This window comes from Lampris incognitus, chromosome 8 (genome assembly GCF_029633865.1).
Source record: "Lampris incognitus isolate fLamInc1 chromosome 8, fLamInc1.hap2, whole genome shotgun sequence".
NCBI classification, from domain to species: Eukaryota; Metazoa; Chordata; class Actinopteri; order Lampriformes; family Lampridae; genus Lampris; species Lampris incognitus.
The window spans coordinates 28,376,705-28,437,130 of NC_079218.1; the positions used below are offsets into that span (position 1 = coordinate 28,376,705).

General features: G+C 44.4%; 3 protein-coding genes across 3 annotated transcripts; 2 read left to right on the top strand and 1 right to left on the bottom strand.

Moving 5' to 3' along the window:
- Nucleotides 1-22,497: 22,497 nt before the first annotated feature.
- On the top strand, nucleotides 22,498-24,183 carry kcnk12l (potassium channel, subfamily K, member 12 like). Its single transcript, XM_056284256.1, has 2 exons — nucleotides 22,498-22,870; nucleotides 23,180-24,183. Exons 1-2 carry the CDS (start codon nucleotides 22,498-22,500, stop codon nucleotides 24,181-24,183), a joined length of 1,377 nt encoding a protein of 458 aa, XP_056140231.1.
- A 5,791-nt stretch (nucleotides 24,184-29,974) lies between these two features.
- Nucleotides 29,975-33,958, bottom strand: ppm1nb (protein phosphatase, Mg2+/Mn2+ dependent, 1Nb (putative)). The gene is made up of 4 exons (XM_056285414.1): nucleotides 33,553-33,958; nucleotides 31,374-31,945; nucleotides 30,545-30,662; nucleotides 29,975-30,093 (listed from the first exon to the last, which is right to left on the bottom strand). Exons 1-4 carry the CDS (start codon nucleotides 33,956-33,958, stop codon nucleotides 29,975-29,977), a joined length of 1,215 nt encoding a protein of 404 aa, XP_056141389.1.
- Nucleotides 33,959-40,852: 6,894 nt separating this feature from the next.
- rtn2b (reticulon 2b) lies at nucleotides 40,853-46,041 on the top strand. The gene is made up of 7 exons (XM_056285442.1): nucleotides 40,853-40,903; nucleotides 43,362-43,569; nucleotides 43,781-43,919; nucleotides 44,327-44,396; nucleotides 44,585-44,631; nucleotides 44,724-44,782; nucleotides 44,987-46,041. The coding sequence occupies exons 1-7, from the start codon at nucleotides 40,891-40,893 to the stop codon at nucleotides 45,081-45,083; spliced, it is 633 nt and encodes a 210-aa protein (XP_056141417.1). The 5' UTR covers nucleotides 40,853-40,890; the 3' UTR covers nucleotides 45,084-46,041.
- The last annotated feature ends 14,385 nt before the right edge of the window (nucleotides 46,042-60,426 follow it).

Genomic DNA, 60,426 nt, shown 5'->3' on the forward strand with positions numbered 1-60,426 from the left:
TGCTATAGTGACCAGGGTACTACATGTTTTTGTGAGGGGTTCCTGTTAGTAGGAAACCCCTGGGGACACGGGGAGAACATGCAAACTCCACACAGAAAGGCCCAAAAACCATCCTATTCCGTGTCCACATATTTGGGAGTTTTGCACATAAGAGATTGGCTGAAACTGGCTTCACCTTACGGCCCGGACAATGGACACCGTAGAGTCACTAGCCATCCCCATTTCTGAACCCCCTCCCCCCCCCCACACACTGGAGACACATCGTCCTCTGCAGGACTCGAACCCAGGGCCTTCTAGCTGTGGGGCGACAGCACTACGACTGTACCAGAATTTTTAGAAAATAATTTGTATCAAGACTGGCAGTCTTCCACTTTTCCCACTTCTTTTTGACTGGTTTCCACTTGTTTTAATCTATCTAGCACCACAGCTGCAGCAGTGATGTCATCACCAACATCTGCACGTGCTGCAATGTCATCTCCAACATCTCCAGCTGCATAACCAGTGAGGTGTCCATCTGCTGAAGAGTCATCTAATGAGTCTAACAACATGGCAAGTATTGCACTTTTAAAGCACATTCACCTGGATTACCTTTGTGTCCGTCAGTCCGATTGTTTGTCCGTTTGTCTGTCATCACGATGTGAGGGCCTAAACGTGCACGGATTTGATTGATTAAATTTTGCACGTGCGTCTGGCCTGGAGATACACCCAGACCTAGAGCTGCGCGATGTTTCGGTTTAACCGAACAGAACGATTTCCTGGTGAAAACGGTTATTTAAATGTTCACATCGTACATTCGATTTCCACAAACGCGTTATTTTTGGTATATATAAGCCACCGTAGTTTCCGCTGCCTTTCATCTTCCACACACGAGCGCGAGTCTTGAAAACAATAACAATGCCGGCTCGCGACGCTACTGGACTACCGTTACAAACTTCCGTTCTCGGCAGAAAGAACTGGTACAGTACTTCACTTTACCGGGCAAATGCGACAATGACGAGTCCCGATCCGCGTTTACCAATACCAGGATTCACGTTGTTGCACATAGGCTAAATGCGCGCATCCCATGAACTACAACTCAACTGTATTACCTGTCTTGCTTGCATGATGTCTGTACCGTTGGCCCGAGGCAGGGGAACACTGTGCAGGTAGGCCATTTGTCTGTATGTGACTTGTGTCTGTATCTGTGTGTACTCCAAGTTGTGAATATCTACGGTAGATAAACAGTAGATATGGACTACCGGTAGATAGTATTTTGCGTTCTAGTAGTGCGTTACGCGCATGCGGTATGCTTTGGGGTTGAATGCGATGAGAATGCATCCATAGTGTATGTGCGTGCTGGAGCGCAGAGGTCTGGGCCCGGGGTGTGTGTGGGCCAAACATACTTCACGACACGAGCTGCAATGCAGCTCTTGCAATGGGATTATCAGTTATTTCTGTGAGCCCATGCAGTCGGTGTCCAAAAAATCAACGCTTGCTGTCTGACTTAGTAATGAAGAGATTTCTGGTGTGTGTGTGTGTGTGTGTGTGTGTGTGTGTGTGTGTGTGTGTGTGTGTGTGTGTGTGTGTGTGTGTGTGTGTGTGTGTGTGTGCTTGATCCCTCTATTCTACTTTTCTACTGTAGGCTATATGTGTGAGTGACCCATCATTTACAGTTAGGCTAATATTTCAAGACACATTTAGTTAACTATGGAAATAGTACGATTAATCACAATTAAATATTTTAATCATTTGCATCACTAAATATAATGTGATTATCACTTTGAATTAAAAAAAAAAAGTTAAGTTAAAAAAAAAGACATTCAAAATATATATATTTTGTCTTTTTTTTTTAAATTATTATTTACAAAACAATCGTAATCGTAATCGAAAAATCGGCTTTGAGAGAAAAAAATCGGGATTTTCTTTTTAGGCAAAATCGAACAGCCCTACCCAGACCATTTTAAAATTTTGTCCGTAGCCCAAACAGGCGTGGCTGAGCGGCACGTTGAATGCCGCGCTATGGCTTGGGCAGATGCAAAGGTTTTTTTGTAGGCAAATGAAATTTGGGATGCAGGTTAAGGGCATGAAGACACACCAAAACTGACTAGCAGAATTAGCCCTAGTCCAACAGGAAGTCCGCCATTTTGCTCGTAATGTGGCGTTTGTGTCTGTACCACGATATGAGGGCCTAAATGAGCACGGATTTGGACAAAATTTAGCATGGACATCCGGCATAGAGATACGCCCAGACCATTTTTGATTTTCGGTCGTAGCCCCTCGTTGCTATACATGGTTTTTGTTCTGGCTCAGTGGCCAAGTGATTAGAATGTCTGCCCTGAGATCGGGAGGACGCTGGTTCGAATCCCACCATCAGTTGTGGCTGCGTCATAGTACTAAAGACTGTAAAAATGGTACCCAGTGCCGCCCTGCTTGGCATTCAGCATGAAGGGTTGGATTGGGGAAATTTCCCTGTGATGTACTGTCGTTATGTCCAGGGGGTGTACTTGTACATCAAGCTTCCAGTTTGATCGAGCCTTTGAGCCGAAAGGCTCGAACGCCCCGCTCCTGTTCTCAAAGCTTCTTCTAAGTAGATTTGTTGTGCTAATTGTTTCTATTATGTTTTACAGGTCTGTCTTGTGCCAGGTTCCGATGTTTATGTCTCAAAAGTCAAGCTGAGCGCACTACGCTCAACGACACATGCGTCTTACATTGGGGACCTGGCCGTTGTAGTCTTTGGCAGGGATGCCCTGTCAAGCTCCAGCTTGACAGGCAGACAGTCTGCGGCGCACAAGGAGCTAGAATGCAAGCCGTCATTGGATAGGGGAAAACTCGAAGCCTTAATTGGTGAGTTTTTTAATATTGTGGTCACTTCTCGCATACCAAGAGTCATTCACCCATTTCGGCATGTGCAACACACTACCACCAGTTGGTTGAAACTCACTTATGGGGGGTTATTGGCTCCACGCAAATGATTGGTCTGCTATAGTTTGTCTGTGATTGGCTGTTCATGTATAGAAGCAATCTTTAAAGGGTATAACATGCATTCCTATTTATTATTATAATATCTTTCATAAGGCTACCTTTACAACTTGTGGTAATTGTGTCCATTGCAGGGCATGCCTGGATCAAATTTCCGTCTGTTTCCGTGTCTGAGGTGAGGCGTATCATCCGTCAGAAGTGTAACAACTTGGCCTATACGTCCAAAAAGTATAAGGTGATTCATTGATCATCCTTTTTTTTTAAGATTTATTTTTGGGCACCAGAGCGTGCTGCGCTAACCACTGCGCTACGTAGCCGCACATTTATCCATTTTGATTAAGAAAAAAAAAAATTAGTGTGCAGCTGTCTATTTGTGAACATTCTGTTACCTTGCTGCAAGAAATGTTTACTTGTTTATTCAACTTGTTTACCCAATAAAACAGTTAAAAACAAAGAGAATAATTAGCCAATTTTATAAGATTTGGTTGAATAATCCATAATGGTTGGTATATGAAAAACTGTGTGTGTGTGTGTGTGTGTGTGTGTGTGTGTGTGTGTGTGTGTGTGTGTGAGGGAAGGGATAGAATGGTGCCATCTAGTGGATCATTAATTCAATTCTATTGTCTTGTGTTCAGCTGATGAAAGGTTACAGCACTTCCCTTACCAAAAATCAGAGGTGGAAAGTAATGAAATACATTTACTCACGTTACTGTATTGAATACTTTTTTTGTGTATTTTGTATTTTTTAAGTACAATTTAAAATCGGTATTTTGTATTTTACTTGAGTACGTTTTGACTCAAGTATTGTACTTAGTTACTTTATAAATCCTATCCGTTACTGAGTAAAAATAACAATTCAACCTACAGGGGAAAAATACGCGCCAGAACCATAGACAGTAAACCAATGGCCAGAACCAACAGTGACAAATGATGATGTGAGTAGCACTGGCACGTGAATATAGAGGGCGCGCGCGGACAAGCTAGGTTAGTTGGCGCGAAGTTTTTAGTTTCTAGTGCTAGAATGGAGGTCGACAAAGCAGGTACGGCCAGCGGTTGCGGTCCAGAAGATCCGGACCTAGAAATAATAGATGAAGCTCAAGCTGAAACATCGAAGTCTGTAGAACTAGATGCAGAAAAAAATCCTTGGCCACATTTGGAAGATTTCTTTTTGTTCAAGCGTAGGAAAGGTAACAGCATCATCATGCAGTGCAAGATGTGCCTCCCAGCAGTGAAGTACCTGTCTGCCTTCAACAACTCCTCTTCAAATCTGCAGAAGCATGTTTTGGTAAGTATTTCTGCTGTCTCATTAGTAGTTTTATTTAATATAGCCAACCCAGGCTCACCCCATTTCGTGGGCATTTTTATGCTAGCACCTGCAACCATTGACAGTAGAAGAAACCCACAGCTAGCCAGCACATTCTAATTAGCTGCTATGCTAACATAATCAAACGTGACACATCATTAAGTACCAAATGAACTTGCTCCAGCCGACAATCCGCATGTTTATCGTACTTCAAACAGATACAAAACGCGTAATGTATATTTGCAGTCTGTTTAAGTCTTTAGGACATTGGCTAAATTTGCATAACAGCTAGCCCCTGGTACTTGAGTGTGTAAAGGCTAGCTGTTAGTTGCTAGTAGTCTTGAGTGGACTCGGGGAAATTAGCCTTGGTTAAGAGGGTCCCACACCTTTGATGTCCTTGCAGGGGCACTTGACGACATACACTGTCAGTATAGAATTAGGGGCAAAGTGGTGAGAACCACAACAGATAGTGGCTCAAACTTCGTTAAAGCTTTTAGTGTCTTCGGAGAACAGAGCCAGTCTGAGGATGCAGAATCAGATGCTGAGTCGGACAGAGATTCAATTGATGATGAGCCCACAGCTAACTACTTGGACACATTCAGCATCCTGGAGCAAGATAATGGCCTGGAGTACCAACTTCCTACACACCAAAGGTGTGCATGCCATCTTCTCAACTTAGTTGCCATAACAGATGCTGAGATAGCAGAAAAGAAGATGGACACATACAAGAGACTATCACGTGCAGCCTTTGGGAAATGTCAAGCCATGTGGAACAATACGGGTCGTTCATACATGGCAGCAGAAGTTGTGGAAGATCATTGCCGACTCCAGCTCATCCGACCAAATCAAACGCGGTGGAATTCAACATTCATGGCTGTGGAGAGAATCATACGGATCATACAAGAGAAAGGGGAGGAGGCAATCAGGAATATTTGTGAAGAATTCAAATTGAAAACGTAAGTTTTAATTTGCACTTCAACAGTATGAAAGTGTGAATGTGTGTTTACATACTTGAAACTTAACTTTTCCTGCTTGATTTCCTAACAATTGTTTGTATTCTATTTATGCCAGGCTGACTCAAGCAGAAATTGCTTTCCTGACTGATTACTGCTCGGTGATGAAACCTCTGGTAAAGGCCTTGAACATACTTCAGTCAGAGACCAACACACACTTAGGGTGGCTTCTTCCAGTGATATGTCAGCTACAAGCAAAACTCAAAAGGCAGGAGACCTCATCCAAGATGTGTCTACCACTCATCAAAGCCATTCAGGATGGTGTCCAAAAGCGTTTTGGTGAGATGATGATGGACCCAGAACTGATTGCGGCAGCAATACTTCTACCGAAGTTCAAGACCACCTGGACAGAGAGGCCTGATGTCATAGAAACAGGTATGATTGCATCTTATAATAAACTGCTTTTCAACAGTTTATTGGAGATCTACTTTGTTTTATACTCAATACAATGCGGTCAGTGCTATAAGGCATTATGCATTATGGTGCACTCTTGGTAAATTAATCAAGTCTTAATTGTCAGAAATGTGTTGTTTGTCACTCGACAGGTCTGGCTTATGTCAGACAACACCTTGACCAGATGGCAGAGGTAGAAGTGGAGCAAGTTGGACAACATTCCTCAGATGAAGATGATTTCTTCTCCTCAATAAAGTCCAGAAGGTACAGGGGAGTTGGAAGGGTACCTAGCCTGTATCCCAAACGATATGGATCTGCTAAACTCCTTTCCAAATTTAAAAAAAACTCTCTCTGAAACTCAACACTGGCCTGCCTGCTTCAGCTGCCTGCGAGAGGCTTTTCAGTTGTGCTGGATTACTGTTCACTGCAAAGCGAGCAAGGATGAGCTCAACTAACTTTGAAAATCAGCTGCTGCTTAAACTGAACAAGAAGTTTGTAGACTAGGTTATAGGTGATTTAGGGTGTCACAAAACTAGTGGCCTTGATTTGCAATATTCCTCTCTGGAATATTGCTGCTCTTTTATGTTAGTTCCTTTAATTTTGTAACACTTGTGAGCGTCATCATGTGGACATTACTTTGTAGTTTGTACCTCTCTGAGAGAGAGACAGAGAGAGAAAGTAGGCGTGCACAAGCCTGTTTAATGTTTTTACCACTAAATGGATGAGCTCAATTAACTTTGAAAATCAGCAGCTGCTTAAACTGAACAAGAAGTTTGTAGACTAGGTTACAGGTGATTCAGGGTGTCACAAAACTAGCGGCCTTGATTTGCAGTATAACAGCTGTTGCTGTTGGTGTTGACATGTATGTTGTTGTAATTACACTTACATTTGTGTAGGTATTCTTTGTTGTTATCGCACTTACACACACATGCCCTCTATAGCGCTCTTGCAGCTGTGGAGATGGCATTACCACATTCTCATTCTCTGACGGTTAACAAACACACACACACACACACACACACACACACACACACACACAAGCATGTCTCCTCTGGAATATTGCTGCTCCTTTACGTCAGTTTGACTTTGTAGCAACACTTATGAGCGTCATCATGTGGGCATTACTTTGTACTTTTTACCTGTGTGTGAGAGAGAGAGAGGGTGAGAGGGAGAGAGAGGGAGAGTGTGCGTGTGAGAGAGAGCGTGAGAGAGAGAAAACGTGAGAGTAAGCATGTTTAATGTTGTACCACTAAATGGATGAGCTCAACTAACTTGAAGATGCTACTTAAACTGAACAAGAAGTTCAGTTGTTGTGAAGTTATTGTTATTGCACTTACATTTGTTACACTTGTTCTTTAATTTAAAACAAAATAGTTATGGATTTCTGACCCCTTGTCCTATTTTTACTACCCTCACACCCCACACAAAGAAAGTAACTAAGTAACTTTTACTTAAAGTACATTTCAAATGAACTACTTTTTACTTTTACTTGAGTACATTTTCAGATGAGTACTTTTACTTCTACTTGAGTAATATTTCATCAAAGTATTGGTACTTTTACTTGAGTACAATATTTTTGTACTTTTTCCACCTCTGCCAAAAATGAGTATACTTAAAGTATATTTTAAGTATATATATTTTAAGTATACTTTAAGTTAAGTCCAAGTATACTCGTAGACTTATATTTATAGTATACTTGTAGTATACTTGCTAAAATACTAAATTCGGACCACTTGAAGTATACTATGAGTATACTATGAGCATACTTACTCATAGTATACTCATAGTATACTTCAAGTGGTCCGAATTTAGTATTTTAGCAAGTATACTACAAGTATACTATAAATATAAGTCTACAAGTATACTTGGACTTAACTTAAAGTATACTTAAAATATACTTTAAGTATACTCATTTTTGGTAAGGGTACGAACACCACACAGACATTCCAGTGCCTCATGGATTCGGTGCTACGAGGCCTGACTTTCGTTTTCGTCTATTTAGACGACAACCTCGATGCCAGCACCTCCAAAGCGGAACACCTGTCCCACCTTCGGACTCTTCGAGCGGTTCAGCCAGCACCGGCTGATCGTCACCCGGCCAAGTGCCAGTTCGGGCTGGCCACTGTGACGATTGGATGTTGTTACACGTTCTGCCCACTAAGTGGCACTAGCTGTTAGTACTTACCTGAGAGATCTGGGTGAACTAGATAGGATTAGATGAGGAAGACACACTAAGCGTGCACATGGATGTAACTGAATGAGTTGTTTAATAAACGAGTTAAGAGTGGAATAAAACAAGCCTCATCCTTCTAAACCTGAACATAACACGGTACCAGGATTAAACTGAGCAAGACGACATGGATTTGAAACCAAAGGAGAGTTTGAAATTAACGGGGAATGTCGATGAGAAATGGCGCACTTTCAAACAGCAGTTCAACCTGTACGTCGCGGCCATGGCACTGGAGACGAAGCCGGATGCTAGCAAGGTAGCGGTACTGCTAACAATAGCGGGGCCACAGGCCATAGAAGTATTTAACACGTTCGTGTTTGACAACCTGGGTGATAGTAAAAAGTTGGATGTAGTGCTTGGTAAATTTGACGCCCACTGTTCTCCAAAGAAGAACGAGATGTACGAGAGATATGTGTTTCGGTCTCGTACACAGCACCAGCATGAGCCCTTTGATAGCTTTCTAACGGACTTGCGGCTAAAAGTCATGCTACTTCGCAACGCTGACAGACTCCATGATCAGAGACCAGATCGTTTTTGGCGTGGAGAACAAAAAGGTCAGAGAAAGGCTACTACGGGAGACGGAGCTGACGCTGGAGGCAGCCATCAAGCTCTGCTAGGCGATTGAGCTGTCCCAAAACCAAGTGAAAACGTTCAGCGAGATGGCGGCAGGTGCTACTGCGCACGTGGGCGACAGTGCAGCGGCGGTTGGTGCGGTGTCGTGTCAGAGGAGACGGCGCTCGCAGACCCGGCCTGCACAGCGGACGGAGGGCATGATGGTCGGCTGCAAGCGGTGCGGCTCGCGGCACAAGCCAAGACAGTGCCCAGCCTTTGGTAAGCATTGCTCAAATTGCCAAGGGATGAACCACTTTGCTAAACAGTGCTTCTCTAAAAGGAAAGAGGGGAAGAAAGGAACACCTGTAAACTTGGTGGAGTATCCTGACCTCAGTGACACGTTTTTTGTTGGCATTGTGAATTGTGTCAATGAATCAAAAAATAAGCCAGAAAAAAAACGTCACTAGAGAAGAGAAATGGATAGCCCCAGTGCTGATAAATGGGATCGTAGTCACTATGAGATTAGACACGGGGGCAAAAGCAAATCCCATAAGCATATCGGATATCAAGCAATTGAAAAATAAGCCATAGGAAGGAGGAAAACGTCTGGAGTGAAAGACTACAATGGTCAGCCAATCGAGTGTTTAGGCACATGCAAGCTGAGTGTCACAGTGAAAGGAAAAGGACATCACCTACTCTTCTCTGTCGTGAATGAAGGACATGAATCACTTCTGGGTGATGAATCCTGTGAAGAGTTGGGGCTGGTGAACAGAGTGTATCGCATCAGCACAGCCGTGAACACCTAATGACACTGTTGACTCAATAGCAAAGAATTTTGCAGATGTTTTCAGGGGTTTTGGTGCACTGCCCCTCACATATAAAATCCAGCTGAAAGAAGGTGCACAGCCTGTTGTGCATGATGCATGCAGAGTTCTGGCACCACTGAGAGATTGCTTAAAGAAAGAGCTTTATAGAATGACCATGTTGGGTGTGATTAAAAAGGTTGAGGAGCCTACAGACTGGGTAAGCTCGATGGTAGTCACAAAGAAAAAGAATGGAGAGTTGAGAATATGCATGGACCCGAAAGATCTGAATGAGAACCTTAAATGTGCGCACGATCAAATACCCACACGGGAAGAAATCATCAATGAAATGGCAGGTGCCCGTTACTTCACAAAGCTCGACACATCACAAGGTTTCTGGCAACTAAAACTGGACGAAAGCAGCACCAAGTACTGTACCTTTAACACACCCTTCTGCAGATATTGCTTTCTCAGACTGCCTTTCGGAATAAAGTCAGCGCTTGAAATATTTCACCTAGCAATGGAGCAGATCACTGAGGGCTTGGATGGAGTTTGAGTCTACATCGATGACATCATCATATGGGGCACCACTGCCCAAGAGCACAACGACAGGCTGAACAGAATGATGGAGCGCATACGAAAGTATGGACTGAAACTCAACAAGAGTAAGTGCGAGTTTGGAGTTCAGGAAATACATTCCCTCGGAGACACACTCTCGGCGCAAGGCGTACATCTCGACCAAGAAAAAATAAATGCAATACAGAACATGCCAAGGCCCACGGACCAGACAGGTGTGCTACGCATTTTGAGGATGGTCAACTTCGTAGGCAAATTCATTCCCAATCTGACTGCAAAAACATCATGCATCCGTGAGCTCTTACACAAGGACGATGAGTTTAAATGGACAGACAAACATGAGCATGGGTGGCAAAAGCTAAGAAACACAATGACCACTGCACCTGTGTTGTCATTTTATGACCACACAAAGAGGATAAAAGTGTCGACTGATGCCTCACAAGATGGTATTGGCACAGTTCTCCTACAGGCTGAGGGCGAGCACTGGAAGCCAGTGGTTTATGCATCCAGAGCAATGACAACATCTCAATGCCGATACGCCCAGATCGAAAAAGAATGCTTGGGACTGTCTTATGGCTTAGAGTGGTTTCGCAGCTATGTATATAGACTGCCATCTTTCACCGTAGAGACAGATCATCGACCGCTGGTCGCTATCAACAAGAAGAATCTTTTTTTTTTCTCAAAGTAGACAGTAGACATGGTCGATGACAGGGGAACAGCTTCCAGCCACCTGGTGGTCCTGTCCACCATGGTGAGAAGGTGAGTGAACCTGTGGGAGGGGGGCAGGGGGCCCACCAGGTCCACATTCACGTGGTCAAAACGCCTCTCAGGCACCAGGAATAGCGCCAAGGGGGCTTTGGTATGACGGTGTACTTTGTAACGCTGGCACGCCACGCAGGAGTCAGCCCAGGCCTTGTTGTCCTTCCTGAGGCCGGGCCAGATGAACTTGGCCCCCACCAGCTTAGTGGACGCCATTGCACCTGGGTGCGAAAGGCCATGGATAACGTCAAAAACACGGCGCCGCCAGCCGGCGGGAACCATGGGGCGGGGCTGGCCCATGGAAATGTCGCACCGGAGCATGGCGTTGGCGCTGTCAAACACCACATCCTCCAACCGCAGCCCCGTAGCGGCCGTCCTATAGGCCTGGATGTCCGTGTCAGCGGCTTGGTCTGCAGCCATGGCAGCGTAATCGAGTCCCAAGTGAACGGACCCTGCCACCGCCCTGTAGAGGCAGTCAGTGACCAAGTTGTCCTTGCCAGCTACATGCCAGATGTCCGTGGTAAACTCCAAGATGGCAGAGAGCTGACGCTGTCGGCGCCCGGACCACGGCTCGGAGGTCTTGGCCATGGACAATGTCAGCGGCTTGTGGTCGACGAAGGCAGTGAAACGGTGGCCTTCCAACAGGAACCTGAAGTGTCGGGTGCGAGGAAGAGACCCAGGAACTCCCGGTCGAAAGTGCTGTTCTTCCGCTCGTTGTCTTTAAGCTGTCTGCTAAAGAAGGCAAGGGGCTGCCAGGCGCCGCCCACCCACTGCTCGCACACTGCCCCGACCGCATAGTCAGAGGCGTCAGTTGTGAGGGCAGTCGGGGCAGTGGGGGACGGGTGCACCAGCAAAGTGGCATTAGAAAGCGCAGCCTTGGCATCGTCGAAAGCTTCGTCCATCCCCGGGGACCAGTCTACCTCGCCCTTGGCTTCCTTGCCCTGCAGGGCCTCGTACAACGGCCGCATGCGGTGAGCTGCGCGGGGAATGAACCTGTTATAAAAGTTCACCATGCCCCGGAACTCCTGCAGGGACTTCACAGTGCGGGGGCGTGGAAAACTGGCGACGACATTCACTCTGGCAGGAAGCGGAACGGCTCCCTGCGGGGAGACGTGGGAAGTCGATGGACAACAGGCCAAACTGGCACTTGGCTGGGTTGACTATGAGTCTATGCACACTGAGCCACTCGAACAATTGCTGGAGCTGCGTCAGGTGCTCCTCCGCGGATGTGCTGGCCACGAGAATGTCACCCAAGTAAACAAACAAGAACGGCATATCTCATAGCACAGAGTCCATCAGCCGCTAGAACGTCTGCGCTGCCCCCTTGAGACCGAAGGGCATCTGTAGGAACTCAAAGAGTCCAAATGGCGTGATGACCGTTGTCTTGGGCATGTCCCGAGGGTGGACCGGTACCTGGTGGTAACCCCGCACAAATCTACTTTGGAAAAGATGGTGGCCCCCGCCAGGTGGATGGAGAAGTCCTGTATGTGCGGGACGGGGTACCGGTCCGCCCGCCAGCAACGACAGCTCTCCTACATCTCGGAGTTCACCACGGACGTACAGCATGTTGTTGGCAAAACCAACCTTGTCGCTGACTGCCTCTCCCGGGCCATTGCAGGGTCGTCCACTTGGGTCTTGACTATGCCCGAATGGCAGCTGACCAAGCCGCCGACCCGGACGTGTAGGCTTTCAGGACGGCTGTCACAGGGCTGCAGTTAGAGGACGTGGCTTTCGACGATGCTGGCACCATGCTCCTGTGCCACGTCTCCACGGGTCAGCCCCAGCCTGTCATTCCGACTGGCTGGCGGCGCCGTGTTTTCGATGCTGGCCATGCCATGGCCTCTCCCACCCTGGCAAAAAGCCATCTCAAAGACTAGTGGCGGCCAAGTTCATCTGGCATGGGCTCAAAAAAGACGTGAGAGACTCTGGCATCCAACATAGACACAGTCATCAAAAAGGCCCAGCAGAGCATATACTTTCTCCACCAGCTCAAGAAATTCAACCTGCCTCAGGAATTGCTGATTCAGTTATACACTGCAATAATCCAGTCTGTCCTCTGTACATCCATCACTTTCTGGTTTGGATCGGCCACCAAACAGGACAGGGAAAGACTACAACGGACAGTTAACTCTCCAGAGAAAATCACTGGTATCATTCAGGACAGCAGGACAGACACCATACCCCTCTAGACTAAGGAAACGGGCAGGCAACATCACTGCAGACCTATCACACTTTGGTCACAACCTGCTCCAACTTCTCTCTGGTAGGCACTACAGAACACTGTATCCCAAAACAACCAGATATAAAAACAGTTTCTTTCCATGGGCTGTCATTCAAATGAATGCTTAACACTGTCAAATAAATCCAACCATTTTGTATATAATGTATTGTCCATTGTACATATGCTGGTACGGTCTGTCATGTGCATCTACCTCAGGCATGTATGTAAGTAACCCGCTAACATCTTTTTCAGCATCTCTGATATAGTCTCTGTACCTTTGCACTTTATCACCTCTTATTTCGCCTGTATAAGTCAATCCTTGTCTATATATCTGAAGATTGATGTGTTGTAGTGTTGTTGTTCTATGTTAAGTACACTGAGAGAGCCATGACACGAGTCAAATTCCATGTTGGTGCAAACCTACATGGCCAATAAACTTGATTCTGATTGTGATTCTGATCTCGAAAAAAAAAAGGAATAAAAATGGCAAAAAGTAAGTCTGTCAGTCGGGGGCAGAGGGGTCTGTTGATTAGTCTGGGGGGGGGCAGGGAACCTGTTGATTAGTCCAGGGGGGCAGGGGGCCTGTTCATTAGTCTGACTGAAACAGGGAAGAAACTGTTCTTGTGATTGAGGTTTTGTTCCTTATGAGCCCCAGCCTCTTGCCAGAGGGCAGAGTTTCAAAAACGTGGTGCCCAGTGTGGAAGGGGTCGGTAACAATCTTCCCTGCCTGCTTCAAGGTCCTGGAGGCGTGCAGGCCCTGGAGAGATGGGAAGTGGCAGCCGATCACCTTCACCACCAAGCGAATGATGCGCTGCAGCCTGCCCTGGTCCCTGACGGTTGCAGAAGTGTACAAGACAGTGATGCAGGAGGTTAGGATGAACTCAATGACAGAAGTGTAGAAATTCACAATCATTGTCTGTGGCAGGTTGAATTTCTTCAGCTGCCACAGGAAGTACATCCTCTGCTGTGCTTTATTGATGAGGGAGCTGATGTTAAGCTCCCACTTGAGGTCCTGAGCAATGGTGGTGCCCAGGAAATGGAATGATTCTACAGTAGTAACTGGGGAGTCACACAATGTGAGTGGGGGAGGGGCACAGGGCTGGGCTTTCCCTGTAGTCCACCACCATTTCCACAGTCTTCAGGACAGGGGGTTTAGATCCAGGGTGTTCTGGCTGCACCAGGAGACCTGGTGGTCAACCTTTCATCTGTAAGCAGACTCGTTACCCTTAGATATAAGTCCGATGATGGTGGTGTCATCTGCAAACTTCAGGAGCTTGACAGATTGATGTCTGGAGGTGCAGCCATTGGTATAAAGTTAGAATAGCAGTGGGAACAGGAGGCAGCCTTGGGAGGCACTGGTGCTTTTGATTCGAGGGGCTGAGATGTGCTGACTCATGTTGGTCAGGAAGTCAGTGATCCTCCTGCAGGTGGAGTGGGGCACATGGGGCAGGGAGAGTTTGTCCTGGAGGAGAGCAGAGCTGATTGTATTGAATGCAGAGCTGAAGTCCGTAAACAGGATCCTGGCGTCAGTACCAGGAGAGACCAGGTGAAGGGGGATGGAGTGGAGAGCCATGACTGCATTGTCTGGACCTGTTGGCTCTGTATGGGAACTGTACTGGATCCAGGAGGGTGGTGGTGATGTACTTGAGGTGGGATAGCACAAGGTGTTCAGAAGTCTTCATCACTTGAGAGGTAAGAGAGCAACAGGTCTGTAGTCATTTAGACCTGTGATCCTTGACTTTTTGGGGACAAGGATGATGGTGGAGGCTTTGATGCATGCAGGAACCCTGCAGTCATCTAGGGAGGTGTTAAAAATGTCTGTGAACACTTGAGACAGCTGGTCTGTGCAGTGTTTAAGGGTTGTGGGGGAGACAGAATTGGGTCCAAGTGCCTTGCGGGGTTTCTGTGAACACCTGAGACAGCTGGTCTGTGTAATGTTTCAGGATTGAGGGGAAGACAGCATTGGGTCCAACTGCCTTGTGGGGTTTTGTCTTCTGAACAGCCTGTTAACACCCCTCTCCTGAATCAAGAGAGAAAGTCTGGTATGGGGGAGGGGAGTGCTGAGGCTGGGAGTTGGGGTGGAGATGTTGGTAATGGAAATAGGGCCTTGGGGGGTGGGGGGGTGGATGGAGCTACTGTATTACAGGGGCTAATGGCTGGAGGTTGGGAGATACAGTCTAAGCAGACACTTTGTTTTTCGAATTGACAGTAGAACTCATTCAGCTCATTAGCAATCTGGAGTCATTCAGCATGGGGGAAGGTTTGGTTTTGTAATTGGCGATCTTATTCAGTCCTTTCCAGACTGAGGCAGAGTCATTGCCTGAGAAGTGCTGTTCCATCTTCACTGAATACTTCCATTTGGCCTCCTACACCGCCTTACCAAATGTGTATTTTCCACTTTAAACCTTTTCTTGTCCCAGCTCCTAAATGCCTCCTCCTTTTCCAAATGAAGCCGCCTGAGTTTGACTGTGAACCGGGGCTTGTCACTGTTATAACACACCCTGGTGTGTGTTGGTATACAGCTGTCTTCACAGAAACTGGTGTGTGACATCACAGCCTCTGTGTATTTGTCCAGACTGTCGGTGGCTGTCTTAAACATTTCCTAATCCGTGCTGTCCAGGCACGCACACACATCCTTACAACAGGTTTAGACAACTTAACTTTCTGCCTTTATGCAGGTGTAACCCACATGATTACATGTACCCTGTGACGTATGTAAGTTCCACGAGTAGCCTCTAGGAGGCACACGAGCTACAGAGTTTAAACCATGCAAACAACCGTCGACAATAGAGAAGAGAAATACGGATATTTAGAAATACGGACAACTTTGACTATGGATACCTGAATTATTGATAATTGAACTACGGATATTTGAGCTACAGGACATTTGAACTACGACAAAAAATATCCCTCACACGAAGCTTCCTTGGTGAGCCGCTAGCCAAAGCTAAAAAGTAAACAGCTTTCTGTGTTCCATGTAATCATAGCCATTTACGTAGGATATCTTGATTTTATCCAAAGACAGATGATCTCCCGTTGAAGGAAGAAGGAAGACTCTTTTCTCTTGTGTTTTGTACGCTGCTGGAATCCTGACTGGTTTTTTAGTACCCCGAACAACCCCCCTTGCTACACCCTTTTGGAACCCTTGGATACCCCCTTTGGATTGCCCCCATCATCGCCCTGGATTTGGATTCATCATCATCGCCTCTACATTAACTTGCCCCTGTGATTGTGGTAGGATCTGGACATTGCACCTTGCACAGATTGGAAGACTGAATCATTCCCCCTTTTCTTTTCTTTATTATTTTCTTTGAGTGCACTCATATTTTATTTTGGATTATTTTCTTTAATTTGTTAGTGTAGAATATGGCTGCATAAGTAATATATTAGAAGGGTATAAAATAGAATATAGATAGATATAGACAATAAATAGAATATTAGGAAGAACTTTTAAAAAGTATAATAGAGTAAAATATATATATATATAACACATCTAATTTAGTATTGATATTGAAATAACTTTACTTTGAACTGTTGAAATAAATTGTTTTTTTTTATTGTAAACTATACCCACGAGTGTGTGTGTTGTCTTTGGGGTGAGTACTAGAATCCGGTCTAGAAAAAAACCTACACCAATCTCCACTGAACTTAGACATTAGACTGTAAACTGTCCCTGCGCAAGCATAGGCCCATTCCCCTGTCGTGCAGGTTACAGAAAGTTGGCGAGCCAGCCAGGAGATTGGTTAATTAGCGTTTCAGGCCATATACTACCCCACTGACCACACCTCTCTATAAAATACTTGATTATATATTTTTTTATTTTGAAAATAACACAGTCAATATGGATCTTTGCAATCAGTATAAAGTCCATGGACAAAACTGCTTATTAGTTGAAGGTGTCAATGAAATGAGCTCTGCCGAAACGATAATAAGCTTCTTCGAACAACATGGGAAGATCTCATCCTGCATCAGAGTTGTGGATGAGCCCAACCAACCTAATGGTAGGGTAATAATAGAATTTGAGTGTGAAAAGTCAATCACCAGGATAACCCCAGATACCCTTGGCCTTATACCTAGCCCTGTTGATCCAACTACTCTATGGAATGTCAGAACAATTAGACAAATATGTCAAGAGGAAATAGGCAAAGACTTAGCCCAGCAATATCTCGAAGAACTCAGCGCTATTGGTGGTAGTGCCATGTCAGGCTATGCCTCCATCTTAGAAAATGAACTGAGGCGCATTCGGTCTACAGCATCACAGAAAACTGACAACACGTCTTTACTGGAACACAGCCCTATGCAAGACACTAAGCCTAGCATTGATGTTGAGCACACGCCTAGCATGACCCAAGAATGTAACAGACGGCCATCTATATCTGACATTCACCGTGCTCCAACCACACACTCATCCATGCGTAATTCAATGAGCCTTGAAGAAGACATCATTAATCCCCCGAGCATCCAGAACGTAGTAGTAGAACATGTTATTAAGAATGAGTCAACACAACCATACAGTAGCCCAAGTAAAATTCGAACCTTCTCAGGTAGGCTTCCAAAGCCAAATGGGGAAGTAGATTATGAAGCTTGGAGAACTCAAGTTGAGCTGCTTCTAAGTGACACCTATGTCACCGATTCACAAAAAATCAGAAAGGTTCTAGAGAGTTTGGTTGGTCCAGCTTCTGACATGGTGAAACCACTTGGGGTCAATGCAAACCCTGTTGCGTACGTAAACCACATCGAATCAGCCTTTGGAGTCGTAGAAGATGGAGAAGAGCTTTTTGCTGCATTCTTGAGTGCAAACCAGAATTCTGGAGAGAAGCCATCTGATTATTTATTCAGACTTCAGACCCTCCTCACTAAAGTCATCTCTAGAGGGGGAGCTTCACTTGTAGATTCAGAAAAACACTTAAGACAGTTCTGCAGAGGATGCTGGGACCACTCGTTGATTTTAGGTCTTCAGCTTGAACAGAAAAAAAATAGCCCACCCTCATTTCCTGAATTGCTTCATCAGCTTAGGACAGAAGAAGGCCGTCGTTCAGCTAAACTAGATAGGATGAAGAAACATCTAGGGAGCTCAAAAGCTTCAGTGCATGCCCACACTGTTTATGGAATCGAAGCCCCAGCCGAAAACAAAAATGAAGACACACAGAAACTCCGCGATGAGGTAGCTGAGTTAAAGAAACAAATTGCAACCCTGTCCATCAAGGAAGAACCACAGCCAAACAGAACTCAGATTGAAACCAGCTGCATGGTCATGAATGCCTCCACACCTCGAATTTACACGCCTCGTTTTCCCAAGCCATGGTTCTGCTTTAAATGTGGTGGAGATGGTCACATTGCTGCCCACTGTGTGAGTGCCCCCAACCCCGCTCTTGTCCATCAAAAGAACACCAAGCTGAGACAAAAACGTGAAGCTCACAGGAATACGCATACCCTCACCTCCATGCCTTTAAACTAGTAGCAGCTCCTGTTTCGGGACGTTCAGTAGCTAAGTACCAGCATAAGAGTCCCAAACCCATTAATGATATTATGAATAGAACCCAGACAAGAAAAAATAGATACAGACAAAGATACCAAAATAGCCAATCCCTTCCCTGTGAACTTGTAGGGCCACGCTGCACTGCATCTGTCTCCATTGAAGGAATAGAATGTGAATCAATCCTTGACACCGGTTCCCAAGTAACAACCATTTCAGAGACATTCTACTTGAACCACTTATCGTTCCTCCCCATCCAGCCCATTCAGACTCTTTTCCAGATAGAAGGTGCAGGTGGCCAACATGTTCCTTACCAGGGTTATATCCAAGCCCTCATCTCCTTCCCCAGCAGCATCACTGGCGTAGCTGAACAGGTCTCTTCATTAGTTCTCATTGTGCCAAATTGCCATTTTAACACTCAGATTCCCCTATTGATTGGAACCAATGTCCTTGACAGATTATATGAAGGTGGCATAGAAAAGCATGGAAGAGAATTCTTACAAAGGCTCAATATCAATAGTGACTGTATCTTGCTGTTCCAGCATGTTGCCCTAAGTCATCAGGAAGAGATTTCAGCCAATCATGTTAAGTTGCATGGACGCCATCCTGTCACCATTCCACCAGGAAGAAAAGTGTCTGTCTTTGGAGATGTCAGAGTGAAGAAACATTTCCCACGTTCCCTTTTCGTGGTCGAATCCCCTGAAACCGTTTCCTTACCTGGTGGAGTGTTCGTTGAAAATTCCTTGATAGAAACTCCACTTCGATCTTTAAACAAGATTCCTGTCATTCTCAGAAATGTGACTGATCGTAGTGTCACACTGCATCCAAGGCAGGTGATAGCTGAAATGATGGTAGCACAGTATGTGATGCCGTCTGAATCCCAAAATATGACTGTGCCTGACATCCCTCAGTCTCAGAGTAACACCACCAACTTTGATTTGGAAGATTCCCCCATTCCAGAAGAGTGGAAAAAACGGATCACACACCAGCTGAACAGCATGCCAGAGGTGTTTGCTGTTGATGACTTGTCTCATGGTCATACGACTGCAGTAAAACATCGCATCCGACTCCAGGATGAGGCCCCTTTTAGAGAGCAACCCAGACCCATTCATCCCTCTGACAGAGAAGCTGTCAAACAACACCTAAGAGAGCTGCTAGACGCTGGAATTATTCGCGAGTCAGAGTCTCCATTTGCTTCCCCCATTGTAGTTGTCAAGAAGAAGAATGGTGCAATAAGACTCTGCATAGATTTCAGGAAGCTGAACATGAGAACGATCAAAGATGCCTATGCTCTCCTCAACATCGAAGACACCTTCTCTGCTCTTAGTGGAGCCAAATGGTTTTCTGTCATGGATCTGAAGTCAGGCTACTATCAAGTAGAAGTTGCAGAGGAAGATAAGCACAAGACCGCTTTTGTCTGCCCTCTAGGCTTCTATGAGTTTAATCGTATGCCCCAAGGTGTGACAAATGCACCAAGCACCTTTCAGAGACTGATGGAGAAATGTGTTGGAGACCTGCATCTCAATGAAGTACTAGTATTTCTGGATGACCTGATTGTCTTCTCTGACACACTAGAAGAGCACGAGGCCAGATTGATGAAAGTGTTGAACCGGCTCAAAGACTATGGCCTAAAGTTGTCCCCTGAAAAATGCCATTTTTTCCAGACTTCTGTTAAATACCTTGGCCATGTTGTAGATGCCAATGGAGTCCACACAGATCCAAGCAAAGTCTCTGCTTTGAGAGAATGGCCTCAACCCACCAACAGAAAAGAGCTCAAATGCTTCCTAGGATTTGCTGGATATTACCGAGGTTTTGTGGAAGGGTACTCTAAAATAGCAAAGCCATTGAATGCTCTAACTGCTGGCTATGTTGCTCCAAGGAAAAGAGGGAAGATTTACAAGAAGGACAGGGTCAAGACTTCCATCAATCCCACCTTACCTTTTGGAAATGAGTGGACTGAAGAGTGTGACGTTGCTTTTAGAACTCTCATAGATAAACTGACTTCGGCCCCTGTTCTTGCCTTCGCCAATCCCAATCTTCCTTACGTCCTGCATACTGATGCCAGCCGCGATGGTCTCGGTGCTGCGTACAAAAAAGTGAAACGAGATATTTATTGAAGATAAAGGTGGAAAAAAATATATTTGATGTTAATCTTTGCAAATAAATATTTGGAATGAATTACTTTTCTCTTGGCGTGTGTGTGCGAGCCGGGGGGGGGGGGCTCAGCTTTTCTTAGAAATAAGTAGGGGGGCGCTAAGGAAAAAAGGTTGGAAACCACTGACTTAGATGAGTGATGAAACGTTTCTCTCTCAATAAATGTTGTGTCCAGATGAACTGATTGAACTTTTTGAGATTTTCTTACCTGGATTATTGAGCATGCATAAAGACAATGTATTGCACTGTGAGCACACATTGGAGAGAAATATTACTGGCAGACCTGTGCATAAACCTCTCTTTTGACAACGCACAAGGACTCCAGAGCACTTTCCTGTCGTGCGTCTCACCGCTCGTCCAAGGGCCACAGCTCCTTTCACAATGTCCAATAATTCCATGGCAGGAGTAAGAGAAGTTGGGAATAAATCCAGAGGAGTAGATTCCCTGATGTTGAGGATTTCTTCTCTTATAAAAGCTGTCCATTTACTGTTGCCAGGAAACAACTTTAAAACAAAAAAAGCATGCAAAACAGTGTGCACTAACTTGCCAGGGCAGTCATATGCAGTGCCATACAGCCAAGATGGTGATAGAAAAACAAATTCAGTGCTTGATGAAGGGCTGGTGGGATAAAGGCACATATGACCTCTTTCTTCCACACCTGTTCAGTCTGTCATTCAGTCATCAGAAGTGATGGAAAAAAAACCCCTGCCCTTTCATCCGGCACAATCCAAGATTAAAGGCATGGTCAGACAGATTTGTCTGTCAGTACTCATGCTCGACAGATCCTCCCACACAGTCTACAAGAAGAAAAAAAAAAAACTGAGGAATTGCTGGTAATGTAGGATGTTTTGGAATGGGTACCAAACAGAAATGTCTTTTTATAGAGAGAAGAGTTAAAAATTGATGGCTCCATTAGACAAGGACAACATTATCAAACAGATCCTCTCAAATGGGACTTTTAATCAATCACTATGCATGGACCATTGATGTGATGGAATCACAGGGTCAGGTCATGTTAAGGATAATTCAGCAACTGGATAAAAGCTTAAGGATAATTCAGCAGCTGGATAAAAGCACCTATTTTAAATTCAAGCAAAATTCATATCACTTGTTATCCTTCAAGAAGAACTAACATCAATTACTGATTAAATGCTGGATGAGAAGGATAGTGCTTCTAAAACAAAGAAATCACTGCTGAAATCAAGGTATGCTCAAAAACGTGGGTGGGGGGGCAGAGTGTGTGTGTGTGTGTGTGTGTGTGTGTGTGTTCAGGGGGCGTGATGTCAATATGATGAAAGAGCGAACATCAGACAGCCTCTCACTTTGTACATAAAAACGTGACGAATCCTTTCACTGGCCATTGTTCAGCAGATCCATGATTAAAAAGATGTAAGCCCAGACCAGCAATTTTCAGTAAATGGAAAATCTTAACAACAAAAAAAGGTATTTTTTTTCATTATTCTTATCTACTTTGATATGGCAGTAATGACGATCTGTATTGGTGTTCATTTAAGGCTATTGACTAACATTTACATTTATAACTTGTGACCGGCTGTTATGATGAAATAGTTATGGACTTCTCAGTAATGATGTGATCATGACGTGATGTCAGCTTAGTGTATATTCAGTCACAGTTTTCCTTGGTTTAATGAATATGTAGTATGTTTTAAAACTTAATTGTTTTCTCTGCATGGCAGTCAAGTGTAGATAAATAGTTTTAGTAATCATTACTATTTCAACACCATTCGTTGCAAAAAATATTTCTTATATTTTCTGTATAGGCTACATTGAGTTATTATTATTGACCACGCTCCCTTCTAAAGCAGTGCACCAGCTCAAAATTCCCTTCATTGAGCAAACCCTTTTTTTAAACTGCTTGTGTTACATTTTAATAGCCAGATGTGTAAACATATATAGCCTTGAGTGCAAAACAGAACGATTGCCATTTGGTATTTATCCATCTATAGGCCCATTGCATTGTATGTGTACCGTATAAGGTGTGTATGTGGGTTTTACTGCAAGTAAGCTATTTTACTACACTGGCAGAAGCAGGCAGTACATGCGGTGTACCTTTGCTGGTGCAGTCATGGCTCAGAGAAGGGGTGGTGCTGGTGGCTGCTGCCCTCGGCTGCCTGTGAACGAGGACAACGCCCGTTTTTTCTTGCTGGCCGGGCTCATCCTGCTCTACTTGTTGTGCGGAGCAGCCATCTTCTCAGCCCTTGAACACCCTTTTGAGCTGCGTGCCCGCCGCCTCTGGAAACAGCAGCTGGAGAACTTCACCCAGCAGTACAGGGTCAGCCTGAGTGCCCTGCACACCCTGCTGCGTCAATATGAGGAGGCAAATGGAGCTGGGATCAGAGTGGACACTTTGAGACCTCGCTGGGACTTTTCTGGAGCTTTCTATTTTGTGGGCACAGTGATCTCCACCATTGGTAAGACTTGCTGCTACTCTATTTTACTTATTGCTGTAGAACATCTCTAATTCGGGTTCAGACGAATGTCACTGAATAGACACAATGTCCAAATGTCACTAAATACACACAAACTGAACACCATTTCATAGATGTCAGTTAGGATAGCTGTGAAGGTGATGTTTTGGAGTTGTTTCGTGTAATGTATTCATCTCTCGAACCAATGATTCCCTCTGTCCCCCTTTTTCAGCCCCTGTCTGTGTGAATAATAGTGGGCCCCCATTTAAAAGTTGCAAAATTAACACTTTATTTTATAATTGTCTTCACAAGGCTTTGGTATGACCACCCCAGCCACAATAGCTGGAAAGATATTCCTAATTTTCTATGGTCTCATTGGCTGTGCATCCACCATCCTTTTCTTCAACCTGTTCCTGGAGAGGATCATTACCATGCTGGCTTACATCATGCGCTGGTTTCACGAGCGTCGGATGAGGTGTGTTGGGGTCGGGGTATTGCCGGGCAGGGAGGTACCCCATGATGTGGATGACAGCCTAGAAGGGTGGAAGCCTTCTGTCTACTATGTGATGCTTATCCTTGGCGTAACCTCTGTGATTATTGCATGCAGTGCCTCGTCGCTGTACTGCTCCATGGAAAACTGGAGCTATGTGGACTCTCTGTACTTCTGTTTTGTGGCTTTTAGCACCATCGGCTTCGGAGACCTAGTGAGCAGCCAGAGACAGCAGTACGAGGCTCAGGAGGCCTACCAGCTTGGGAACTGCCTTTTCATCCTCATGGGAGTATGCTGTATCTACTCTCTCTTCAATGTCATCTCTATTGTCATCAAGCAAACCCTCAACTGGATCCTGGGCAAACTGGTCTGCCCCGAGCAGCATTGTCCCTGCTTCTGCTCTAAGACAAGCTGCTTTTGGCTCTGTTGCCCTTGCCCCCCCAAAAAACGCACCCGCCGAAGGCTTCGAAACACACATCCGAGACGACAGCACTTCAAATGCAATGCTGTGCAGCCCGTCCCATCCCACTGCGCCACAGGAAGACATTGCTACACAGACACCTCGGTGGAGACGGTGTGTGACAGTGAGACCGATGCCGTGGCCGATGGGGTGTATGTTGGCCGGCGTGTCTCAGGAGAGATGATCTCTTTGAATGAGTTCACAGTGTCCAATAAGGTGTCTCTGGCTCTGCTGCAAAAGCAACTGAGTGAAACAGCTCACCAGGGCTCACAGCAGTGCCACAACCACCAAAATGGATTTTCTGAGGGTGTGGGTGCCTTTGCGATCATGAATAATCGCCTGCAGGAGACCAGTATGGACAGGTAGTGCCATGCTCATGACACGATGGGGGGAGACGTTAGTATTATTCTGTACAGCACTTTTGATTCTTTGCACTGGAACTCCCAAGACACCGAATATAGATTGTATCTTCTCTTTGATTTCAAAGTTAGTCATTTATCCATTTTCAATTCATTTGATTCCTTAATCATCTTTAGTTAGTGTGCCAAAATCAAATTGTGAGTGTAGAATGATCTTATTTTTTTTTTTTTTTTTAATTTATTTCTGATTTTCCCCTTTTTTCTCCCAATTTAGTGGCCAATTGATCCCTATTTTAATTCAAACACCCACCCTCGTATTGCATGCGTTCGCCAACTGCATCTCTCCGGCCGGCAGTCTCGAAGGAAAGCGCCTCCCCACTTTCGTGACAAGGCGAATCCAAGCCGAACCACTGTTTTTCCGACACACACAGAGACGCATTCACATGACGAACACAAGCCGACTCCGCCCCCCTCCCGAAGACAGCGTTGCCAATGATTGCTGCTTCATCGAGTCCGGCCATAGTCGGATCTGACGAGACCGGGGCGCGAACCCCAGTCCCCAGTGGGCAACTGCATCGACACCAAGCCGACGCTTAGACCGCTACGCCACCGCGGACCCTGAATGATCTTATTTTAAATACCATATTTGGAGAATGTCTGTCCGGACAGTTGCAGACCCCTAAATATGGATTCCAGACATTCATGAATTAATTGTTCATATTTTGTTGGAAGAAAGAGTGCAATATTCATATCATTTAAAGCACATCTTCGTGAAGAGGGGCTTGATATCCTGAAGTGATTGGCTCATGCTAGGAAATCAGCTAGAGGAAGGAGTGAAGGACCACTTAAAGGGAAAGACTGATTTAAGAGTGCTGCATATATGTCCCCTGAGATCCTCAAAAAATGCAATGGCTGTATTGAAGGTAGTAGTAGTAGTAGGCTTCAGTGAGCATGTGTGCATAATACCTAAGCCTGAAAAGTCCTCTCAGACAACTTGCTGAATATTTATTACCTCTGATTTGTGTGTTTTCTTTTTTCTTTTTCTTTTTTTTTATTGAGAACAAACTCCTTAAACACACTATGGAGCCCATGAGTGCTCGAAAAGGGAAAAAAAAATCTTAATTTCCTGATTACTTGTGGGGCACATTTCATGTTTCAATCAATGTGTTTCATTGAAATTCAGAGTAATCATTAGCTCATTGCAAAAAAAATGATTTTGAGGTGCTTTGTGTAAATAAGCATTGTAGTGATAGTCATACAACTTCAACATCAGCAGTCTGAAGTGCTAGATTTAGCGTTTTCATCTTGGTCATCCAGATTGTATGGAGAAATTGCTTCCCTATGCAAAAATGATTTCTTTGTAAACTGTATAATCTATGCTGACATGGCCATCAAATCATTGATGTAATACAGATGTAAATCAGAATGCCAGACAGAGAGGTGACATATAAGAGAACTTAAGATAGGAATAGATTGAAAATCAACAATTTAGTATATGATTGGGAGACATTTTTTTAGCGGCCATATTTGAACATTTTCTTCGTAGTTATAAAATCAAAAGCGGACAAACTGTGACTTTGAGTTCATGTAAATATTCAGGAGTATGAAGTTAGTTTGTTAAACAATCTTTATTTAGACAGAAACAATCAGTCTCATAACAGGTAATATCTATACACAGAATTACTCACTGAAAGCATACAACATTGCTGTAAGATGTATACAAATCTGCTGAGCATTACTCTCCATTTCATTTCTCAAGGATCTGTTCTGTACTGTTCTGCTCAATAATATGTAGGGGAGATTGGGGCTATTTGTCACATGGGCAAGTTGTCACGTCGTTAATATTTTCACCATCAGAGGGCGCTACTTAAAAGTCGAATGCTAGTTTTGTGCATCTACTTGGTCTGATGTCATATCCTGTCTGGGAAAAGCAAAGCACACTGTTAACCGAGGTTAGCACTGGTTTACCATTTTTCACATTCTAAAATAAAAAAAAACAAAAAAAATGTGAATTTTTTTGTAATAATCTTCTAATTAAAAATCTTCACAATTGTACTTGGTAGAGGAGAGAATAAAGTGTCTTGTTATACTTTTGCTAATGTCCTGCTTTAAGCTAACTTTAAGATATAGCAAACATTAGCAGACATGGCAGTTTGGGGCAACGTGTCCCGGTGATTTTGGGGTAACTTACCTAAAAATCACCGAGACAAGTTGCCAGTATACACAGACATAGACAGTCTGCTTGTCAACTGTTGTCGTATATAATTTAGATATATGACATGTGTTTTTAAAGAAAGAAAATAAAGGAAGGAAGCCAGGAAAGAAGGAAGGGAGAAGAGATGGTCAGGAATTATGGAAAAAAAAACAACAACAAAAAAAACAGAAAATGGCAGCACACCACCTGACGTGATGCTAAGGACAGTGAGGCAGGTGAAGTTGACAAATAAATCAATCAGGAGTACAGCGAAGCATTATAACATTAACTGCCGTACACTGGCTTGATAATGTAAGACATTCACTACAGCTGAAATAGAAAGTCAGACAGCCATCCCAACTAGTTGGTCGGGTATAGATCTCCACAGCAGGTGTTTAGCCGAGACTTTGAGCTGCAGCTTGAGCAGTACCTTATTAGATCAGCTGACATCTATTTTGGATTGTTGCCAAATGAGGTGAGAAAGCTAGCGTATGAATTTGCAGTGGCATGCGAGCTGCAGTTTCCACCAGCCTGGGCTGAAAAAGAAAAAGGCAACAGCGAGTGATTTACACGTTTCTTAAAGCGGTACCCTACACTCTCTCAGAAAGACAGAGGTAACTAGCCTTGACAGGGCAAGTGCCTTTAACAAGGAGAATGTCAAGGCTTTCTTTGACGATCTGGAGAAGGTGTTAGGCTGAAATTCACTGGGATCAGGGGACATCTGGAATATGGATGAACTGGTGTGACGACTGTGCAGAAACCAGACCAAATGGTGGATAGGCGCGGGTTTAAACAGGTAGGCTCACTGACATCTGGTGAAAGGGGTACCCTAGTGACATTAGCATGTACAGTCTCAGCATCAGGGAACAATATTCCCCCCATTTCATATTCCCTCGGGTGAACTTCCACAACCACTTCCTCAACAATGGGCCATCTGGCAGCAAAGGAAGAGCAAACCCCTCTGGCTGGATGAAGGAAGCACACTTCGTGGATTCTTCAATCATTTTGTTGAACATGCCAAATGTGTAAAGGAAAAGCCATGTTTACGCCTTCTGGACAACCACAGCTCCCACCTTTCCATTGATGGTCTAAATTTTGCCAAAGAAAATGGCATAATTATGCTCTCCTTCCCTCCCCACTGCTCACTCAGGCTGCAACCTTATGACAGAACCATTTATGGGCTGCTGAAGAGGCACATAAACTCAGTGTCTGGTTCCTGGATGAGGAACAACCCAGGGAAAACAATCACAATCTATGACATCCCTGGGATTGTGGCAATTGCATATCCTCTGGCAGCAACCCCACTGAATATTCAGACTGGCTTTTGCATGACAGGAGTTCAAAATTACAACAGGGATGTGTTACTGGAGGCAGAATTGGCACCATTGTGTGTCTCAGATCGCCCCTTTCAGGACCCAGCCCTTCCAGGCCCCAGTACCGACCCAGCACTTCCAGGCCCCAGCACTAACCCAGCCCTGCCAATTAGCACCACCTCACCCTTGCCCCTAGTAATGCCAGCTTCACCCACCAATCAACTCCAGAGGATATTTGTCCATACCCAAAAGCTGGTCCAAGAAAACTAGCCTGCAAAAAAAAAAGAAAAGAAAAGAAAAATTGCTATTCTCACTGACACACCAGTGAAGGAGGCACTTGCGGCTGAAAGGCAGGCACAAGGTTAAAACAATCCATTCCAAAAGAAATGCGGGGGAACCAAATCGAAAACACCCAAAGAAAAAGAAGACAAGTAAGAAAGACTCGAGATGCCTCTTCCAACAGATGAAGATGAGTGCCTGTGCTTTGTTTGCGTGGAGCCATTTGCGAACAGCCATCCAAGAGAGACTTTGGCCCAGTGCATGAAATGCAGACAGTGGGCTCATGAAGAGTGCACCCCTGGCAAGGCAATTTATGTTTGCCAGAACTGCAATTCTGATGATGAGTCTAACTAGTGAGGTTTGAGACCTGGCTTGAGATTTGCTTGAATGTGTGACATGTTTTATTTGAAAGTTTGTTTGAAATGATTTTCCAGTCATAGTTGGGACTGATTTAACGACCACGTTCCAGGATTGATTCAAGTTCAGTGATTAATCAATCTATTTTTCTGTAGCTGAATTTATGTCTTACCCCACACAGTGTGACAACTTACCTGCTGATGGGACAACATGTTACATGTGCACACTCACTATTTAAATGCCCATAACCCTGTACTGAAATAAGATATGAAACGAATTGAAAATATATGCCTGAGACTTTGTTCTTTCATTTGGTATGCAATTTGTAACAATATGATATATTGATCCCGATATATATAAAAGAGTGTAAAAAGTGTGCAAGATGCCCCAGTCTCCCCTACTTTAAAATAGATTTGTAGAGCAGCGTAGTACAGATCATTTCAACCAGATTACATAGGGAGAAGGGTGGGTTTGTTGGTTTTGAAAGATTGGACAATTTAGAATGATCATTTTTCACTTGCCTTAAAAAAAATTAAAAAAAATAAAATAATGAAAGGCGAGTTCGTTCATTCATTCAGCTTCTCTAAATAGCCTTGTTAGATTTGTTAGCATGCACCAGTGAAAGAAATAGCTACTGTTAGCTATAAGCTAACCAAAGACCTTGTGGCCGGTGGTACTGATAGATCTAAAAGTGCTGACAGCGCTAACATGCTGCTGGCGGTCGGTATGGTACACAAATTCCCTCCTCATGGTAAAGAATGGCAGAAAAGTTACAAAACTCCTTTAAAAAAAACTCTATTCCTAAATGATCAGTCTTTAATCCAATTCCACATGGTAACATATTTTATTCCTTATTTTATTTATTTAATTTCATACAGCAGAATACCAATAGGAATCTACAGTTTTACAACAGATTGAAATATAATCGATTTTATATACAATATATCAACTGAAATTATCCTTGTCTTCTGTTCTCTGAATATGAGGCAGAGGGTTGTTGCTGGATCAGTGTATCTGGTCAAGCTTTAGAAAATGTCCATGTATAAATAATAAAATGCATCCAACTTTATTACGCCTACCTTTGCATTGTATTTATTATGTCGACATGCTGCTTGACTGGGATGGCGGCAGAAAAAATAAACAGCTCTTCCATCGTCTGTCTCCCTTTTTGACAAATTGCACAGAGAAAGATACTAGTTCTTGTTGATATTAATAATCCACCCGGGGAGGCTTGAAGACAGATCAGAGATGTGTTTCTCAAGACCCCCCCAAACCCTGCACGGAAAAGTTGGCGGAGGAAAAAACTGGTGAGTGTATTGTTCATTCTGAGATCACGTTCCCACTAATGCATATAATATACATTATGTTTACTTACATTGGGCAGTGTCGGTTTGTGTATCTCTCTCTGCTGATAGTAAGCAGAAATAATGCAGTTCCTTCTGTAACATTCAGAAGAGGCAGTATTATTTCCCTACTCCCATTGTAATTACAGTGCACAAAAATATACATGGTAACAAGTACAAAGGCACGTTTGGACAATGCATTGTGGACTTTCTCTCTCTGACACACATGCATGCACTCACGCATGCACGCATGCACGCACACGTACGCACACACACACACACACACACACACACACACACACACCTGGACACTTACTTGCTCTGTATGCCTCCACCTGGAGGTAAGCCAGGGATGACAATGGATGCTAGGACTGTGAGGACAGATAACAGGTCAGGGTCCTCCCCTCTGGCACACAGCTCTTCATAAATCTCTATGAAAAGTCAAAACAAAAATGAGTATATGACCTGATGAAACGTTTTATTGAAATGTAAATGATTGATTTTTTTTACTAAATGCAGCTGTTGATAAAGGCTAAAACATATTTATGTTCAAAAAGGATCTGTTTATGCATCAGAGGAATAGCTGTTGACTTTCAGAGCCTGCAGGGATTCCTTCCCCCGCAAGCCAGAGCACTTAAAATGGATTTAGTTCTCTGTGCTTGAACTACTAAGAATCCACCAGCAGGGGAAAAAAAAGGTTTCAGTATTTTCAATACCAAAGCATTACAAAAACAACACACTTCAATATCCTAATAGACACCGTGATTAATGAGTGTTTGAACATGCTGCCTTCTCGGCCACATGAGCGCTTTGGATGTTTTGTAGAATCGCTCATTTTGTACTGAAAAGCCCCAGAAGTGACGGCCGGCCCCACATCCACACCTGCAACCTTGGATTCCAGGAGGTCTTCCAGTTCAGCCTCCTGGTGTAATGCCTCTGCCGACAGCTGGGGGGCACCAGGGAAGCAGAGCAGGATGATGCTGATGTTGTCCAAGCTGCCCTGTGGAGCAATGCCAGAGAAGGTGAGTGTTCCTGATGGCCGTCTCAGGTGATTTCATGTCGGCATACAAAAAGCAGTATTTAACCCTAAATCTGTGGGGGCAGCAGGAGCCTTCTCAGTCACAGAGAGAGGCAGAGCTTTTCCTCGACATGGACACTAATGTCCCAAAGACAACAAGGCACCCGATTCCACTGAAAAACGCTACGTGTGGAAGTATGAGATAAACTGTGACACTTTCAGGGCACTGTGCATGTGCAAGCAGAAGCCCTGTTACATAACTGTGACATGATGGATGTGGCAGCCAAATCCAGTGCGGTCCAGTCCATCGACAACTGCCCCATACACATGGGGTTCATATTGGTCTAAATATCATTGTTTGTTGTGTCTATAGAAATGATGTATGTTTAAAGTGCACAGTGAGATCTTTTTTAAAGAAAATGTTTTTGCCTCCAGGCAATATGTGTTTACAAACCATCGAACACACCACAGGCATATACAAAAGGATTACACCATTACATAAGACAACAAAAAGCCTGGTGCATTCATTGACATTTTTAAAATGACCTTGCTATGTTTTTGATGAAAAAAGGAAAAAGAATCAACAATTTGTAGATAGCTAGATAATATTTCCGCTAATTTTTCCATAGTTACACAATCACTTGTGATATGCAGCTGATATCTCGAGAAGGTGGTGACCCTTCAGGTTCTGACCTTATAGAGACACAGGTCAATGACCTGAGCGCAGACATCCCTCAGGTCAGTGCAGACACGCAGACGGCTATGGATAAAGGCACACAGCTCCTCGTTGGTAATTGTGTCCCACACCCCATCGCAGGCAAGCACCAGGAACTCATCTGCAGGCGAGCGCTCCACCACACACACCTCCGGCTCTGGGGAGACCATCTGCTGGTTTGGTGGTCGGTTTTCCACCCCCTTGTAGCTGAAATCCCCCAGGGCGCGTGAAACAGCGAGAGAACCGTTGATTCGTTGGAGGGACACTGAGCCACCAGCGCTCTCAATACGCTCCCTCTCCAGTGGACTGTATGGTTTGTGGTCCTGGGTGGAGAAACACACCTGTCCAGACCGGCACAATATGGCCCGCGAGTCACCACAGTTGGCAAAGTAGATGTAGCACGGTGAGATGAGGGTGGCCACCACAGTGGTGCCACCCCTTTCCCAACCCTCTCGTCGGGCCGCGGTGTGCAAGTGCTTGTCTGTTTGCAGGAAGCCCTCTATGATGCCTCCTCTTATCCCCTCTGGATCATCCTCGGGTCCCATTCCACCTGAGTACACAAACAAATATATACAGTAGTATCAGCTGAAGCAAGGCATCCAACGAAGTCGAGTCAATTTTATTTGTATAGCCCAATATCACATAAATATTCTTTGGGACATAAAAAGAGCTCTGTTCATTGTAATGGAGGGAGTAGCTTGATAGATCGTAGATTATTGTATTAAAGAGCAATTAAACCTTATACAACTTTTGTGAGTTTGCTACCCATCTGTGGTAACACCAAAGGTGAAAACCCATCTGTAAGGGATAGGTGTGTTTGATTTAAGTCATCGACCCAAACCACTTTACAATTAGTGAATGCCTCACATTCACCCATTCACACACACGCGCACACACACACACACACACACACACACACACACATACACACACGATGGTGTTAGCCATGCAAGGCATCAACCTGCTCTTTGGGAACTGTTAGGGGCTAGGTGTCTTGCTCAAGGACACCTCAACATTTTTGCAAGGAGGAGCTGAGGATCAAACTCGCAACCCTCCAGCCTGCTCTCCCTCATGAGCCACTGTCACTCGTGTGGCAGTGAGCCAGCATTGACAACAGTCAACAGTTCTGTCAATGCTGGCTCATTGTCACACCCAAATCAAACAGACCCATCATTACTTTTTTGTGGCATTTCCCCTTTATTTGATAGTGACAGTAGAGAGACAAGAAAGGCAGGGAAGAGAGAGGGATGACATGCAGCAAAGGGCCTGGGCCAGATTCAAACCCAGGCTGCTGCGGTAAGGACTCAGCCTTATATGTGGTACATGCTCTACCAGGTGAGTCACCAGGTGTCCCACCCATCTTTACTTTTAAACATCTGCAGCTGTGTTTATCCTGCTATGCTTACATCTCGTGGTCCCAAGATCAGCCTCGCACTTAAAAACTTTTATGTGAATTTTGTCATTTTGAATAAAGAAAAAGCTTGATGGAAAATGGCAAATGTCAAATAAAATCCCCAAAATTCTTAGCAAGGTTTATACACTCACTTTTTTTTCTATAAAAAGAAATGCGATTAATTATGATGGAAGCGTATTTGCCTGATAAAAGAAATGAAATGCAAACAGAATTTAATCACATGATCAACTGTTTCTTAATCTTTACTGGTTTATCCCGCTCATGAGCGTCGAAGAATGGACATTTGGCATAGAACTTGTAAAACTATGTTTAAAGTTTTTACTCACTTAAACAGATCTGATGAAAACGTTTCTTAACTTGCATGATCCCCCCCCCCCCGACATTTAATTATTCACTTGAAATTTAAGCAAAAGTTGGATGGAACCACAGAATAGCAGTAGTTTTTCTGCCTTTAGAAGGTAGCAAACTGTGGTATAGGGTTTTGTTACTCAAGATGAATTCAGATTGATTAATAAGATTAAATAGGAACTTTCAGAACTTTTAAAGAACATTTTTAAAGGAACTTTAAAAAGAAAGTTTCCACATATATTGACACATATCTCAAATGCCCCATGGGCACTGCAGGGTTGAATTTTAAATTCTTGCGCTTTGATAAAGCCTCACAAAATACCTTCCCACATATTTTGTCCAACGTAACAAAGCCAGAATGACAGGGCGGATAATCAAATTTCCATCTGTCTCACCTGTAGATAGGATCTGACTAAGAAGGTGCTGGGAGCAGTACTGGGCAACGCTGCTGCCTGCGTGTCCGTCAAACACAGCGTAGAAGCTCCAGTTGGCCAGCTCGCCACCCAGCTGTGGCACACAGTTATGGAAGTCCTCCATGTTGGCCCTCCAGCCCTGCATGCTGCCCAGGGCGTAGGTTAGGCCCCAACGGGAACAACCCTCCTCGATCAGCTTGTCTAGGACTGGACGGTCCAGATAAGGGCTGGGAATGACCTCCTCCCCATCTCCCTCCTCAGGATGCTGCCCTTCGCCTGTGTCGCTGCGACCCCCCTTGAAGAAGGAGCTGACCCTCTTCTCTGTCTCTTTCACCAGCTGCCGCACAAACGCTGGCATCTCCACACTTCCCTTCCTGGCTGTTCTCATGGCTCCTGTGCACGGCCGATGTGCGGGGGTCTTCGTTCTTCCCACCACTATCTGTGGCTGGGGAGCCAGGGGGAGCTGGTGGGCCTGATGCGTGGCCTGCACCGTGTCTGCGTAGCCCTGCTGCTCCAGGGCTCAAAGCATGGCTGCCTAAGCTGATGTATGTTCTCTGTGCTGACTGCTTACCGCGCTTTCTCTGCTCATCTCTCTCTCTCGCTCTCTCTCTCTCTCTCTCTCTCTCTCTCTCTCTCTCTCTCTCTCTCTCTCTCTCTCTCGCTCTCTCTCTCTCTTCTCGATCTCTTGGGAGACCTTACTGCACTGCACTCGTTCCCTCACGCATCCTTCCTTTCCTCTTTAGTTTTGTCTGTCTCATCTGCGCCCCTTACTCTTTTTACCTTCTCCCTCTCTTCTCCACAGCTCCTCCTCCTTTTGCTATGTTCGCCTTATTATTTTCCCGACTCCTCTCTGATTGGCTGGCTATTTGTGTGCACCAATCCCTCAGCTGCATAGATCTTGGCTGTCATGTGTGAGAGCTTTCCCTTCCTGCCGCTCTCCCACACCCTGCTTTTATCGGCAAGCACACACACACGCACACGCACACGCACACACACACACACACACACACACACACACACACACACACACACACACACACACACACACACACACACACAAATCTTTGTTAATCCCAACCTTTGATCACTCTGGATTACTGGATTACATCTACTCTTGTGGATTACTGGACTGTCAGCCATTATTACTAGTCCTGTGCCGGGGACAAAAGGGAAGAAAAAAGAAAGACATTTTAGAAATGGAGAGTAAATAAGGGTTTTGTCTCATTATGTGCAAAGAATCTCCATTCAAAATTATATTTCACTTACCTGCATTAAAAATGAGTTGTGTACCTCTGTTGGAGTAGATGATTAAAATTGTCTACCCAGGGGACCCATAACAAACATCAGCATGACGTTTTCATCTGAAGGATTAAAAAGAAAAAAAGGCAAAACAAACAAATAGAATCACTAAGAAGAAAAATAGTCAATCAAACAAACAGATTGGATTAAACATATGAATGAAAATACAATAGCAGTCTAATGTTACTCATTTATATATTCCATTATTTTCCTCCCTTCTCTCAGTATGCTATCATCTGCCTGTGTACGTTGCCTGCCATCCTGTCATGCTCTCTGTTATTTCATCATCTTTTGTCTGTTTGAGGGCAATGCAGCTTGGAGAGCTCATGGCTCGGTTGTATGCACGCTTACAATGTTCATTTGATGCCTTCTTTCAATTGCTTCATCACATTTACGAGGAAAATCAAACAAAGTGTTTTCTTATGGGTAACAGACGCTGCCAAAATCAGTGATGAGCTGGAGGCTGTTCTGTTATGTCACTTGAAAATTTACAACATGAATACGGCACATGTAATATGTACTACATATCTGTGAAATTTTAAGAGCATAATGCAAATATTCGTGATACAATATGCAAACTTGTGATTTATTTTACATATTTGAAATGTTTTTTTCATCCATTATCCGAGCCGCTTGTCCTACTTAGGGTCCCGGGATGCTGGAGCCTATCCAAGCAGTCATTGGGTGGCAGGTGGGGAAACACTCTAGACAGGCCACCAGGCCATCACACACACACACACACACACACACACACACACACACACACACACACACACACCTAGGGACAATTTAGTTGGCTGATTCACCTGACCAACATGTCTTTGGACTGTGGGAGGAAACCCACACAGACACAGGGAGAACATGCAAACTCCACACAGAGGGCAACCCGGGATGACCCCCAAGGTTGGACTACCCCGGGGTTCGAACCCAGGATCTTCTTGCTGTGAGGCGACCGCTGTAACCACTGCGCCACCATGCCGCCATAGATTTTTCAGTTGTATAGATTTGAAGTTTACAGCTATAATCATTGTTTCCTATAGTGAAATACTAAAACACTTGCTGCCATTTTAGCAGTGTGTAAAGTTGTTATGTGATTTACGAAGCTGTAACACAACATATTCCCACACAACATAGATTGACCAAACCATGAAGAAACCTGTAGTACCTTTTCAAAATAATCTGCAATTTTTTTTTTTGTTGATAGATTTGCAGATCACATTTGGTAAACTTTTGATCAGATTTCGAGAACATGTATTTTATGTTGTGAGCAATAATCCCCGTTTTTTTTCTCCTTTTTTGTGGATCATTGAAAACAAGTTCGAAAGTCATAGTAGCAACTTTTTTGTCTGTTTCCCGTGTATTTTGTCCGACTTGTTCATTGAGACATTAAATAGTTGGATAGTTTTACATGTAAAAGAACAATTAATAATGCTGACTCAGAATGACGGTCTCACAGATCATGGTTTTTATTTAACTTACTGACACCTATGGTGATACTGGTAATTGCACTGTTTTTGACCTCTCCAGGTGACGGATGAAACACAGTGCTGCTTCACTGCTTTCCCACTGCCAGACACATGAACACGGTTGAACCTGAGTTTAAGCTAACCACATAATACCTGTTGTTTAAGTTATTTCACTAGCTTGGTCCGCTGACTACTTTGCTTCTTCTCCATAAACTATCATGGTTTGCGTAGTTGTGGACTAACTATTGTCTCGAATAAGTCAGTGGGAGACAAAATCAAAAAAAGACATTTGTCTACATGTAAAACTTTAGGATTGTAGCTTTATCTTTAGTCATATAACAGTGATTGAGAGATATTCATGATATGAATATCGAAACAAAATATGCTGATTAGTTTCGCTAATAAAATGCTACGCTGTTATTCTTTTGAGTAAAAGCCACAGACTGCAGATTTAGATATGAAGTTAAAGGATGAGTATGCCACTGTTGACTTGGCTCACTATTGGGCCTGCAATTTCTAAGGCACCTTTCTTACACAAAACTATAGCGTCTCTGGGACTGGTATGGACTCTAACTTTAGGCCTAGAGCCAATTTCCCTTTAACTGATACTGATATCCCTTACACCCTTACCCGAGGGATAGTGGGTGTAGATCAGTGTAGTGTTCGGGGAGTCGTCGTTCTCTAGCGACCCCTCTGGCCCATCCGGGCACCTGCAGCCAAGCAATTGAAAACATTCTCCTCCTACGCCTCCTTCGCGGCCTGAAGGTAATGCAATCCATGTGAGGCTTCAGCGTGTAAAATAGCGAGCAGCCGACACGAGTTTGAAGAAAGCTGGTGTTACGACTATCTCCTTCCTGTAGAAACGTGAGCCAGGGGAGTTATTCGAAAAGAGTTCCGGCCATATGCCATTGGGTTAATCAGGTGGGATAAGGGGAAAAACTAGAAATACATGTATAAAATAAATAAATAAAAAAGTTTTGAATGAGGTAATGTATTTTTCCCCTTCCAACATACTTGATAAGGTTGATTGTCTAAAGTAGCTAACCCAAAGCTTTGGCACTCACACTGAATGATGACCGGGTGGTCTGTAAGAGCCACAATTTATTCAAACTGCTATCAATTTTTCTAGGATCAGCTATCCTTGAGTAAAACATCCATCGGCTATGCCGATTTAATCCAAATTCCAGTCTGCATTGGGCAGAGGGCAGGGAGAGACTCTGGACAGGTTGCCAGTCCTTGTCGGGGCCCACATTCACAATTGCTCATGCACTATCCAGAGCCTGGACTCCCCATTTCACTTAACATGCATGTCTTTGGACTGTGGGAGGAAACCAGAGCACCCGGAGGAAACCAACACAAGCATACTCCAGATGGTTCAATTCCAGATGGCCTGGAATTGAACCCATGATCCTCTTGCTGCGAAGTAGTATATCTAACCACTAAGTCCAAGGATAATACTGAGCTTGCTGTATTTCTTTGATTTACCCAAGGCACTACTCGACACTCAATAGTTATTTATTCCCCAAAATTTAGCAACAAATAACACTAAAATGTAGAGCACAGATTTAAAATTTGAAATTAAACATTTCGATTTAAATAAATAAATAAAGAGTCCAGCCCCTCTCCAGGAATTTGGTACCAGAGCCCAACTATATCTAGTTGGTACCGCTCCATCTCCCGCACCAGCTCAGGCTCCTTCCCTGCCAGAGAGGTGACATTCCACATCCCGAGGACCAGTCTGCGAGCCAGAATTCGGCATGCACCAGTCCCCGCCTTTGCCTGCTGCCCGGCCTGCATTGCACCCTACCCCAATGCTCATCCCCGTAGGTGATGGGTCCATGGGGTGGTGGCTCCATGTTGCTTTTTCGGGCTGGGCCTGGTCGGGCCCCATGGGCCAAGGCCCGGCCAACAGACGGTTTGCCGGAGAGCTCCTTTCCCAGGTCTGGCTCCAGCAGGGGGTTAAAATTGATTAGGTTACAAGTTAATTGCTCTTACAGAACCAGAGAATGGTGGAATAGTTTTTTTTTATTCAGACATGAATTATTTACTGGAGTCATGAGTACATATTTCCATTAGATATAGTGGTGCTTGAAAGTTTGTGAACCCTTTAGAATTTTCTATTTTTCTGCATAAATATGACTTAAAACATCATCAGATTTTCACTCAAGTCCTAATAAAATTAGATAAAGAGAACCTAATTAAACAAATGAGACAAAAATATTATACTTGGTCATTTATTTATTGAGGAAAATGATCCAATATTACATATCTGTGAGTGGCAAAAGTACGTGAACCTCTAACAGTTAATTTCAAGGTGAAATTATGGTCAGGTGTTTTCAATCAATGGGATGACAATCGGGTGTGAGTGGGCACCCTGTTTTATTTAAAGAATAGGGATCTATCAAAGTCTGATCCTCACAACTTATGTTTGTGGAAGTGTATCATGGCAAGAACAAAAGAGATTTCTGAGGACCTCAGAAAAAACATTGTTGACACTCATCAGGCTGGAAAAGGTTACAAAACCATCTCTAAAGCGTTTGGACTCCACCAATCCACAGTCAGACAGATTGTGTACAAATGGAGGAAATTTAAGACCATTGTTACCCTCCCCAGGAGTGGTCGACCATCAAAGATCACTCCAAGAGCAAGGCGTGTAATAGTCGGCCAGGTCACAAAGGAACACAGGGTAACTTCTAAGCAACTAAAGGCCTCTCTCACATTGGCTAATGTTAATGTTCATGATCCACCATCAAGAGAACACTGAACAACAGTGGTATGCATGGCAGGGTTGCAAGGAGAAAGCCACTGCTCTCCAAAATTGCTGCCCGTCTGCAGTTTGCTAAAGATCACATGGACAAGACAAAAGGCTACTGGAAAAATGTTTTGTGGAAGGATGAGACCGAAATAGAACTTTTTGGTTTAAATGAGAAGTGTTATGTTTGGAGAAAGGAAAACACTGCATTCCAGCATAAGAACCTTATCCCATCTGTGAAACATGGTGGTGGTAGTATCATGGTTTGGGCCTGTTTTGCTGCATCTGGGCCAGGACGGCTTGCCATCATTGATGGAACAATGAATTCTGAATTATACCAGCGAATTCTTAAGGAAAATGTCAGGATATCTGTCCGTGAACTGATTCTCAAGAGAACGTGGGTCATGCAGCAAGACAACGACCCTAAGCACACAAGTCGTTGTACCAAAGAATGGTTAAAGTAAATGTTTTGGAATGGCCAAGTCAAAGTCCTGACCTTAATCCAATCGAAATGTTGTGGAAGGACCTGAAGCGAGCAGTTCATGTGAGGAAACCCGCCAACATCCCAGAGTTGAAGCTGTTCTGTACAGAGGAATGGACTAAAATTCCTCCAAGCCGATGTGCAGGACTGATCAACAGTTACCAGAAATGTTTAGTTGCAGTTATTGCTACAGAAAGGGGGGGGGGGCACACCGGATACTGAATGCAAAGGTTCACATACTTTTGCCACTCACAGATATGTAATATTGGATCATTTTCCTCAATAAATAAATGACCAAGTATAATATTTTTGTCTCATTTGTTTAATTGGGTTCTCTTTATCTACTTTTAGGACTTGTGTGAAAATCTGATGATGTGTTAGGTCATATTTATGTAGAAATATAGAAAATTCTGAAGGGTTCACAAACTTTCAAGCACCACTGTATCTCAGTTTGTTAAGATATAATAGCTGGCTTGTGGTTGCTTTTTGAGATGTCTTGCTAAGTGAAATTTTGACATTTGTGTAGCTGAAATAATGCACATTTTATGCCTGGTGTATGTCTGTTTTATTATATTTTTGTGTCATTAAAAATAATTATCTTTGCAGGGGTCTATGAATTATCTCTGCACCAGTTACCTTGTGTCTTGGAGATTATACGTCCATTACAGGAGCTTCAAGAAGTGATATTCCTAGGCCTTATAATTTTACTGCATTACGACTGATCTTCCTCTCAAGCTGAATCTTACAAATTATTCTTTCAAGACTGGTTAGTATAATAACAGATTTCTTATAAATACTGAATAGTTTGTACTGGATTTGCAGCGTAGCTAAACGCAACAATAGTGCAATTTTTTTGCGTGTAATGATGGGTGTAGGAAAATGGCTAACATAATAAAAACAAAAACCTTGTTTCTCACTCTATCTTGGTGGATAAAGCTCTCAGGAGCATGTAGGCTACAATTGGCTCAGGGACTGTGGGTCTGTCTGAAAGCTGAGGGAGTGTCTTGATTTAAGCACATGCTGACATCTCGAGTTCCCAATTTGTGCGTGCGTGGTGCATGTGTGTGTGCGTGCGTGGATGTGTGTGTGTATTTGCGTGCATGTGTGTGTGTGTGTGTGTGTGTGTGTGTGTGTGTGTGTGTGTGTGTGTGTGTGTGTGTGTGAATGAATTCAAAGAGGGGGTATCCAATACAGGATAAAATTAGGCCACCCAGGCCTTATACTGCTGACAGAGCTGGAGAGGCCAAAAAAAGCTTGAAGCGCTTCACCACCACCAGTGAAGGTGCAAGGAACTTGAGGATAGAAGTACAGTAGGATTTGAAATGGCAACGAAAGGTAAGAAAATAAAAATCAATCACAGCTTTAATCAGGCTGGATTGTAACAGATTTTGGCAATCTTAGATGCGGCTGGCTGGTGGGGAAGCCAGTAAGGGGTTGATTGGGAGAAGCTCAGTTACTTCTTGTCAGGTCTCTGGGGCAGGTGTACGTAAATAGAGACAGGATGTTTTGAGTAGAGACAGGGGGACAGAGACAGAGTAACCACCTAAATGGCGTGTCAGATTCATGCAGGTTTCAAGGAAAGTTGGCCTTTTTCAATGTGCCTGACTAGACGGATGACTCATTTTAAAGGCATATAATGAAGGAGGAACTCAAATGTGTGTGCATGCGTGTGTGTGTGTGTGTGTGTGTGTGTGTGTGTGTGTGTGTGTGTGTGTGTGTGTGTGTGTGTGTGTGTGTGTGTGTGTGTGTGTGTGTGTGTGAACTGCGTTTTTACTACCCTGTAAGATCCAAATGCTCAAAGAAAAAAAACATCAAGAAGTGGTATACTTATTTTCCAACCCCAGGAAGAAAACAGTTAGATTATGAAGTCTGTTTAGAAAGGGTTATTAGTGCCTGCATGTGTGTGTGTTTATGAGTGTAAAATTCCCAGGTTATAATCAGATAATTAATAACCTTTTAGATTTGCATTAGCATTACGCTACTCATATGAGGATTTCAGCACTAATGTTGCAGATTTGCGGGTGTGTTTTGTGTGTGTGTGTGCATGTACACGTGCATCTGTATTTGTGTGTTTGGGTGTGTAGGGACCATAATATCAGCAAAACAATCTTTCATTTTATTCATTCATGTATTGATTATTCATACTATATAAAGGAAATTTCAGCTGTAACATAGAGTACAATAAATCCATATATGGCTTTTAAAAAAAACTTTAAATACTAATTAATTATAAAGATTGAGATGTTAAGGCTGTCTTTCAATTTGATTTAATAAGGATTTTCTTAAAATTAAGATTGTTTTGACCAGACGTTCTGGATAACACCATAGTGCCTCAGGGCCACTGGATCCCAATCAAACCTAAACAGACCAAACTCGAAAAACCTCCTCCTCTTGAAATTTTGAAATTGCTGTAGTCATCGGAGTGGCTTTCTCTTCCTTATCTTTTTTTTTTACAGCTATAGTTTGTGCAGTTTCATTATTCATTTAAATGGATATGTTTGTATGCATACGGCTGTTTAACCTGTGCAAGAGGGAAGTTATATTTATCTCTCAACTGGTTAAATGCAAGCACTCCATTAGTTGTAGACATGGAACTATTTGGCTCATTGGCATCTTTGTCCATGTGTCTGTTAGCAGAGTACACAGTGGGCTATGCATCATGCTGACTGACGGGTGAATTGGGTGTTGGGACAGGATAATTGGTGTGCTCATTGTGGCAGACTGCCATTCAGTGGTCTGATAATATCGCCCACAGTGGTAAAAAGTCTGGCCAGCCGTGCCAAGACAAAGTTTGTTGACTGATGCTGGTCTATTTTTCTCCATAAGGCAGTTAAGCTTACCTCATATTCTATTTCTCATCTGCACTTTCTTGAATAAGTCTTAAAAAAAAGCATTTTCATTGAGCCTGGGTTAACTGTATTTAAATACATGTGTGTACATATTTAGGGCATATTTAAATAAAAAATGTCATGAAATACTAAATTGTCCCTAGGTGTAAATGTGTGTGTGTGTGTGTGTGTGTGTGTTTGTGTGTCGGCCCTGTGATGGACTGGCGGCCTGTCCAGGGTGTCTCGCTGCCTGCCGCGCAATGACTGCTGGGATAGGCTCCAGCATCCCTGCAACCCTGAGAGCAGGATAAGCGGTTTGGATGGATGGATGAAATACTAAATCTAAATGACAGTCTGTGACAAGGTTCGTTCAGCGCTTCTCAATCCGGTTCTCGGGGGCCCTTGCTATTGCTGGTTTTCTATGGCTCTCTATTCTGCATAGTTAATTACGTTTACCTCTTTTGTTAGGTTTGAAAACTCCCTGAATTGGGGGGCATCCAGGTAGCATAGTGATCTATTCCATTGCCTACCAACACGGGGATCGGCAGTTCGAATCCCCGTGTTACCTCCAGCTTGGTCAGGCATACAGACACAATTGGCCGTGTCTGCGTGTGGGAGGCCGGATGTGGGTATGTGTCCTGGTCACTGCACTAACGCCTCCTCTGATCAGTCAGGGCACCTGTTCGGGGGGGGGGATAGTGTGATCCTCCCACGTGCTACACCCCCTGGTGAAACTCCTCACTCAGGTGAAACGAAGCGGTTGGTAACTCCACATGTATCAGAGGAGGCATGTGGTAGTCTGCAGCCCTCCCCCGATTGGCAGAGGGGATGGAGCAGCAACCAGGATGGCTCGGAAGAGTGGGGTAATTGGTCGGATACAATTGGGGAGAAAAAAGGGAGGGGGGAAAAACTCTCTGAATTGGGGCCCTTTTTACCAAAAGAACACTTTCTTTATTTCTCTACAGTTTTGGATCTAGTGTACTGGAGGAATGTAGGGAAAACAGGGGTGGTGTTCACCGGGCTGGTGGTTGGCCTGGCCAGTCTGTTCCAGCTCAGCGCCATCACAGTGATCTCCCACCTCTGTCTGGGTATTATGTGTGTCACCTTCCCCCTCCGCCTCTACTATAAGCTCCTGGAACTGCTACGCTGGAATCCCGGTGTGCACCCTTTCCAGTGAGTATGCACTATCCTTGCATGTCTCAAATGAAATGGCAGTCCCTTTGTTTTTCAATGTTGGGCCTTTGCTGGTTCATTTACCTTTTGGTGCATTCATGTAAATGTAACTTAGCTAAAATAAGCATCTGTTTAAATTTGTGTGTGTATGCATCTGTGTGTTTGTGTACGTGTGTGCGTCTGCATGCGCATGTGTTCTGTGTGTTTTCAGGTCCTACCTGGATGAAGATGGTTCTCTGACAGATAAAGAGACAGTGATGTTGGTAGAGGAGGTCGTGCTATTGATTGCCTTTGCCGTCACAGAGATTAAGCGCCTGCTCTTCATGGACAATATCATTGAGTCTATAAAGGTCTGACCTCATTACAACAAATCCAGATATCATCATGCTGTATGAGAGTATCAGTGTTTATGTACAAACAGCAACTGAACCTGCAATACAATATGAAACCTTAGAATTAAGGCAGTGGGTATCAACTTCAGTCTGCAAGATCATCCTGTTTTTTTTCTGTTATGCCAGGTAGACTGATTAATGTTAGCTCTTGTGGCAGGTCTAAAATCTCCCAGAAGAGATGACTGAAATACCTGGCAGAATTGAAAACCAACGGTTCACACAGTAGTGCTGAGGACCAGGGTTGAGAACCACTGATTCAGAGGCTAACCCTTTCATTATTTTAGAAGACCAAAAGCCACTATTGGCATTATTTCATCATGATATTACAAGTATAGCTCGATCAAATATGTTTTTCTGCTTGTCAGTTTGTTGCGCTCCTGTATTTGTTGACCTATGTGGGGTTCCTTGCCAATGGACTGACCCTGGTGATCGTTGGTGAGTTCCTACCAGCCTAACTCACATTCATTTTGTAAATTAACATGTAGGCCAATCCCCAAGAATTTACAGGTTCTTAACATGTTTTTTCCACCATTTACCTTTATAGTTCTCCATACTTTTATTGCATGTTGGTTACTTAGGAGTTTATAATGCTTAATTAATTCACCTCTCTCCTTATTTTGCAGGTGTGATCCTCATTTTCTCACTTCCTCTATTGTACAAAAAGCAGCAGGTGAGATATTAATACTTGAGCAGATTACAGATTATGAGGTGCTTTAAATACATTGCAGCAAGTAGACAACTAAACCATCATTTTGATGATAGGTACGGATAAGGAAGTTAGTTAGAGCGGTGAGAACTTTCATCAGGAGAATCAGAAACATGTAAGTGATGCACGGACCTTGTGACATTATTCAAACTGACTATGTGATTAGTTTTATTACTATGCTCCATCAGGACATTGAATTAACTCCTTTTTTTAAAAAACCAGGTTGATAAATTTGCATGAAATTTTGTTTTTAAATTTCAAATGAAAAATATTTTTTATTGTCTAGTGATGTAACGGGATATGTCAATTCATTTTGCAGATTTGTTAGCATTTGCAACATGGTCACACCCTCTTCGGTCCCTCCATCCACCCAGACACCTGCACCCGCCCCAAAACAGAAAGGGAAGTCTAAGTAATGAACTGGGTGTGTATACATGTATGGTGACGTGTTAACCCTCACACAAAAGGCCCCAAGAAAAGGAGTTGGAAATGTTCAGAATGAAAAGCTGGAGAGAGAGACAGTTGTTTTCCATTTCTGTAAGACGTTTGCTTACGGTTGCAAGATGCAGACTGCTTCCCAGAGAGAAAACACGCCTGCTCTCTTGGACTCAATGTTGTCATGCACTCCGAGGAGAGGGAGAGCAATTATTATGCAGATAGGAGTTTTATTTATTCAAATGTTCTCTGTGCAGTTTGTCAAAGGGCAATTTTCGATGTCATTGGTTTTTATACCATCCATCCATCCATTATCCATGCCACTTATCCCAATCGGGGTCACGGGATGCTGGAGCCTATCCCATTATCCGGTCCTAATGGGGGCTGAGGTGCTGCAGCAGTGAAGATGCAATACAAAGCCCATTTTACACCAGCCAGTTCAGCGAAGAACAGCTTCGCGTAGTTAGCCGATGTTTTATGTCTCCTGCTTATTTGTAGTATATTGTTCAAAGCAGCTCAAGAAGCTCATGAGCATAAGAACATATTAAACTTTCCTTTTTTCATATTACTGACTACACTGTCCTCTGCACTTAAATGGCAGTTTCAGCTGTCAGAGCACCTATTAGGCTATAGCTAATAGCCTCGTGTTCTCAGGCTCGCTTGTTATCTGGAAGCTATCAATGCTAGCCTCACCTACAACAACCGAACAAGAACAAGATGCTCATTTTTTTTAGTATGCACTTGGGACCTGTACCCACCTGCAACATAACTGCCTTAAATGTGAATGTTTGGGGTGTAATCTGTTTTTAGAGTGCTTCACTGGTTTTAGTCTGACATAGCTGGCTGAATTCTTAGCTCTTATTTGCCTCTGCTCTGCTTCGATCACTGTGAGTTAATCAAACGTGTGCTGCAATCGGATCTCCAAAAATAAAACTTCTATCTGCAGATTTTATTTTTTGATAAAATATCATTTTTACACAGCTGTTTTGAAATATGGTTTCTTAAATTATTGATTGAGATATTAAATGGGTCATGGGTCTACTTTTCACATAGCCATTCAAATCATGAAGGACAGCATCTCTCAACAAGTGAAAGTTTGTGAGGAATCAGGAGGGTATTACCAAAACTGCATAAAAAGGCTTTAGAAAGTCATTTACTCACAATAAGTCTTAAAATCTTTCGTGAAATTAACAAAACAAAACAAAAAATCACATGATGTGAAATAATTTTACTTATTTCAGGAATCCCCCAGAAACAGTATCTTGAAAAAGGGGTTAAAAAAGCATCAAGCATAATTTCATGCAGTAAGTTTTTGTTGTTGTTGTTGTTGTTATTGTTGTTTTTGTGTGTGTGTTTTTTTTAGTAAACCTTAAGGATCCAAAGGTTAATGTAAACAGACTTTATTGTCATAACATACAGCTAGTACACAGTGAGATGAAACAACGTTCATCCTGGACCATGGTGCTACATAGACCAACACAGAGCCCCATGAAATAACTGCAAAAACACAGGCCTACACAAGACTGCATGAAGTGCACATGTGCAAACATGTACAAACAATGCAAGACAGTGCAAAATTACTGAGACAGACAGTGCAAAGTTACCAAGACATCTGCTGTAAGTGTAAAAAAACTGCTGCAAAATGTAAGCATACTGCCTCTAAATGTAAACATAAAGTACAGTATTAGCAGCAAGAATGCAGGTGGTCAGTGCTGTACTTTAGAAAGAAATGTGCAAAAAATTGCAAGGGAAATAGAATGGTGTTCATCTGAGTATGAGTGTGTGTATGTGTATGTGCATGTATGTATGTATGTGTGTGTGTGTGTGGGGGGGGGGGTCAAGTCCAGTCACTGGGTATTGAGGACTCTGATGGCTTGGGGGAAGAAACTGTAATGCAGTCTGACTGTGAGGGCCCGAACGCCCCGGTACCTTTTCCTAGTCGGCAGGAGGGTGAAGAGTTTGTGTGAGGGGTGCGTGGGGTCATCCACAATGCTGGTGGCTTTGCAGACGCAGCGTGTGGTGTAAATGTCTGTGATGGAGGGAAGAGAGACTCCGATGATCTTCTCAGGTGTCCACACTATCTGCTGCAGTGTCTTTCTATCGGAGACAGTACAATTTCCAAACCATGTAGTGACGCAGCTGCCCAGGATGCTCGCAATAGTCCCTCTGAGGATGGGGGCTGGGAGATGAGCTTTTCTCAGCCTTTGCAAAAAGTAGAGACAGGGCTTTCTTTGCTATGAAGATGGTGTTGAGGGTCCAGATGAGGTTCTCTGCCAGGTGAACACTGTGATGTTCAGTATTAGGGGAATACACCTTTAAGGACACAGGGCGTTATGGGATAGTAAACAGAGCAGCCACGGGAGCGGGAAGGTAGACGAGAGTCAGTCGGATTATGTACACGTTATGCATGGAGCGAAATAAACATGCCGAATTTCCACGGCTAATTCAGAAACGGTGTTATCATCTGTTAGAGTGAAAAGTAGGTCATTACAATGGCGACGAGGACTTTGTGGATTGTCGGAACCTGCACTGCGGAATTGAATTATGAACTCTAATCAGTAGTAACAAAAGGGTAGTAACGTTCAGCTAACTGCATTAGCTGAGCTAGCTAGCACGAATCAACAAGTTCACCCAAGTCATCCGCCATCTCATCATGGCAAAGTTTTTCGCGTCGAGCGACGCGTTCCCGGCGTTTCATATCCATGGAGGTGCCCCGGGGACGTTGGGACCTAGATGGGAGAAATGGACGGCTCGTTTCGAAAATTTCTTGTTGGCCATGGACATCAAAGACAACACTAGGAAACGCGCCATGCTACTTCATTATCGGGCGAACAGGTATATGACATTTTTGTGACGCTGCCTGATAAGGGGGACGCTAAAGACTTTGATAAAGCCGTTAAGGCACTTGAGACTTATTTTTCACCAAAGAGGAATGCGGATTTTGAGGTGTACAGGTTTAGGCAATCTACACAGTCTGGAAATGAAACCGTTGGGGAATACTATGTCCGCTTATGCACACGTGCAGTATCCTGTGAGTTCTCTGATGTTGACTCAGAAATAAGACGCCACATTGTGCAAACCTGCGTATCGCACAAGCTTATAAGAAAAGCTCTCACTGACCCCACGGTGAATCTGACAAAACTCCTGGAACTAGCCAGGCTGGAAGAAGCGTCTGAACAACAAGCATGTGAAATGGAGAAACGATCAGACACCGTTTCGGATGGTATTTTGGCTCTGCGCCACCGAGAGCGCAGGAATCAGCGGGCTAGGGAACCTGCTCATTCTGCCCGGCAGCCTGCACATACGGCCCCAGGCGCGCACGGGCGTGAGTGCTTCAACTGCGGTGGCTCATTCCCTCATCAAGGTGACTGCCCAGCACGTGGGCTTGCATGTCGCAATTGTGGCAAACAAAATCATTTCTCAAAAATGTGCCGGTCGCGCCCAAGACAAAGTATGAACTATGTACAATGTCAACAGTCAGATGACACCTCAAAATCAAATGCCCACTCACCGCGTCCCAATGAAGACAGCACAGACCACTCCCCCAGATATCTTATTACACTGAAAGACCCAGCTATCACAGCGCCAAAACAGACCATTCAGATAAATGGGTCGCCTCTCGAAGTGCTGGTAGATACAGGAGCCTCAGTCAATGTAATGGACTATTGCACATTTCAATCACTCCCAGCCCGCCCAGTACTGCAGAACACATCAGTCCAGATTTTGCTTATGGCTCCCGCACGCCTCTGCCAATGCGCGGGCAATTCTGCTCACAACTCAGCTTCCGAGACAGAATTGTCAGAGAAACATTCTTCGTGGTCGACAAGCCAGCGATTCCTGTAGTAAGCTGCCAGACAGCAGTTGCCCTCGACCTAGTCCGCCTGGTCAACAATGTACGTGTGCCGCTCATGCTCCAAAAAAAATTCCCCACCGTTTTTCAAGGCATTGGAAAGTTCAAGGATCACCAAGTGAAAATCCCCCTTGACACTACAGTGCAACCAGTGGCTCAACAACACAGGCACATCCCCTTCCACATGAGACAGCTAGTGGAACAGGAGCTGGAGAAACTAGAGGCACTAGACATCATCGAACGTGTTGAAGGCCCCACGCCATGGGTCTCTCCGGTGGTAGTAGCTCCAAAGCCCAAACAACCAGGAAAAATCAGATTGTGTGTTGACATGAGACGGCCAAACGAAGCCATCAAGCGTGAGAGGCACCTCACTACCACAGTGGACGACATTCTAGCAGACCTCAATGGGGCAAAAGTGTTTTCCACACTTGATCTGACAGCTGGCTACCACCAGATTGAACTCCATCCTGACTCCCGCTACATAACAACCTTCACAACACATGTGGGCCTGAGGCGCTACAAACGACTCAACTTTGGGATATCTTCAGCGGCAGAGATTTTCCAAAACATCATTAGAGAGACACTGTCTGACATCCCGGGTGTTCTGAACGTCAGTGATGACATGCTGGTGTATGGCACTAGCCAAGAAGAACATGACAAGAGCCTAGAGGCAGTCCTTACGCGTCTCAGTGAATGTAACCTCACACTCAATGCTGACAAATGTGACTTCAACAAGATCAAGGTGGAGTTTTTCGGATATGTATTCTCAGATCAAGGCATCTCAGTGGACTCCAAGAAGGTGGCTGCAGTCAAGGAGACCCCAGCCCCACGGAACCCAGGAGAGGTCAGAAGTTTCCTTGGCCTTGTCACATACTGTGGTCGTTTCATTCCAGGTCTAGCCACCCTGACACAGCCTCTCAGAGAGCTCACAAAGAAAGACCAGCTGTGGGACTGGTCCCCAACCCACCAGACAGCTTTTGACAAACTCAAAAATGCACTGAGCAGTGACACAGTCATGGCCTATTTTGACCAATCGAAACACACAGAAGTTGTTCTGGACGCAAGCCCTGTAGGCCTAGGGACTGTTCTTACCCAAACTGACTCTGATGGTACACTGCACACACTTGCCTATGCCAGCAAAACACTGTCACCTGTAGAACAGCGATACTCACAGACTGAGAGGGAGGCTTTAGCTATAATCTGGGGCTGCCTTCATTTCCAGCTGTATCTACTCGGATGCCCATTCACAGTGGTTACTGACCACAAGCCGCTGGTGCCCATGTTTAACAAGCCATCTTCATCTCCCCCTCCCAGAATTGAACGCTGGCTACTAAAGCTACAGAACTTCAACTTCTCTGTGACCTACAAGGCAGGTGTTGGTAACCCAGCAGACTACTTCTCCAGACACCCAGTCCCCACACACGAGTCGAATAGCACACATGCCACCAAGCTGGCTGAAGCACACGTGCGTTTCATCATTGACCATGATGTTCCCCGCGCTATGACACTGCAGGAGATCCACACTGCCACACAGTCTGACCCATGCCTCTAGCGGGTCATAGCTGCGGCCAGAACAGGACAGTGGCACACTCTTCTGGAACAGACAGCAGACATGTCTCCAGCCCAAAAATCACTCCTCTGATGTTTTCATGCACAGAGGTCAGAGCTCATGGTGTCTACGTCTGATCTCCTTCTCAGAGGTAACAAGCTGGTAATACCCTCATCCCTGCATCACCGAATGATTGACATTGCTCACGAAGGCCACCAGGGGTTGGTAAAGACAGAAACTTTTGAGGGAAAAAGTGCGGTTCCCTGGTATAGACCAAAAGACAGAAGACTGCGTTAAAACCTGTCTTGCTTGCCAAGCAGTGACAAACACAACACAATCTCACGCACCACTCCAGATGACTCCCCTTCCAGCTGCACCCTGGACTGAGGTGAGTGTGGATTTCTGCTCATTGCCAAATGGAGAGTACTTATTTGTAGTGATGGACGATTATTCAAGGTTCCCGGTGGTGGAGAAGGTGTCCACCACATCTGCAAAAGCTGTTATACCAAAGCTAGACAGCATGTTCTCATTATTTGGCATCCCAGAAGTTGTCAAGAGTGACAATGGTCCTCCTTTCAATTCTGAGGACTTCTCCAGGTTTGCTTCACACCTAGGCTTCCGCCACAGAAAGATAACCCCTTATTGGCCCCAAGCAAATGGGGAGGTTGAGCGCTTTATGAAAACGTTGAAAAAAACCCGATCCAGATTGCCACATTTGAATGCAAAAACACTCAACAAGCACTGAATCGCTTCCTGAGACCATACAGAACAAACCCACACAGCACCACTGGGAAACCACCTGCCACAGCCATCTTTAGCAGGCAGGTGCGCACAACACTACCCAATGTCCAAAACACAGTTCCAGACAAGCTCATGAGAGCCAGAGACACACAACCAAAAGAGAAGATGAAAGGGCATCACGACAAACACTTCTGTTGCCCATCCCCTGCTCTGAAAGTGGGTGACCATGTGCTGGTGAAAAGACTGCGACCAGAGAACAAATTCCAGTCCTTTTTCCATCTGGAGCCGTTTCAAGTCACTGCAGCAAAAGGAACAATGATCACTGCTCAACGGGGGCAGCAGGTGGTGACAAGAAATGCGTCACACTTCAAGGGAGTGTCCCCCACACTTGGTCCAACTGGTACACTGAGAGAGGACAACAGCACGTGGAGTGAGACTGACCCAAATGACTTTGTTTGCAATGATGAACCCAACCCAACGTCAGGCCCAGTGACCTCAGGCGCCCCTCGCTACCCAAGAAGGGTTGCCATGAAGCGGCCAGAGTACCTTAATGATTTTGTGCCATAACATAACCCCTTGGACTGTGTTGTAGTGGAGTATTAGTTTGGTTTTTGTATGCCGTTAATTTAAAAAAAAATGTTTATGTTGTGATACCTCTAGTGGGATTTGTTACAAAGAAACTTCAACCCCTATCCTATAGCAGGAATGTAATGTTGACTTTCTTGGGAATGTTGGAAGGATGTGATGTTCAGTATTAGGGGAATACACCTTTAAGGACACTGTGTCTCCACAAAAGCTAATTGATAGATTAAGTCAGTTCACTAAATGACTGAATATGAATGACTACATTTTTAGCCAAGACTAGGCAAACAGAACAACTAATTTACCAGGTTTAAGTTAGGCTTTCTAAGGCTTTTTTGGAATCGGTTAATGCTAAGGCAAAAATCAATTGGATGAGTCAGGCTAAAGGTCAGGGTTAGTGTCACCAGTAAAACATTAACACATCACTAGAGCAAAAGCCCCCCCCCCCCCCCCCAGGGATGTGTGCTCAGTCCACTGCTGTTCACTCTGCTGACTCACGACTGTGCAGCAATGCACTGCATGAATCACATCATCACGTTTGCCGATGACATGGCAATGGTGGATCTCATCAGCTAGAACAACAAGTCAACATACAGAGAGGAGGTGCAGCAGCTAATGGACTGGTACAGTGCCAACCACCTGTCTCTGAAGGGAGACAAAACAAAAGACATGGTTGTTGACTTCAGGAGAGCATATAGTCCATGGGCCAGACGATATTTCGGTACACTCAAGGTGGCAAAACTTACTTATAATTTTTGAAAGGATCCATGTCTGTAGATGATATTTTGGTATGATAACCATTCCTGAGTAGCAGCTGTATCACAGTTATCAGCTCATGAAGTTAACCACCCGCTAAACTAAATTGCATTTTAGACGCTGGTGCATATCCTGGTTTAGCCTCATGGTCAGGACATTTTTCAATGTTCTATAATATTGTCTTTGGTATCATTTTAAAGGGGACCTTCTTAGCTTTCATTCAAGCCCTGTTGTGGATATTTCTCACAAATATAGAGGTCACTTGAGCTCTTCAACCCGTCAATAACACACATCTTTCTGCAATGCTCGCCTAAACTATATACTTTCTTTTAGCCCTGTGGCATCTAGGAATATCAGGGACACAAAACACAAAAACTGGAATACTCACAGGACTGTAAAGATTCAGGAAATGTATAATATACCCATACTATTTCATTGTGTGAGGTGATTGTGAACCTTAAATTAGAAGGGCATTATTACTAAGAAACTAACTAGACCAAAGCCAGTTAGTCCATGGGTCAGACCAGATATCGATATCACCCAAGGTGACACAACTTCACTGGTGCCATTTTATTTGGTACACTAACAGAAGTAAAATAATACACGATAACCTTTCCAAATGAGCAGCTATTTCATTTTTCTTTCAGGAAACCTGTTTCTGTGCCTCTCACGATTGTGTATTTGCCCAGATTTTTACAAATATAGCATTTCAACACCCCTGGTACTGATTAGCCTAGCTTAAACTCTGGGACAGTTCTTAGTTGGCCAACAACCAAGGATAACCAGTACTGTGTACTTCCATTCATTGTGCTAAGCTAGGCTAACGTGCAGCCAGATAGCTTTCTACTAAACACATATAGAGGAAACTGGTATCTATCTTCTTGTCTCACTCTGGAGAAGATTGTAAGCTAATTTCCCATAATGTTAGCATGTTCTTTTAATGTATATGTTAATATGATTAGTTAAAGTGGCTACGAGGAACTTTCATCTTGTGTTGATTTTAGCGGCCTCATGTGGAAAAAATACAGCTGTTGCATAGCAACTAGGTAATGTATCTATTTGTGGCTATGTAAGATAAATAATGGTAATATGACGCTGGTGAAGCAAAGTAAACTTTGTTTTAGTAGTGTTCATACACCTAAGTTACATGTATTTGTTTGTATGTGGCAGGTGAAAACTGACTGAATATGGCCACTGGTGAACAAGCAAGTTTTTACCCAATACCAAAGCGCCCACGGGTGGAGTGCATTGTCCACTGTTCTGATGATACAGATAAGCTGGTTTCACTACAAAGTGTCGACTCATGGAGAACTCTGCTCAGGGCAGCTCAGATACGAAATCATGCACCAGTTTTGAAACTGGCAAAAGACATTCCTGAGGGACAGATTCCAGCAATCTACTACCACAGAAAGTGTCGCAGTATCTTCACTATGAAGCAAATTCTTGATGGCCTCCTTGCAAAAGAAAAGAAAAGTTGTGTCTCTGCTGAAGAGAAACAATCTAAGAGAGTAGCTCGACATGCTCCAAGTACATCTAGGACTTATGATGCAGAGTGCATATTTTTTCAGAAAAACAGCAAATATTCCAAGAGACAGAATACGAGAGAAGTACTGGTGCAGTGTCGAGAACTGCGAGCTGATGCAAAGATAAGGAGTGCAGCCACAAAGAAAAGGGACAGCAGAATCCTTGCCATTGTGAGTAGAGACCTTGTAGCAGCTGAAGGGCACTACCACAGGTCATGCTATAGACTTTACACCAAAGAAGAGGTTTCCAAAGGAGAGGTTGCCAGCAATGAAGATGATGATGCTGCAGCCCAGTATGAAGCTGCTGTGAATAAGGCATACAATGAGCTGTTCCTCTTCATCAGGATGGAGCTTTTTGGCAATCCTCAAGTGATGACAATGACTGATCTCTCTTCTAGACTGGTAGCTTCAATGAACTCCCAAGGCATTGCCCAAGTCAAGGAATCAACCAAGAAGCACATAAGGCAAAACCTGGAGAGTGAGTTTGCTGGAGCCTTGCAGATATTCCCTGATGAGAAAGGAAAATTCCTCCTCTATCCCGATAACTTGTCCATGAGGGAACTTGCCAAAGAAAATCAGTCTCTCAAAAGGGAGCTGCAGACCCTGAAAAGTGTCAGTGCACAAGATGTTATAGCCAAAGCAGCCATCAAATTGAGAGCAGACATTAAAAGTCAAGATGTTCCTCAAACCTGGCCGCCTGAAGTCAAACCAGAAGCAGAATGTCCTACCATTCCAGAGTCGCTCATTATCTTCCTGTACTCTCTACTCACAGGCTCAAATGATCCAGATCATGCATCCCAGAGAGTGCAGTGCCTTCTGCAGTCATTTGGCCATGACATAGTATATGCAGTGACATGTGGAAATACCAAGCCTTCCAAGCACATTGTTCTGCCATTCAGTGTCAAATCGTTGACAGGAAATGTAGAGTTGATAAACATCCTCAACCGACTTGGTCACAGTGTGTCCTATTCACAGATGGAAGAGATCAACACTGCCCTGTGTCTCCAGAAACTCTCATCATCAGGGAGGGGCATTGCCCTTCCAGTTAACATCCATCCTGGCATATTCACAACTTTAGCCGGGGACAATATCGACCGTCTTGAAGAAACTGTCAGTGGTGAGGGAACATCTCACAGAGTCAATGGGATTGCTGTGCAAGCAAAGCCAGTCAACCCACTTCCTGTCCAACCCATGCCCACTGTTCCCAAAACAAAGAAGAGAAGCATTGATGGACCCCCACCAATGTTACCAACTTACAATGCTGGACAACGGGTAGGGCCACCACAAAGCAAAAAGTCAGATGCCGATACTGCAGCCAATACTAAGCTTGCCAGAGAGAAAAACCTTCTTTGGGTCCTAGCACGCATGTCACAACAAGAAGAACAGTCAGTCAGCAGCTGGACAGGCTTCAACATCCTGACTCGAGGAGAGATGACGGTCATCCCCGACAATATAGGCTATCTGCCTACCATCAATGCTCCAGCGACACAAATGTCTACTGTCAACGAGGTGCTTAACCAGTCACTGAGCATCATGCAGTGCTTAGGCCTGAGGAAGATTGTCTGTGTCTTTGACCAAGCCCTGAATGCGAAGGCTGTCGAGATCACATGGAAACACCATGACAAGTTCCATGATATCATCGTTAGGCTTGGGGTATTCCACACCATCTGCAAACTGCTGGCAATAATAGGAAAGCGTTTCCAAGATGCTGGACTCAAAGACCTCTGCATTGAGTCTGGCATGATTGCAGAAGGCTCAATTGCTGGTGTTATGGATGGCCGCAAGTACAACAGGGCAGTGCGACTACACAAGCTCCTGTATGAGGCTCTCATGTGACTGACCTTGAATGGTTTCCTGTCCTGGTTGGAAGAAACTCACAGGAATGACATGGTTCACCTGAATGAGACACTGAAGACCATTGACAGCCTTGGGAAAGAAGTCTCACAACATGCTTTGAAGGAGGTCCTCGAGAACAGCTCTTGTACATGCATCATGGATCTATTTGAAGTCTACCGTGAGTTCCTTAGAGGTGGAAACGGCAGCCTCTCGAACTTCTGGATGTCCTATTTGGACATGGTTGAAATCTTGTTGGGGCTCATCCGAGCATCCAGAGAGGGAGACTGGATGCTACACTTGGCTAACATTCGAGCAATGATCCCATGGTGCTTTGCTTATGACAGGATGAATTATGCATGCTACCTCCCCTACTACTACGCCCAGATGTCTGAGCTGCCCATCACACACCCAGATGTGTACACAGAATTCATGGAAGGAGGCTTCTCAGTCCAACTGGGCTCCACCAATCCCTTTGGCCAAATCCCTGTTGACCAAGCTATAGAAGAAACGGTGAACAAAGACACCCAAACAGCTGGAGGGACAAAGGGATTCAGCTTGAAGCCAGGAGCTGTGACCAAATATTATCTCACAGCTGAGTATAGAAGCATGTACCTCAGACAGCTGAGAGACCTGACAGGTCAAGGCAGGTGCAAATGGTCTCATCCAGATCTACAGAGTCCAAGGATCAAGAGAGATGAAGCAGATGTCCAGTCTCTCATGGACCTTATGGAGAATAACTGGCTCAATCCTATGTCCCCTGATGAGATTGATTTGGTTAGCCTCTCCACTGGCAACATGGCTCCACCTGATGTGACCATAGATCTCTTGAGAGCTCTTGAGAAAGGAGAGGAGGCCTACCAAGCATTCTGAGCAAACAAGGTTAGATGCAGACCCACCACCTGTGAAATTCCACGACAAGATGACCAAGCAAAGTCTGAAAACATTCTCCAATGTCAGCACAAAACAAGCTCATGGAAAGAAAGCACAGGATGTGGTTCTGAAGGCAGATAGAAACCTTTTCAGTCACATGATCCTGGTGGCTGAAAGCAGGAAGGTGAATCTGAAGGATGTCCTTGCCTACCCAGTGGGCCCACTACCATGGGCACTGGCAAATGCTAATGGGTCCTTACAAAAAACAAACAAGGCTGCACTTGCCAGAGAGCTTGAAAAGAATGTATCTCCTGCAGAAGACATCCCAATCCCATCTACTTCCATCATTGATGGGATGAGCCTGGTCCAAAAAATGAATGGCAACAACAAAACCTTTGCACAGGTGGCAGAGTCAGCCTTGACCCAGGTCCTCCATGAGGGAGCACAGAGTGGGCGGATTGATGTTGTTTTTGATGTCTATCACCAGACTTCGATCAAAGATGCTGAACGACTGAACCGGGGTGGAGACATCACTCTCCAGTACAAGAATCTTGCAGGGGGACACCACGTCCAGCAGTGGAGAAAATTTCTGTGCAGTTCCTCCAACAAGACTAGTCTCATCAAGTTTCTGGTGGAAGAGTGGAAACTCCCACGATACAGAGCTATGCTGCATGGCAAGGTGTTGTACATGACCTGTGAGGAAACCTGCTACAAGTTGACAGAAGATGGGTGTGAGGAAGCAGCAGAACTGCACTCCACACATGAAGAAGCTGACACCCGTCTGCTCCTGCATGCAAATGCGGGCTCAAAGTCAGTTATCATCACAGCTGAGGACACTGATGTCATGGTGCTTTGTCTTGGCTTCCAGAAGGACATCACCTGTCCCATCTACCAGAAGTGTGGGACTCAGAACCGCACACGGTTTGTCGACATCACCAAACTGGCAAGTTCACTTGGAGACAGCATCTGTGACAGCCTAATTGGCTTACATGCCTTCACAGGCTGCGACACTGTCAGTGCATTCGCTGGTCGAGGGAAGCTGAATGCCCTGAAGATAGTGAGAAAGCACACTTCCCGCCAAGCGACTTTTAGTCAACTGGGACAGACATGGAATGTGAGTGATAAGCTGTTCCAGAAAATTGAGCAGTTCACCTGTCGGATGTATGTTGCTAATAGCAGCACTGCTGAGGTGAACAAACTGCGTTACCAGCTCTTCTGCACCAAAAGGGGAGAGGTTGAGTCCAGCCAGCTGCCACCATGTAGAGACTGTCTCTTTATGCATGTTCAACGAGCCAACTATCAGGCAGCAATATGGAAGTGCTGTCTGCAGGCTAACCCTGTGGTGCCAAGCCCTACTGAGTATGGATGGACAGACGATGAAGGCAAGCTGGCCATTTACTGGATGCGCTCCCCACCTGCACCAGATGTGGTCTTGGAAATGCTAACATGCAAGTGTGTGCATTCATGCAAAATGCCAAGCTGCATGTGCCTGTCAACTGGACTTCCATGCACAGACATGTGCAGGTTATAGACCTGCAGTAACCAAAAACAGCAGGATGGTCCAGAACTAGACTTTGAACTTGGGGAGTCAGATGATGAGAGAAACGAGCAGTTTGATGAATGACAGTGTGATGATTCTGATGGTATTACTGTGGTAGTAGTCTATTGATGCACAGGATGTTGATTCTGGACTTGGTTACCCAGAGCTTGATAACAATAATGTAACCATATTCACATATACCCATTACCATTACATATACCCACTAATGATATGGGATTACATGTATCATTGACTAAGTATATGTAAATGTCAATGTTGTTTAAAATATTAAAATAGTTCATTACCTCACTATGGTATTCCTTTTTATCCTGTTTTTTTTTTTTAATTTATTTCTGATTTTTCCCTTTTTTCTCCCAATTTAGTGGCCAATCGATCCCTATTTTAATTCAAACACCCACCCTCGCACTGCATGCATTCGCCAACTGCACCTCTCCGGCCGGCAGTCTCGAAGGAGACCGCCTCGCCACTTTCGTGACAAGGCGACTCCAAGCCGAACCACTGCTTTTCCGACACACACAGAGACGCATTCACGTGACGAACACAAGCCGACTCCGCCCCCCTCCCGAAGACAGCGTTGCCAATGGTTGCTGCTTCGTCGAGTCCGGCCATAGTCGGATCTGACGAGACCGGGGCGCGAACCCCGGTCCCCAGTGGGCAACTGCATCGACACAAAGCCGACGCTTAGACCGCTACACCACCGCGGACCCTTTATCATGTATTTTGATTGTGTATTTAAACAAATGTATAGAGACCAGTTTGTGACCTAACTGGCTTTGGTCTAGTTCTCATTTAAGGCTCACAATCACCTCACACAATGAAATAGTATGGGTATATTATACATTTCCTGAATCTTTACAGTCCTGTGAGTATTCCAGTTTTTGTGTTTTGTGTCCCTGATATTCCTAGATGCCACAGGGCTAAAAGAAAGTATATAGTTTAGGCGAACATTGCAGAAAGATGTGTGTTATTGACGGGTTGAAGAGCTCAAGTGACCTCTATATTTGTGAGAAATATCCACAACAGGGCTTGAATGAAAGCTAAGAAGGTCCCCTTTAAAATGATACCAAAGACAATATTATAGAACATTGAAAAATGTCCTGACCATGAGGCTAAACCAGGATATGCACCAGCGTCTAAAATGCAATTTAGTTTAGCGGGTGGTTAACTTCATGAGCTGATAACTGTGATACAGCTGCCACTCAGGAATGGTTATCATACCAAAATATCATCTACAGACATGGATCCTTTCAAAAATTATAAGTAAGTTTTGCCACCTTGAGTGTACCGAAATATCGTCTGGCCCATGGACTATATGCTCTCCTGAAGTCAACAACCATGTCTTTTGTTTTGTCTCCCTTCAGAGACAGGTGGTTGGCACTGTACCAGTCCATTAGCTGCTGCACCTCCTCTCTGTATGTTGACTTGTTGTTCTAGCTGATGAGATCCACCATTGCCATGTCATCGGCAAACGTGATGATGTGATTCATGCAGTGCATTGCTGCACAGTCGTGAGTCAGCAGAGTGAACAGCAGTGGACTGAGCACACATCCCTGGGGGGGGGGGGGGGGCTTTTGCTCTAGTGATGTGTTAATGTTTTACTGGTGACACTAACCCTGTCCTTTAGCCTGACTCATCCAACTGATTTTTGCCTTAGCATTAACCGATTCCAAAAAAGCCTTAGAAAGCCTAACTTAAACCTGGTAAATTAGTTGTTCTGTTTGCCTAGTCTTGGCTAAAAATGTAGTCATTCATATTCAGTCATTTAGTGAACTGACTTAATCTATCAATTAGCTTTTGTGGAGACACAGAGCAGTATGAGGCATTCAGGCAATGATGGCTTTTCACGTGGGTACAAAACACACACACACACACACACACACACACACACACACACACACACACACACACACACACACACACACACACACACAAACCAGGGGAGCTTGACGTCATTCTGCATGATTGAGGAACGTGTTATCCCCTGAGCACCTAATTAATTTAAATGTTAATATGAGGTTAATATGAAGCCGCGAGAGGAGTAGAATACTTCAGTGGA

What these genes read in the sequence shown, in the direction of transcription:
- kcnk12l (XM_056284256.1), top strand. Translation starts at nt 22,498, where the DNA reads ATGCGGTGTACCTTTGCTGGTGCAGTCATGGCTCAGAGAAGGGGTGGT. An exon ending in CACAGTGATCTCCACCATTG is followed by an intron (nt 22,871 to 23,179) that starts GTAAGACTTGCT and finishes TGTCTTCACAAG; the next exon opens with GCTTTGGTATGACCACCCCA.
- ppm1nb (XM_056285414.1), bottom strand. Translation starts at nt 33,958, where the DNA reads ATGAGAACAGCCAGGAAGGGAAGTGTGGAGATGCCAGCGTTTGTGCGG. An exon ending in TAGTCAGATCCTATCTACAG is followed by an intron (nt 31,946 to 33,552) that starts GTGAGACAGATG and finishes TTGTGTACTCAG; the next exon opens with GTGGAATGGGACCCGAGGAT. An exon ending in CCTGGAATCCAAGGTTGCAG is followed by an intron (nt 30,094 to 30,544) that starts GTGTGGATGTGG and finishes GACTTTTCATAG; the next exon opens with AGATTTATGAAGAGCTGTGT.
- rtn2b (XM_056285442.1), top strand. An exon ending in CCCGGTGTGCACCCTTTCCA is followed by an intron (nt 43,570 to 43,780) that starts GTGAGTATGCAC and finishes GTGTGTTTTCAG; the next exon opens with GTCCTACCTGGATGAAGATG. An exon ending in ACTGACCCTGGTGATCGTTG is followed by an intron (nt 44,397 to 44,584) that starts GTGAGTTCCTAC and finishes CTTATTTTGCAG; the next exon opens with GTGTGATCCTCATTTTCTCA.